At 44.0% G+C, this 72,089-nt stretch overlaps 1 long non-coding RNA gene across 1 annotated transcript; it reads right to left on the bottom strand.

Moving 5' to 3' along the window:
• Nucleotides 1–42,000: 42,000 nt before the first annotated feature.
• On the bottom strand, nt 42,001–70,841 carry LOC123607977. Its single transcript, XR_006717019.1, has 5 exons — nt 70,752–70,841; nt 46,093–46,171; nt 45,843–45,942; nt 45,281–45,330; nt 42,001–42,461 (listed from the first exon to the last, which is right to left on the bottom strand). It is a non-coding gene; the product is annotated as an uncharacterized LOC123607977 (long non-coding RNA).
• Between the last annotated feature and the right edge of the window lie 1,248 nt (nt 70,842–72,089).

Genomic DNA, 72,089 nt, shown 5'->3' with positions numbered 1-72,089 from the left:
ATAGAAATTAATAATACATCATAAAAGGAAGATGCCCTAGAGATAATATGACGTCTTTGCACCAGGAAATAAGCACAATGATGATCATTGTAGCATTATTTATAACAGCGAAAATCAGGGAAAACAATGAAGATGTCCACCATCGGGAGAATTGGAAGATAAAACAGAAATACAATGGAATAACTGCACTCAAGGCTCACCATTCTTAGCTAGAAGACTACCCTGGTTCAAAGGCTTCTTCTCTGGTTAATTCTCCCTCTCCCTCTGGAGATTAAAATCTGTTATTTCTGGATATCTGCCCTCTACGCTATATTTATATATAACTGACCCCCTGGACTCAAACCACAGTTTTATTTCAAAACTAGAAAATACTCTAGAGCCCCATTTATTTCATCATTTTCCACTTTCTCTCATCGGCTTCTCACCTCCATCTCCCCGCCGCACAACAATGACACACACACACACACACACACACACACACACACGTTTCTTGTCACGAGCTGCACTTGACTTCCAAAAAATTCAAGTCTCTTAAGATACCTGTGGAAATGTCCACTGCCTCCCTGGGATGACAGCTTAATCCTTTTTAAAATCCTAACTCTATATTTAGGACGAAGAAAACAATTTTTCAACACCTGAACCAAGAGCAGAGGATGATTAAGATACAAATTTTATGTGCCAGTTTATTTTATTTCTAATTATATTCTTAGTAAATGATGTTAATATTTAATAGGAATGACTTTGCCACTCAGTGCTTCGCCCAGTAAAAACCAGAGCCCTTAGCATTTTATTGGCACTAAAGCAGTCAGCTGTAACACAGGATAACAGCAAGGGTAAAGAAATTCTGCTCCGTCCCTAAATTAAATGTCTCCTCAATGACTTGAGTGCTCAGGTAGAAATAGCAGTTGCTCAAAGAAATTGGCTCCTTTACAATGAAAAACAATCAACATAGCATTTTCCGCAAATCCAAGGAGACTACAACATATGTAGAGGAGATGACAATAATTTTAAAAGGTGTTGACAATATTATCATAATAGAGGCACCTGTTTAAACCAGAGCTGACCCTCTTGCATTATGTGGTTGAAGGAAATCCAAGCAGATGCTATACACGTAATCCAGAAAGAACCCCAAGGATCACCCACCCCTCGTGCTTGTCATTGAAAGACGGGTAACATGACTTATTCAACAAAGTACATTCAACAGCATCACCCTCCACCCGCAACATATAATGTCACAAAACTAGTCACGGGGGAAGCACCTGGTCCCCAGAACAACGTTCTCCAGCATGTCATGATACCTGGTCAACCAAGATCAATTTTAGCGGTTCATTTATTTCACGGAACAATTTACATATGATTTCCTGAGCTTCATATTTCCTTAATGCATATAAAAATATGATTTGAGAAAAATTCCTCCTGTAATTTCAGGTTACTATTTGTCTTGCAACTTGAATGGCATGTGTCCATGGTCAAGTGGCTAACACAGTATGACTTTATACAGAAGATCTATCTTCACCCATGTTTTCCTAGCAGGTAAACAGAACCGAACTTAATGTCAAGTTCCTAACTGAGACGTCATCATCAAAATAACTTGTTTTTATGTGTCTCTCTATGTGGGGCTCTATACCAGTGACTATGAAACCTCAGAATTAAAACATCATATGATTTCACTCATATGTGGAATTCAGGAAACAAACCAGAGGAACATAGGGGAAGAAAAGAAAAATAAGATAAGAACAGAGATTGAGGCAACCCATAAGAGACTCTTACATACAGAGCACAACTGAGGGTGGCTGGAGGGGACGAGGGTGGGGGGGGGGGCAGTTAGACAGGTGATGGGTATGAAGGAGGGCACTTGCTGGGATGAGCACTGGGTGTTCTATGTAAGTGTAACTGCATTCTACTCCTGAACCAATGTTAATGAACTTGTTAACTACCCTGAATTTAAATAAATAAGTAAATAACATACTAAATAAATAAATAAATAAATAAAATGTCTCTCCCCCACAGGATATGCAATTTAAAGTCAAATAGAAGGGGCACCTGGGAACTCTTGATTTCGGCTCAGATCATGACCCAGGGTCATGGGATCAAGCCCCATGTCAGGCTCTGCACTGAGGGTCAAGCCTGCTTTAGATTCTCTCTCTCTCTCTCTCTCCCTCTCTCTCTAAGGAGCCTGGGTGGCTCAGTTGGTTGAGTGTCCAACTCTTGATCTCAGCTCAGGTCATGATCTCACGGTTTATGAGTTCGAGCCCCATGTCAGGCTCTGCACTGACAGCTCGAAGCGTGCTTGGAATTCTCTCTCCCTGTCTCTCTGCTCCTCTCTGACCCCTCCCCTGCTAGGGCTCTCTCTCTCTCAAAATACATAAATAAACTTAGAAAAAAAGATTCTCTGCCCCCTCCCTTGTTCACACTCTGTGTCTTAAAGAGACAGAGAGAGAGAGAAAATGTACATATTAAAGATCCCAAGATCAAATACAGACACTAAAACATAAGCCAGTAAGTATGTTCAATTATATCAAATGGTTAGATAAATAAGGGAGTTATAAGAGGTTTTTTTTTTTTTTAATGGTTAAGTTTTCATGAAAATCTCTCTCTGTCTTGAAGGTTTATTCAGGAGTTGGGTTTGAAGAGCTGTCTTAACAAAGGAGAAGGAGCCTGAGGAGGATTTCAGGGAAAGAGAACATTCAGGAAGAAACCAAGGCCTAGGATAATTAAGTAAAGAGGCATGAGTGCTAAGATGGCCAAGGGGCAAGTTCAGTGCAGCAGACCTTGAGCGTCTCAATATGAGAAAACAAATATATTGCATGAATATACCACCATCCCTCAGGAACACCATTCACCTGCCTAGCAGACCTGAATGGTGTTCAGAAAAACACGCTTATCTATTACTCAGGAAGATCTGACTCATTTTGAGTTCCCAAGTAGGTCAAGTCAACAATCTTTAAACACCTATATTTGAGAAATATTTAAGTTTAAGAATAGTTCCTCAATCTCACTTAATTTCTAGCGTGGATGGTTCATCAGTCGCTATTGTTTTCCTCTAAGCTATTCTTGTAAAAAGGCAACTCTTTTATCATGTTGGGTTCGCTCACAATTATACACTTCTATGAATCTTTTAGGCTGGGCTTCTCCGAGACTGGTCTCGGAAAGAAGGCATCAGCGTCCCCAAGCGACTTGTGAGGATGGAAATTCCCAGGTTGCACCTCAGACCTGCTTGCGCAGACACTCTGGAGGGGACGTGCGGCCATCTGTGTTTTAACAAGACCCTCGGGCAACTCCAGGCCTCACTCGAGTTGCAGACCACAGCTTTGTACCTGTTAGGAATAGCACACACATGCTTGCTGTGGTCCCAGTTAGGACACGCATTTCCGCTCACCTGTAGAAACACTGCAGAGGGAAGGGGGAGGTTTTGTAGCTTCATCTCATCATTGATAATGGCATATTTATGTTGGTCAATAAATACTCCCCAAATGGTATAATGTTGTTAAATACCTAGGCACTGTAGATCCTAGTGGGTCACGAAGCATTTGCCAATATATTGTCAATGCGGCTGAAAGATTTAATGAGCTCCCAAGGGTCTCCAGTCTCTCTTGGGTCTCAGGTGAGGAAGACCTAGGAGGCTGAGACCTCACAGCATCTCCCGAAGTGACAGGTGGAGGATGGCCCCAGGAGGAAGGTCTAGAAAAGTCTCCTGGAACATCTAAGAGTAAAAAAAAAAAAAAAAAAAAAAAAAAAAAAAAAAAAAAAAAAAAAAAAAGACAGTTTTAAAAAAACGAAACTAGGCCTGAGATTTCTTTCTTGCTGGTCACCAGGCCTTTCTCCAGGCAGATCTGGGTCACCGGTGGGCGGGGCCGAGGCCTCACTGTCAGCATCTGGAAATGAATGGACTTATAGTGAGAAAATGTCATTCCCCTTAAGTCTTAGTCTGATACCCATCAGTGGTACTTAACAACACCTTGTCGAAATACGAAAAATTAGAATAAAATAAAATAATAAAAGAAAATGTATAAGACTGAATCGCAGAAAAATGATTATATATATATATATATATATATACATATATATATATATATATGTTTTTTTTTTTTTTTAAGAAAATGTTCTCAACTGTAGCAAACTAAAAGAGACTTTTCTGCACGCTGGGCCAACACCCTACCAAGTGCCTGGAAAATCCTCTACCTGTGCCCACCCCACCCCGTTCCCACCGTCCCGGGTAATGAAGACCTTCCTGCCTGTCACCAACACCAATTACCTCACCCGGACTTCACCGTTAAAAAGGGGGGAGGGGGGGAAATCACTATTTCAGCAGCGGTCATTTAAACACAAGAAGAAGAAAAAAAAAAAAAAAAAACCCGCACATCGACAACAATGGAGAACTCCCTCCAAAATTAGCCCACGCCGTCACATAAATTGGTTTTCTTTGTGATCTCAAATTGACTTGCAGCTCACTAGTTGGAAAATAGTTGCTGAGAAGCCGGGGCCTCCGGCTCGCGGATCCTGCCCGCCTTTCATCGTGTAAACAAACGCATCAGATTTAAAGCTTTCCCATAATTGTTATGCTAACCTTGGAGCGAAACCTCTCCATTTGCATTTGAAGGAGCTAAATATTAGGCAGGAAAGAAAGTGCTCTTTTTGAAAGCCTGAGAAAGTGTCCCCGCGCGGGGCTGGCCCGCCATCTGGGCCGCAGGCTGGGCGCGCAGCCCCCGCCCCCCGCTCCCCGGCTGGGGGCGCCGCCGGGGCCGTAATCTGGGGGCCGAGCGAGGCGGCGCGGCCTCGGCGGCCTGAATGGGGCCGGGGACGTGGGAGCCGGCCGTGCCCGGGGACAGGCAGCGCGCCGCGGGCTCCGCTCCCGTCGCCCGGAGCGCGCTCCAAAGCGCCCACGTCGCGCGGGGGGCCACGCGAGCCGGGCCGGGGGCGCAGAGCTGCGTGCTCCCGGAAGCAGAAATTCACATCTTCGGGCCCGCTCGGCCCTGGAGCTCGCCGAGCCGCCGATGCGGCCCGTCGAGGTGAGGCTGCTCTTGGAGAGCGCACGGCTGCACATTCATCTCGGAGTAATTAGAAATAGAAACACCGCACCGTGGGAGCTGTTTCAAGACAGGAAGGAAGGCTCCAACTTCCCATCAGCCTGTTCTGGGGGGAATAAAGAAAAGCCAGGCGTCCCTCTCCCTCTTCGTGCAACCTGAACACAAAGCAGGTCTCCGGACTCAGGGGGGAAAAAAAATCCCTCCTGGGAGGGTATCTGCGGCGGCATACAGCAGGAGAACAGAGCTGGAGGGGCTAAGATATTGCCAGATTCCGAGGACATAATTATTTTCTTTCACCACTTCCCATTTTCTTCTCATTTCTAATATAATTCAAAGGTGCTTTGATTTTTAAATGATGGTGCTGTTGTCAGAATTAGCATTTTTCACTAGTCCTAGGAGACATTCCAGAGGAGAACGGTATTTTTATTTTCCTTTTCCCCCTGCCCAGGATTTGACAAAGGCTTCTCATGCATCGCTGGGCTGTGTTACAAAGTTAGGGGATTTTTTCCCTCGCTCAAAAGAAGATCATTGAGGCTGCAAGTAACCCTGGTTGCTGCTAGGAGATGGAATTCTTTAGGCTACAACTGCTTGTTGCAGGAACAACTGGCAACAAGAATGAGGGACAGCCCTGGAGTCCCCCACGGAGCAAGAAAGAGGCAACGGTGGGATGTGAGGCGAAGGTTATTGTTTTTCCTAGTCATAAACAAAGTATCAGTGTTTGACAACTTTCTAACATAAGCACTAAGTGTTCTGTTTATTTCATAAGTATTTATTTATTCAATGGCCGCAAGTGTGTGTGTGTGTGTGTGTGTGTGTGTGTGTGTGTGTGTGTGTTTGAAGAGTCGGGGCCTTGTTCTCAGGCAGACCCAGGTTCCCTTTTGGCTTCTCACACTTACCACCTTGGTGGTCTTACTCAAATTACTTAGCTTGTTGCAATCCCAATATTCTCATCTGTAAAATGGGTGCATGATCTCCATCTCAGAGGGCTATTGCCATGATGGAATAAACACAGCCTGGCACAGAGTAAGCTCTTTATAAATCAGAGCAATTCCTGCATCATCATCATCCTTATCATCCTCATCGTGGCTGTCATTATCTTTTCTCTGAAGACTCTGAAATGAATCTTTAAAAATATGTATTAAATGAAGGGAGCGTTAAAAAATATTGATTTGTCGACAGCCAGTTCCTGTCGGGAGGAAACGGATAAAAGACCGCAAAGTTCCTTGCTCTCACGGAGCTTTTGTTCAAGCTAGGGGGATGGACGGGCAAGGAAAGGAAGGAATACGGTCACTGCAACAGGCAGTCTGTTCCATCAAGAAAAGGATCCTGGGCATCGGGAAGGGGGGTGATTGGGACAGGTTCAGGGGGCGCAAAGGGCTGGTTACCACGAGGTGGACGCAGGACCTCTCAGAGACGGTGACAATGATGGGGGTCAGCCAGGCAGAAGCAGGCGGGAGAAACTAAGCAATGCCAGATCTCGTAGGGTCAGGAGTTTCAAATTTTCCCGGGGCAATGAGAGACCGCCCGGAGTTTCAAGAGAGGGAATGACGTGATCCGATGTATTATTTAGGAAGGTCACCCTGGCTCCTATGTGAAAGAGTAGACCATGGAAAGGGGTGGAGGATGATAGGGTGAAGGCAGTCTTCAGGCCTGGTTGCACCCGGGAAGCTTTTACAAAGCCAAACCCCACCTGGGTGCGTAGAGTAGCGCCCACACGTTTTTGTTGGGTTTTTTTTTTTCTTACTTTGTTTTGGCTTTAAACTCCTCAAGGGATTCTAATATACAGCGAAACTTGAAAAACACTAATTTAGGCATTTGGATTGTCCAGCAAAGGATGATATGCTAGAAGTAGAAGTGGCAAGAGGTGGTCATGGTCAGGATACGACTTGGAGGGAGAGCAGGTCAACCTGACAGAGGTCGGCGGGGACAGGAAGATTAAGGAATGACCTCGAGGTTGGGACAGCAGCAGGACGGATGGTGATTCCATTCACCGGGAGAGCAGAAACGAAGCCGAAGCAGGCTGGCGAACGGGAAGCCGGGGTGCTGAAGACTGCAGGCCAGAATTACTCACCGGGTTTTGTATACGACGCTTATTTGACATCAATACCACAGGCGAATTATGCTGTGGAGGCATCTAGCAGACAGTTGATTTGAGACACAGTAGGTCAGAACCCTAAATGTATCAGTGTCGCCCAACAGATCTTCCTGCACGGTCCGAAGCAGTAGCCACTCACCACACGCAGATGTCGAACCCTTGAAATAAGGCTAAGCTGGCGTGACGGGCGCTGCATTTTTATTCTGTTTTAATTAATTGAAATTAATTAATGGAAATAGCTCCGTGTGGCCAGTGGCTGCTTCCCTGTTGGCAAAATGTAGGTACGTGTTGACGATTCCCATATCCGTATATCTGGCCTGAACCTCTTCTTTCAGAATGGGACACCTTCTCATCACCTCCCCAGCAACAGATCAAAGCCTGTGTCTTCTTCGGCTTGGATTACTGCAACATTAGATTACTGGTCACCCTGTTTCTCCCTGACCTTCTGTCATATATTCTCTAAAACCATCTTTTTACAGTTTGAGTCGTATTGTGGATTCCTTTGCTTAAAGCCTTCTAGCGGTTCCCCATCTCAGTATAGTAAAAGCCGAAGTCCTTTGTCTAGGACACAAAAAAACCCTGCATCATCTGACCCTTTCTTTGCTCCTCCAATTGTCCTGCCTTCCTGCACCCCTCCTCTGTCTCTGCCGCAGCATTTTCACTTCTTTTGTGCAACAAAATTAACTCAGCAATCTTGTTTGTTGCCTGCTCTCCCTTACTAGGAAGTAGGCTTTATGAGTGTGGGGATTTATGTCTACTTTGTTCGCTATTGTGTCCTCTAGTATCAAGAACACAGTAGCTTGGCACACAGTAGGTACCCAGTAAATACGGAATAACTGAATCAGAAGACAGATAATGTATGCTCACCTGGATCACCTAGAAAAACTGTACACAGACAATAGAAAAGCCCCCAGGACTGAGCCTTGGGTCTTGCCAACGCACAGAGCTCCCCTGTCCAATATGGCAGCCACACTTGGTTTTTGAGCTTTTGAAATATGCTAGTCCAAATTAAGTATAAAATACCCACCAGGGGCACCTGGGTGGCTCCATCGGTTAAGAGCCCGACTCGAGATTTCGGCGTTCAAGCACTATATCAGCCTCTTCACTGACAGTGGGGATCCCGCTTGGGATTCTCTCTCTCCTTCTCTCCGCCTCTCCCCTGCTTGCTTCTCTCTCCCTCAAAGTAAATAAACATTTTTTTTTTTAAAATAACCCACCAAACTGTGAAGAATGTAAAGTATCTCATTGATTATTCATACTGATTGTTGAAATAATATTTTGGATATACTGGGTTAGTTAAAATATGTTCTTAAAATTGATTTCACCCATTTACTTCTACTTTTTTTTTTAATGGGAAGATTAAATACTAGGAAGTTTAAAATCATAAATGTGGCTCCTGTGATATTTCTGTTAGACACATCGCTCTCGAGACTTAGAAGAAGAAAAGCCAGCAGGGGATAGTGTCCAGTGAGCCAGAGAAAATACCAAGCAAGTATGGTGCATGGAAGATGAGAGAAATAATTGTGCCCAGTAGGAGAGAACAGTTAACTAGATCATGTGAGTAATATGATGATGGAACATTGACCAAAGATTCGGCAAGATGGAGATCACACCTAACCTTGAGAAGGGTGGCTTGTGAGAAACGTGTGGACAGAAGGTCAAATGTAGACAGTTTAAGTCAGAATATAAAGTACAGACAGCCAATAGAGACAACCCTCTCAAGAATGCCTGCTATGAGAAATGGGATACTTGCTGGTCACCGAGGAGAGAGAAAAAATTAAAGGTGGGAGGGATTTTGAAAGCTGAAGGAAACCATCAAAGAAAGCCCCAAATCGGGAAATGTAGGCTAAATACAAAGAGTATAGAAGCTTAGCATTTTAAATCTGAAAGGGCCCTTGAAGTTCATCTTGGACATTATACCTAAGGACTTTGAGGCCCAAGCAGGTGAAGGATTTGTCAGTGTCCTACAACAGATCGGAAACCAGAACCAGAAGCATGGTCTACAAATGATTGCACGGTCTCCAATGAGATTACATAATCTCATTTCCGCAGAGAAGAACATATCCGAATCCTAATATATTTAACCCCAAATATTTTTCCTCTCATAAGCAGAATGTTTATGTGATTATTAATGGTCCATTAAGAGCTAACATATAAAAAGAATACCTAACACTTATTGAATACGGTGTGCTATGTGTCTGGTATTTTACATATATTAATAGTGATTCATGGAATAATCCCATGACATAGACAGGTATCACGCCGGTTTTACAAATTAGGAAAGCAAAATTTTGAGAGTTTTAGCTACTCATATATGTAACTGCTTGGAGCCAAAGCTCACAGTCTTTTCAATATATCAGATGGCCTCACAATCATAAACTTTTTGCTTGGAAATCATCCCTCTGTAGGGGAAAATACCCAAATTAGCCAGCTGATGTAAAGGAAAACTACTATGCAAATTACTAAAGCAATATCCACTCGTAAGTCAAGTAGCTCCTCTCTAAGGTATTTGTTTGGCATTGTACTTCCAAGGTCTGCACTCAAACAAAAAATTTTAACCAGGACAATCTTACAGCTCTGAGCAAACACAGTGGCACAATCACGGAGGGGTTTGCCTGTTAGTTTTCTAGAATGAAGCACACTATTTTCCTACAGAAAATCCCACTCATCGAGTGAAAACGATCTTACGTGCCGCTGGGATAGAATGACCGAGTGTCTCCACTGGAGTAGCTTCAGTAATTCTCTGTGAATTGGATAATACTCGCAAAGAGATTCATGTTCAACGATGAACACCCATCTGCACTTCATGCCTAGAACTTTCATACCTGTGACCACATACGACTTCTCTACATAGACTAGAAAACAACTCTGGGTAATTACTCTTTCCATGTACAAAAATTAAATTACCTGGAGTGCTCAGAGAAGGGGAGAAATGAGAGTTCCTTGTAAATTTTATATTCTGCTTAACCTGAGGTCAACAAAACGGACACTCTGTGTTCCAGCTCCACTGAAAATCTCCCTTAAATGCCTACATCTTCTTTCCTTACTGTGTAGGAAATTAAACATAATTTGATCTTTTTCTTAATGACTCAGTATTTTTCAGTGCTTCAGGGCATTATCTTCGATACCACCTCACAATATCTATCCAGGACTTACTTATACATAGAGCCAATGGAGGGAAGGGAATTTTACAAAGTATATTTCCATGAACTTTGCAGAAATATGTTTACTTACGATTTGCCTCCTTTTGCGAAAGGTTGAGTAGCCTAAACACTTCAAGTAATAAGATTATCTGCTAATTCAAGTTTTATCACCCAGTTTTGATCTCTTGTCCACTAAGATTATACAATACTGTTAACTCCTAAGAGAAATACAGCATATATTGAAGGATTTTGGTTTCGGGTCTTGTTATCGTTGTTGTAACATCACTGGTGGGTTTGTGCTGACCCTGCCATAAGTCCTCACTTAGAAATTGTTATGGGGGCGCCTGGGTGGCGCAGTCAGTTAAGCGTCCGACTTCAGCCAGGTCACGATCTCGCGGTCCGTGAGTTCGAGCCCCGCATCAGGCTCTGGGCTGATGGCTCAGAGCCTGGAGCCTGCTTCCGATTCTGTTTCTCCCTCTCTCTCTGCCCCTCCCCCGTTCATGCTCTGTCTCTCTCTGTCCCAAAAATAAATAAACGTTGAAAAAAAAAAGTTTAAAAAAAAAAAAAGAAATTGTTATGAACAATGATAATTCACATTCACAAGAAATGACGTTCCCAAGATGATCAGTCTGGGGCGACGAGTCTGTGGCCACAAAGAGGCAAACTTTCACACGTGTTCATCTCCAGGGCTTTCCATCTTTATTTTTCTTAACTCCTCCGTGGGGTCTCTGATACAGCTGGATCCTTCCATTTGGAAACTCTCTTCCCCAAGCTACTACTTTACTTTTTCTTCTTTTCCCTCATCCTCCTGCTCCCACCAGACCTTAGTCTCCCTCACTGACTCTTCTCCTTGTGCCCCTCAGCTCATTCGTCTTTTTCCTCCATTTCTTCCCTCAGTAATTTCATCCACTTCCCAGCCTCTAGCTGCCACGGATCCACTGACAACTCAGAAGTTCAGGGTCTCTACTGAGCTCCAAATGTGTATATCTAAGCAGCCTCCCGGGAAAGTCTACCTGCATATTCTGGACGTGGCCTAGAAGTTAACGCATCCAAAGGAAGCTCATTAGGCCAAGGTTTTCCCTTATCACGTAACAGGCCAGTTAGTTACCTGGTCACTCAGGTCAGTCCCCTGGAATCCCATTTTTCCCTCACTCCATTGATTCTAGCTCGGACAGACAGCAAACCTGTCCTTTCCTCGAAGCTGGTGTATAACCTTAGTTCAGATCTGCAAACTTCCCCTCTGGCTTTCCTCTTTCCACCTGTTCACTGCTCTGGTGCATTGCACACACTTTGCACAGGGGCATCTCTCCAAAACACAGATTTGAACTATTATACTGCTCCTCCTTGGTGGACCACCACCCGCATCTCTGGGGACCACGTCCTCGACCCAACCCATAAAATAAAGTCCAGAATTATTTTTCAGAGCATGCCATGTCCTTCACCTCCGGCCTTAACTTGTCACACCCACCCCCCGCCCCCCGCAATGCCTTTGCACACACACCTAACAAACACCACCTCCTGCTTTCTGCTCAACTCACTCCTGTCTCATCACCCCTAGAACTCCTATTTAACCTTCAAGGCACTTTGTCAATATCTCTTTTATGCACTTATTACATTGAATTATAATTGTTAATTTACACATCTCCCCCTATATTGTGTTACAATTACTAAAAGATATGAGATAGGGACGATGGTGTTTTCACCATTAGAAAGATATGCTAGATATTAGATAGATATGCACTATCTAGCATAGCACTTGTAACTCAGTGGGTACTCAACCGATGGATTGGAATTGAATGGCTCAGTGATGAACTCAGTCTAAATGGTCTAATGAGCTCATCTTCATCGTCTGCCCCTTCATTATCCAGGACAGGCATCCTCTTCGACATAAGGGAGAGGGGATTTCTAATTTCAGGCACAGGGTATGTCTTCCTGATTTGTGAGGAAAAGAATAACCCCTGTTTTCTTCACTTTCTCAGGGGAATAAATTGCATTACACAACTGTGGGAACAACATGCTTTTTAAGGGCATACTTTGTTGACCTGTTCAAGTCTTCCTTGTCTCTTCTGTTATTCCTTCTCTGAGCCTGTCTGCCTTTTTTCAAAAGAGAAAACACCACAGAGCATTTCTATAATAACATGGTGTATATTATCACGTTAGCTACAGTTATAATAAAAGTAGCTACATAATCAGATTATACTTTGCCTCATAGCCATAGAAATAATGGGGCTTTATCAGGAAATTTTTATAACCGAATGGAAATTCACTAATGCAATAGGAAGTTATCAAATGTAATATAATTCAGGAGTCCCAAACTGCTAGTGTCTCGGTAGGTGAAGGGGGGGTAAAAAAAGCTATTTTATTATAATGAATCTCTTAACAGAGACATGCTTATTATTCTCGTAAAAATGCTCAGCATATGTTTTTTCTCTTATATAATCTTTTCTTGTTTTGTTTCATTTTGTTTTTACTTGGATGCTTTTTTAAGAAGAGTCTCTTTAAGTATCAAAAGAAAATTAAAATGATCAGTGATCAGGGGGTTATTTAGTAGAAGAAATCATCCAAATCTTGAAAATATGGACTTGTACTTCCAAACTGCTAAGAGAGTTTTAAAAAGGCTTCCATAAATGTAATACACACAACAGAATATCAGTGTGGCCACGTGTTGTGGAAAGTGACAGGCTTTCTACTCAACACGCATGAACTAATGAGCAAGAAATCTTACATCGTATCAGATAGCCACTGTTCAAATCCTGTCCAAACGTTTACCTGTGTTTCCATGGAAAGACAATGAACAAATATGGAAAATCTAGGTAGGTACAATTTTTGCCTTTACTAGACAATGGTTTCATGACAGTCGTATTATCAAATTGAAAGAAAAATATTAAATGGCTTTTCTACTTCATGATAAATCAAATTCTAGAATTCAAAGGAATTTTTCTTTGAATTTTCTTTTCCTTTCTTTAAAAAAATTACTCCTTAGTCCAGGATTGGGAAAAGAGTAAGTAAGTGACCACACACACACACACACACTTACATTATATTTATATTTATATTTATATTTATATTTATATTTATATTTATACACATACATCCACGTATGTAATAGATGCCTGGTGACCTGTTATTCTGGAAGTTTTGAGAGGGAGATGTTTAGGGGAACCTGGGTGGCTCAGTTGGTTAAGTGTCCAACTTCAGCTCAGTTCATATTCTCATAGTTCATGAGTTCAAGCCTGCATTGGGCTCTGCGATATCAGTGCGTGGGATTCTTTTTCCCTCTCTTCTCTGTCCCTCCCCCACTCACACTCTCTGTGTCTCTTTCTCCTTCAAAATAAATAAATGAATTTTAAAAAGTAACCTTAGACAATTGAAATATTCCTAAAAAGAAAAGAAAGGAGAAGTTTATTTATTTGTTCAATGGCCTCCTCTCCTAAAGTATAGCTACTTCTCCTTCTGACCACCTGGGAGCAACCACAATTAGGTAACAACTGTCTGCCATGAAAACGTACTTAAGAGAGACCAGAAATACTTATTTCAACCACTTAGACATATTTGCCATTTTGTCCTTTTGATCAATGCTTTCTACACAGTTTTGTTTCCAACCAGAATATTCCTATGGCTCGGGTTCAGGATCTGATCTGTGCGGAAGGGCTCCAGCTGGACACACCAGCTCCCCTTCTCTGGACTACAGACACAGTGTTCTCCCCTCCAGCATCTAAGCCGAGCAGAAAAGGAGGACGTGATCTGGTAACAATACAACCACACATAATTACTTATACTTTTTAGGACCATGCTTTCCAACTCTCGTACAAGCCCATTGTTAGTATGTGATTCTACGTGGTGGGATAGATGGGTGGGGGTCAGAGGATGTAGGGAAGAATAGGAACCAATTTGGGGTGGGGACGGGTGGTGTTAATTCAAAATGACACATCTAGAAGAGACTCATCTTGGTCTGCCGTTTGAGGACAAAGCTAAAGGAATGAACAAACTCTTCAGGAAGCATCTTTGTATATGCAGAATTAACATAGAAAGGCAGGGCGCCTGGGTGGCTCAGTCCCAGTCCGTTAAGCGTCCGACTTCAGCTCAGGTTCATCTCATGATTCATGGGTTTGAGCCCTGCATCGGGCTGTGCACTGACAGTGCAGAGACTGCTTGGGATTCTCTCTCTCCCCCTCTCTCTGCCCCTCCCCTGCTCTCTCTCTCTCTCTCTCTCTCCCTCTCAAAATAAATAAGTAAACCTAAAAACATAGAAAGCCAGTTTTCTGTCCTTCAGAACGATCCCTTCATCCTCACAGGTAGGAAGTTCAGGGTTCCGCGAAGGGTTCCAACAATCTGCTACTCAGCTTCTTTCCCTTTGCCACTAAATAGCATTGTTTCCGTTACTTAAATGTACTTCTGTCCAGGTTTGGACACACTACCCTCCGCTACCTATACATCTCATCCGCTGTTTCTCAGAGCGCTGTGGCCCAGTGGGGAGGGGAGAGGTCATAGAACAGCTCATGCAAGTGACATTATGTTCTCACCCAAGTGATACTGTACTTAAATGTCCCAATTTGATGAAGAGTAGAGATTTGTAATGAATCACTCCCTCGCTAGGAATACTGACTTCTCAACCCCAGAGCTTTTAAATACCTGTATGAGTGAAAGCAAACTGAAAACCGTAAAACTCCTATAAGAAAACATAGGTGGTAAGCTCCTTGGCCATGACCCTTTGGATATGAGACCAAAAGCAAAAGGTGACAAAAGCAAAAATAGACAAGTGGGCCTACCTCAAAGTGAAAAGCTTCCACACAGCCAAGGAAACCATCAACAAAATGAAAATGCAACCTACCAGATGCAAGGCAAATATTTGTAAACCATATAGCTGATAAGGTGTAGGGAGTTAAGATTCAAAGTATATAAAGAACTCATATAATTCAATAGTAAAAAAAAAAAAAAAAGATTATATTAAAACAGACTGAGAATCTGAATAGACATTTTTTTTCCAAAGAAGACTTCCTAATGCCTGACAGGTACATAAAAAGGTCCTCAACATCACTAATCATCAGAGCAATACAAGTCAAAACCACAGTGCAACATCATCTCGCACCTGTTGGAGTGGCTATTATCAAAAAGATAAGCGATAACACATATTGGCAAGGCTGTGGAGAAAAAGGAACAGTTGTGCACTGTTGGAATGTAATGGGTGCAGCCATTCTGAGAAACACTATGGAATGTCCTCAAATAACTAGAAATAGAAATACCATATGACCCACCGATTCCTCTTCTAGGAATACACCCAAAGGAAATGAAATCACTCTCTCAAAGAAGTATCTGTATCACCTTGTTCATTTCAACATTATTTACAATCATCAAGACATAGAAATAAAGTGTCCACTGATGGATAAATGGATAAGGAAAATGTGAGATGTGTATACACACACACACACACACACACATGCATATGCATATGCATCCATATGCATATAACTCACATATCCATATATGTATGAATATCATTCAGCTGTAAAAAAGAAGAAAAGGCTGAATATGCTGCCATTTGGGATAACATGGGTAGACCTTGAGGGCATTATGCTGAGTGAGAGAAGTCTGAGAAAGATAAATACTGTATTATCTTACATGCAGGTGAAATCTAAGGAAACCAAATTCATAGAAACAGAGGGCAAATTGGTGGTTGCCAGAGGTGGGGGTTCAGGGGTGGGGGCACATGGGTGAAGGGACTCCAAAGGTGCAAACTTCCAGTTACACAACAAACAAGGTCTGGAAACGTAACGTACAGCATGGTGACCATAGGTAACAATGCTGTTGAGTCCATGTGAACATTTCTGAAAATAACAGTAGGACTTAAAAAAGTGTTTATCACAAGAAAAATATGTAACAATGTGAGGCGATGGGTGTTAATCAAACTTACTGTGGCAGTCATTTTGCAGTGTATACTATTTTGCCATAATCATTTCCCAGGTAGCAAATCATTACGCTGCTCACCTTAAACTAATACAATGTTATAGGTCAACTGTATCTCAGTAAAACTGGGGGAGAAAAAAAGATTACAGGAAGATAAGTCACAAGGCATAGACTTCCTTGTTCCCGTCTTCCTCTACTGTTCTATGGTGTAACTGTCTTTAGTAGAGAAATCACCCTTTTAGAACAACTGCCACCTGCTTATCAGAGATGCAGGCTCTGCGATTGTAATACGTCAATGAGGTACCCCGCTCGCGAACTTTCAAGGGGAAAGATCTTGGCCACTTTATTTAAACCCTATACACTTCAGTTTCCTAATCTGGAAAAGGAAGATAGTAACCATAATAGCCATCTGGGCTTGTTCTGAATATTAAGTGAGCTAATGTGTGTGATGTGCTTGCTACATTGTAAGATAAATAAGTAGCAAATGTTGATTATTATGAGAAATTAAACAGCGTATTGCTGGTTAATAATGAGTCCTATCATTAGTTCATTGATATTAAGAATAAATATATTATTAAATCCACACTTTGTTTAAATTTTAGTATTATCTCCAAAATATGTAGCAGTTTTAGGGGCACCTGGGTGGCTCAGTCGGTTGGGCGTCCCACTTCGGCTCAGGTCATGATCTTGGGGTGTGTGAGTTCCAGTCCCGCGTCGGGCTCTGTACTGATGGCTCAGAGCCTGGAGCCTGCTTCGGATTCTGTGTCTCCCCCTCTCTCTGCCCCTCCTCCACTCATGCTCTGTCTCTCTCACTCTCAAAAGTGAATAAATGTTAAAAAAAAAATTAAATATTTAAAATATGTAGCAGTTTCGTGGGGTTTTTTTGTTTCGGTTATCCAAAAAGATATGTTTTGCATAATCATCTTAAGGAAACAACAAGATGGGTAACTGCCAGGCATAAGCCTCAGGATGCCGAACAGCTTTACAGAATCACCAACTGCTGTGATGATTTCCCATCGTCTCTCTTGTGTCTGTTACATTATAAAAATCTTGTCAGCAGACTCATGTCATACCTAGACCCAGGAATTTCAGTCACTGGGGTTTCTGAGAGGCGCGGGCTTCTGGGGTAGAGGAAATACCAGCACCTCGCTTTTCAAAACAAAGTATATTTCCCTGCGCCCCCGAGTCTAGGAGGAAGACCATGCACTTTGCTGCACGAGTGTAGACAGACTTCCCCCGGGAGAAGAGGAGATAGCCATGAGAAGAGAACACAGGTAGGAGGCGTCCTGGAGTCAGAGGCCCTCGGCAGGGCCTGACCTTGGGAGATGAGCCCTACACAGCAGGCCGGAGAGAAATTGGAGGGGACCTTATGCAGAACTTGGAGCAGGCACACAAAAAAAGATGTTGTTAGACGTGAGACACTTTAGTGAAACAGATTCTACGGTTGACACTTGCTCTGATGAAAAGATAAACCGACACGGGCATTTACTGGGTAGTTAAGCTAGTTTTTAAAAGGGGCCATGTAGGGACAGTTAGTACCTGGATCCTGTCTTCAAATGTGGGGCACCTTGCCCTGCAGGTGCTCTGAGTTGCCTTTCAGGTGCTCTGTTCTTCCCTAAGTGAGTATGGAACCAATGGTCTGCACCAGTTTTAAACATACATCGTTGATCATTCCACCAAGGGTCCTAACCATTCACTGAGAGTAAGTCTGGGGTCTATGCAAAGATAGTGAGAACAATTGCTGTATCATAAAGCTAGAACATTCCACTTGGCATCAGATGCTCGATACTGGTGCTCTCCTTGCCTTCATCATTCTGAGGACCTTAATGATGTATCCAAAAATCAGTCTCCTGGCTACGGTGTCAGATCACAGCAGGCTTCATGATTCTTCTACTGTAATTTTTATTTTATTTTCTTAATTTTTTTTAATGTTTATTCATTTTTGAGAGAGAGAGAGAGGGGAAGAGAGAGAATGAGTGGGGAAGGGGCAGAGAGAGAGAGGGAGATACAGAATCCGAAGCAGGATCCAGGCTCTCAGCTGTGAGCACAGAGTTTGACACGGGGCTCGAACTCATGAACCGTGAGATCGTGACCTGAGCCGAAGTCCAGTCATAACCAACTGAGCCACCCAGGAGCCCCACTACTGACGTTTTTATTAAGGACCACTGAGGCTCTCTATTGAAAGAATTCCTGAGACGTTAGGAGTGTTTTGTTTGGAGAAGGGCAGACAGAAGCCAAAGGTCAGAGAAGGCTGTATGAAGCCAGATCACCTCCACACCTCACTTCCCATCCCACACTTTCTACCCACAGAGTGACCTCTCCCACTGTGGCTGCATCCTGTCTCTTTACGCTTCACGGGAAAATCTGATTTGCTTTGCAACACACTTTGACAGATTTACTTCCGTTTGCTTCCATGAGTTTTGAGATTGAGCTCTCTTGAACCCTCAGACAGGGACTCCTGTTCTAGGAGACCACTCTTGAGATTGTCCCAAGCCTTTGGAAATTTATGGACTCTTCAAATCCATACCCGCTCTCTTGAATGGTGTTAGATGGCCATGCTTCTGGGAAGGATTTGGAGCGTATTTCCTGGTGGGTGGTGAGTCCACGGCTGGGATCATGTGAGCAAACTTGAGCCTAGCCTGTGTCAGATCTTTCTTTCAGGCGCTGCTGCATTCAGTGCCATTGAGTGAGTGTTTTGTTTTACTCACTGCCCACACTTACGTGGCATCTTCAGAGAGTTCTCAGGGCTGCGTCGCATGTTTCCAGCCCCAAGAGTCACAGTGGCCTTCCGCCCTGTCTGCTTCACTCTAGAGAGTCCGTGGAATCATTAAAGGGGGAAACCGTGGCAGTCGAAGAAACACCCACAGCAGCCATCTCATAATGATCGTCCTTTCTTAACTGAGAAAGGAAGACTACCACTGCCCAGATGGGGATCTCTGGAAGTCACCACCATTCTTCAATTTAACAAACATTTATTGGGAATCTCCATGACTGAGGCAACAGGGAAGAAGTCGATATGACACTGTTTTTAAGAAAAAAATCTGATATTATGAAACGACTAACAGGTGCCATATTTTACGTACGTCATCCCGGCTAATCCTCACAACAGCTTTTTGAGCTGGGGAATATTATTCCTGTTTCACAGATGAAGAAACGGAGGCTCCGTGAATTTCTCTCCCTCGCTCAAGCAGTGGAGATAGAACCTTCTGACTCCAGAATATAGAGCGATCTTAATGCGGATGAAAAGACAGTTCCTTGGACAACTAGAATTCAAGGTGATAAGTATAACAGGACGAGAACATTTTCAATTGCCATATGAGTTTTGAGAAAAGAGATAAGAACTTGATCCTCCCTTCCCCTTGACCCCCACACAAATGAGTCCCTTCCTACCCACCAGCTTGGCATGAAGCAGAACAACTTAGAAATACATTGGAACACAGTGTTGCAGTTACTTAGGTTAAAAGTTTGGAGCTGCACCTGGGTGGCTCAGTCGGTGAAGTGACCCATTTCGGCTCAGGTCGTGACCTCGCGGGTCAAGGGTTCAAGCCCGGGTCAGGCTCTGGGCTGACAGCTCAGGGCCTGGGGCCTGCTTCCGATTCTGTGTCTCCCTCTCTCTCTGTGCCTCCCCCTTCACGCTCTGGCTCTCTCTCAGAAATAAACATGAAAAAAACCCAGAAGCTTGGGGATAAGACTGTTCACTTTCTATGCATGGATACTGTTACACATTGGTGACAGTTTCTCAAACTTGGTGATCAGTTTCTCAAAATGCCCTGCTCAGGAGATCAGCTGGGGCTCAACAGGGCCAGGCCAATAAGAACCCTCCTTACCCTCAGATGGTCTTCTGTTGTCAAAAGCCAATTCTGTTTTCCCCTTCTGGAAAGTAGTATCTATAAATCTGAATGATACCTATTTTCCATCGTAGATGAAGCAAATATTGGTAACCAGGTATGGAACAACTTACTGGCTAGGTGAAAAAGATATGTGGAAATGTACAGAAATAAAATCATTTTTCCACATTTGGTAGCAAACTTCTTAAAAAAATTTTTAATGTTTATTTATTTTTGAGAGACAGAGAGAGAGAGAGAGAGAGGCAGAGCGTGAGTGGAAGAGGGAGACAGAATCCGCAGCAGGCTCCAGGCTGGGAGCCGTCAGCAGCACAGAGCCCGTCGCGGGGCTCGAACTTACGAACTGCGAGATCACGACCGGAGCTGAAGTCGGACGCTCAACTGACTGAGCCACCCAGGCGCCCCAAGTTTTGTGGGTTTTTTTTTTAATGTTTATTTTTGAAAGAGACAGAGAATGAGGGTGGAGAGGGGTGGAGAAAGAGGGAGACACAGAATCCGAAGCAGGCTCCAGGCTGTGAGCCGTCAGCACAGAACCCGACACGGGGCTCGAACCCACGAACCGTGAGATCATGACCTGAGCCGAAGTTGGACGCTCAACCGACTGAGCCCCCCAGGCGCCCTGACATTTGGTAGCAAGCTTTAAGTACCGTTCACCTTTTGGTACCTCCTTCTCGTGCCTAAATCCAAAATAATATAGTAATGAAAACACATTTTATACGGTACGTGACAGGACAATACGGTACACTTATTCCCCCAATCCCTCTGAGATAAATAGGAATTATTTCCCCTAGAGTAGAGATGAGAAAAATGGCTCAGATAAAGTATATTTCCAAGGGTCAAAAAGTATCTTTCCAGGATTACAGAGCCAGGGAGTTCTCTAAGCCAGAACTGTAGCCCAGAACACCACGTTGCAAGCTGTGTGCTCCTTCTACACATGATGTGGTTTTGCAGCAGGTATGAAATTCTCTTCACTATCGTCAAAAGTGGCACTCTAGAAGATCATATCCTTTGCCAATTTTGCCGTCTCAGCAAAACTCCCATTACCTCACATATATCTCGGCATCTCTTCTTTCAACGTGCAAGCCTTCCGTTTTACGGGACTCTATCTGTAGGACTACATTCCCACTATTACGACTTCCCATTGTTTTCTAGTATCTGTGATTCTGAATTTTTTATTTTCAGTCTTTTCCTTCTGGCTACACCAGACATTCATACACAGGAAATGACACAAGTGAGTGGAAGATTTGGATCCACATCTAGACCCGGGAATGGGTTATTATTTCAGTAGTAATCTTAGAAAGTTGATCCAAAAGCATCACTTAAGCAAAGCTTAATTTACTTGGGTAAAACACAAATTAAGCAATGAGTTTTCCAAACGAATATCTGAGATACTAGTATCCCCACCGTTCCCAGAAGAAGCAAATGGACAGATAAAGACCGTGTATATATATTTGCATCTCCAAATAAGGACAACCGGATACAGAAAGTCTCATAGCTTTAAAAGATTTCTTGTACATGGCCAGCTTTTAAGTGAAAATTGTATTTATCTAAGACATACAGCATGATGATTTGATACACATAGTAAAGCTTTTACTACAGTCAAGCTAATTAACATACCTTCTCACATAGTGACCATTTCTGTGTGTGTGATGAGAGTACATGAAATCTACATGGGCATTTTATGGAATTCTCACCCCTGACCCCCACAATCATGCCATGCTTTGGAAAAGCATTTGTCTTCTCAAGATATCAGGCATTTATATATTCACGTCTTGTGATGATGTTTATTGGTTTTAGTAATGTCTTACCAGGCCAAGAACTTACCAGTTGGAGGCAGTCTAGAGAGGCAGTTAGAATGGCCAAGTTTACACAAAGCTGCAGAAAAGGGGAATGGAATTCGGGGGAAAGAAACTCAAAGCAATGGCCTTTTCAATCCCTATCCCTTTGGCTACAGGATTCTACAAAGGCCACTAGAACTCGGCTCTCAGTTATCGAATCCTGGGCCTTCGCAGATTCAGAATGGAGAGAGAAACTGAGATTGTTAATTTTTTTTTCAGTTTTATTTGTTTTGAGAGAGAGAGAGAGGGAGGGAGAAAGAGAAAATCCCAAGTAGGCTCCGCACCATCAGTTCGGATCCTAATGCAGGGCTCGAACTCGGGATTGTGAGATCATGAGTCGGGCGCTTAACAAATGGAGTCACCCAGACGCCCCTGAGACTGTGGTTAACAAGAAACATGAGGGGCGCCTGGGTGGCGCAGTCAGTTAAGCGTCCGACTTCAGCCAGGTCACGATCTCGCGGTCCGTGAGTTCGAGCCCCGCGTCGGGCTCTGGGCTGATGGCTCAGAGCCTGGAGCCTGTTTCCGATTCTGTGTCTCCCTCTCTCTCTGACCCTCCCCCGTTCATGCTCTGTCTCTCTCTGTCCCAAAAATAAATAAATGTTGAAAAAAAAAAAATTTAAATAAAAAAAAAAAAAAAACAAGAAACATGAGCACCGTATTTAGCACAACCTATTCATCAGGCACAGTGCCATCTGTTTACCTACAAACAGCCTCCCAGATAGCAAATAACACCCAGCTCGATTCATGAGGGCATATCCAAAGTACGGTGATATTTCCAGGAAATGAGTATGGACAGAATTCTGAGGCAAAAGGTGAATCATCAGTGCCTCCCCCAAGAGTGACCTCCCAGGAGACATTTAACACCTGGGAAATACCAATGAATGTATTGGGTTGTTCAAACTCATCCAACGTTGGGTGGCTTTTTTTTTTTTTTTTAATTTTTTTTTTTTTTTGAACGTTTATTCATTTTTTTGGGGACAGAGAGAGACAGAGCATGAACGGGGGAGGGGCAGAGAGAGAGGGAGACACAGAATCGGAAACAGGCTCCAGGCTCTGAGCCATCAGCCCAGAGCCCGACGCGGGGCTCGAACTCACGGACCGCGAGATCGTGACCTGGCTGAAGTCGGACGCTTAACCGACTGCGCCACCCAGGCGCCCCTGGGTGGCTTTTTAATAAATAAAGATCTAACCATTTCCTCTAAGAATCTGTGACTTGTCACTCCTCCTAACATCTTGTCCCGATTTTTAAGAAATGGAAAAATCTCAAACCAGACATGTAAACGTAACTTGCTTTTTCCCCTAATTCGTGGGGGGAAGTAAAACTTTGAAAAAGACTTGTTGGTTTAAGAAACTAAAAATATAATCAAGAAGACCCCAAATATCGGATGCAACTTTCTAACTTCTGTACCTCAGTTTATCTATCCTTAAAATGGGATTAACAATGTTGCAGTGCACCTGCAGAGGAATATAAATTTAATCAGCATCTTAAATCTCCACTTTGTAATCCTCAGAGGAAAAGGCACTGTGTAAATACAAAGTGATCTTATCGTTGTGCCTCATTATAGAGTGTAGAAAAGCTATGTCGACTAACGTAAAATGGATATTGGAAGAAAATTGCAGTTTGATTTTGTTATTTTATCATTTCTATTGGCAAGTGAAGATAAAGTAAGCACAAAGGAGAAATAGATGACAAACATTCATTATATTATGTCACCAAAATTCCGGCTTAGGAATAATATCTAATAATAACAGCACAGTTCCTGGTTCTACCAACTTCTAAAATAAAAACTAACTCGAACCGAGCATGCCAGCTAGATATAAAGTAATACCTTAAAAAAAAAAAAAAAAAAAAAAAAGGCTCAAACTCACTTCTAAATATCAGACTGGAATCCTGATAATTGGCCAGTAGCATCGCTTTCCACTACTTAATAGCACATCGTTAGTAAAAGTATAAATGTCCGGAATCTCATATTGATGTTGTTTTCACTGCTTTTTGTTTTGTTTTGTTTTGTTTTGTTTTGTTTTGTTTTGAGAGAGAGTGTGGTGGAGAGGGGCAGAGGTAGAGAGAGAAAGAATCTGAAGCAGGCGCCACACCCTGCAAGGAGCCCCAGTGGGGGCTCAATCCCATGACCCTGGGATCATAACCTGAGCGAAAATCAAGAGTTGGACGCCTAACTGACTGAACCACACGGGTGCCCCAATATTGTTTTCACTTTTATGAAGTGGTCAGGTGATTCTCATGCAAGGATAGCTTATTCTGTAACTCAGATACATGGTCTGTATGGTTCCATGGAAGGTTCCATGACTGGCCCAAAACATCAGGCAGAGCAGGAATGGCGCTCACATCTCATGACCACTTAGTTAACGGATGTAACCCTTGCACATTCAGTGTGAGCCAGACTCGAGCCTCTTCTTCCGAGGATGAGAATGGGAGCATTAGCCAAGCTGATCTGCAAAATCCAATCTGAAGCTCATCCCAGTACACAACGATGAACTAATCCTTTGTGTGGGTATAAATAGTGCTGTGCAATTCTTTTGTTTATTCATTTCGAGAGAAAGAGAGCAGCATGAGTAGGGGAGGAGAGAGAGAGAGAGAGAGAGAGAGAGAGAGAAGAGAGAATCCCAAGCAGGCTCTGAGCTGTCAGGGCAGAGCCCAACACAGGACTTGAACTCATGAACCATGAGATCATGATCTGAGCTGATACCAAGAGTAGGACGCTCAACCGACTAAGCCACCCAGGCACCCCATAGTGCTGTGAAATTTTTAATGCTTTACAAACTTTCTCTCATTTACCTCCTTCAAAGCAGGATCTCTGTCTTCCTTGTGCTCTGTTTCCCTTGTGCTAATGCAGTGCCAGGAATGTTGCACATATTCAAAAAATAGCAAATATTAATGTTATTTAGTTGGGACCCTAATTCATTCATCTTATACACCAGATTTTACCTCAACTTCGCATAACTACTTTTCTAGCTCAAGTTGTCCTTTTTCCTTTTTCTTTCCTTTTTTTTCTTTTTCTTCTCTTTCTTTCCTTTTCTTTTTTCTTTTTTCTTTTTCTTTTTTTTTTTTTTTTTTTTTTTTGTATTTTGGCTTTTTTTTTCCATCTGTAGCTTACCCATAGCTACATGATTCTCTTAGCACCTTCAAAAGTTGTCCAGACTCCTACAGTTTCTCGTTTTGTTTTGTTTTGTTTTGTTTTGTTTTGTTTTTTCTCCACTGGGGATTTCACAGCCCAGGCAAGGGTATTTCACCCTGTGACTGCTTTCTGCTAACTCAGCAAAGACTTTAGATCAAATTTCCTGATTGTTCACCGAGGATATTTACATTTCCACAGCCAGAAGTAGGGAAGACAGAATGATACTGGTCATTTTCAGGGTGTATTTCAGGGCTTTCCTTTTACAATTACAACATTTTCCTCCAGCTAACCACTCCCCCACCCTTAGTTCCTTATCCATTGAATTACCTATTGTTCATATACTGCCTTGAATCTTTTAGGCTTTTTTATGAATTACTCATGCTCAGGTGCCCTTAATAATAATCTTTAACCATCTTCTAGCTTAAAACCCTGCTTCTGAGTCTAAGGGAGGATTAGTAAGTAAATCTATTTTTTGGGCATTTTTTTCTTCCCATCATCATAAGAAATTATTAAAAATTGCTGTGTGAAATTGTGCTAATCAGTATTTTAAGATAGTATCAAAACCATAGATGGCTAACGTGACCAAAGACCAGACTGTCCCCAGGAATCAGGTCCATGCAAGGGCATGGGACCAATTGCCAGGAGATCTGGTTTTAGGTGTAACACATTCCCGAAGTCTGGTTTCCTCACCTTTCTGCCTCCAGCGACTGGTGTCAAAGCTGGGTGAAATAATGCAGAGAAATGCGTTTATAAACGGTAACACTCATGTAAGATTCTTCAACCTTCTTATGCATACATGTTTACACTGAAAAAGAGAAATAGGGGTGCCCAGGTGGCCCAGTCGGCTAAGCGGGCGACTTCGGCTCGGGTCTGGATCTCCCAGTTCCGGAGTTTGAGCCCCAGGTCAGCCTCCTTGCTGACGGTGGGGGGTCTGCTTCAGATCCTCTGTCTCCCTCTTTCTCCGCCCCTCCCCCGCTCACAGCTCACCCCCTCTCTCACAAATATAAAATAATAAACACTAAAAATGAAAAAAGAAAATAGAAGATTTGAAAAGGGACGTGGAGGAATATTGCAGGTATGCTAAGAAGTCTCTGCAAGATTTCTTTTGACATAGTTCTTCGGCAATATTTTCTACTTCCTTCAGGAAAATTCCAGTCTCTAACCTAAAGCCCTTGTCGTGAAATAACGTCCCAAACATCATAACCAATTTGTTTTGACTACTAAAGAGGCCCTTTCACGGTCCCTATAATACACCCCCAATTATATTCAAGCCCTAATTAATCCTGGAAGTGGTGGGCAGACCCTAGGTTGGTATATGTTGACCGAGAATTCCAACCCTTAAGTGGTAATTTCGCCATACTCGGCGGTATTTGTGGCCCTCGCCATCCAAATGACTTTGCTCAAACGCCCATCGTCCCATTTGGCTTTAATGCCTACAGACTCGGAACAATCCAGCCTAATGCTTTCTTGGAGGTGACGCGCTCCAGTTCAAAAGTCCGCATGTCCCCCAGGCCACTGAGGGTCTCAGATCTACCAGGGAGGCACCACCACATACTTCGTAAGAGAGACTGTGAATTAGAGACTTAACTGTGAAGTTGATTTTCTCAGGAATGGGGTTGTAGGAAAGAGCTCCTCGCTTTTCTGCAACAAGTTTGCAGCCTGAAAGCTTGGGCCTTATAGACAATCTGTCTTTGGACTTGCTTTTCTTTCCCCCCCTCAAAGGTGTTCTGGAAAGCAGAGCGTGTGAGAACATAATACAAATGAGTCATATGGGGGTGGAGGACCCCCCAGGAGGGGCCTGGCATTTAGAGATAAAGACACTGTGAGAAGGTTACCCAAATTGCATTTCCACTGGCCAAGTCCTTTCTCCGCGGAATAGCAACGTAAAATAAAAACGCAACACAAGGACCAGGAAGGATTGTTTGCAGGGATAAACAGGACAGGAGACAGACTCACATGTGCCACGTTTTTCCCACTGCAGATGAATAAAAGAGGCAATTATCTAATAAAAAAATGTACTGTTAATTGCCCCCAGTTAAGCAGTACCACTGTTAGAGCTATTAAGTACTATTTGGACTGAAGAGATTTATTTCACCTTCCTCTGCTTGGAAATTTGACATCATTCCTGGCTTCCATCTCACCCCCCAATTATAATCCACTGGAAATGGGAAAGCGACAAGAGCCATTTAATGTGTCACAACAAGAGTGAGGGGGAAGAAGGGCTGGAAGTGAAGGCTTTTCAAAGAGAGGGGGGGAAATAGTGTCGCATGATGATTACAGAATCTGGTGGGGTTTTTTTCTTCTTTCCCCCTCCTTTGCCGTATGGATTCGTTTTGTTTTTGTTTGTGTTTTTGTTTTCTCACTTTGGGGCCAAAGCGTTATGGTTAAAGGGTGTGTTCTTTCGGGTTTATGGCTCTGACTAATGGAATTGCTCTAAATAACATTTTGATCTCGCAAGGTCACCCAGAGTGCTATACCTTTCCTTTAATGATTCAGGTCTGGACCAGGCATTTCCCAGAATTGAGATGGTAATGAAGTCATTAGTTTCTTCCTACTTGAAGCCCTGGCTAGAAAGCGGAATTCTATGGGCAAAGTCTGAGTGGGCTTTTTTCATAAATCTCACACCCAGCTGAGCTGTAACACCTGTTACATTTTCCCAGGAGCTTGAGCCATAAGACCATTTCCAATCTATTTGCTCTTCTTCTTGCACAGGACACTGACAAAGGCAGGGGTCCCTGTTTTCTAAGGCACTGCTAATTGAAAATCTCTGGCTGGTGCAAATGTGAACTCAAACCCACAAGAGTTCCAAACAAGGCTCCAATGAGTATTTCCTCCTCTTTTTAAAAATGGCCTTTCTAACGCAGGTTATACAAGATTAATTTGTTGGAGGGAAAAATCGTCATTGAACCTCTTTGCCCCCAATAAACTTTTACTTTCCATGCATTTTTTTTTTAAAGAAAGAAAAGGGAGGGAAAATAATAAAACCCAGAGATCAGCTAACCCTACGAGACCTGTGTTTGTAAGAACTGGAGGGTGGGGGGGAGCATAGCATTAAAGTGTATTTGCTTTTGTTGGTGTGCTTTTAAAATCTCTGTGTATTAATTTTGAACGCAAGAAAGGAGAACAAAGTTGAGTCACATGAGCGAGCAAATGTAAAGTGATTACAATGGCAAAGCAGGTTTCAAAAACTGTTCTCAAAAACTGAATAATTAAAAGAGGAGGAAATTTTCCTCTAGGATTCTTGAAAGGGAAAAGAAAATGCATTCATCTATAGAGAAGATGGGCATTTCTGGTCCTCATAACAGTCTGTGGGGAAACAAAACAAAACAAAACACAAAACAAAACAAAACAAAACAAAAAAAAAACCCAAAACCCCTGCAAAACAAGGGAGGTTTAGAAGAAGCAGCTATGAGGCCTCACCTGGCATTTGACAGGAAAAAGAAATATTGGAAATAAAGTAGATGTAAATAAATGAACAGTTACACATTCCTCTGGGAGCTCGGACACCCTAAGAATTTGAGTCTTAAGGATACAACGTTGGGGATCCTAGCCCCACAAATCGTAACAGAGCCCACAATCTGACTGTTCCACCAACTACCTTCTTCACCCAAAGCCCCTAAAGAAATGGCCTGTCTCTGAATTCCATACCACAGGCTTTATCGCTTTATTGGTGTTTGATGTTCTGTGACTTGTTGGTTTGGGGTTTTGTTCGCGTTGTTTTTAAGTGCATTGCTTGTGGTCATTGTCATTGTTTGAGTAGGTAGCACTTAGGTCATTTGGGTATCTTTGCATGCCTCCTTCTTAAGGCACATTCTCACTCATTATACTCCTCCTTTGCCAGAAGTGGAGAAGCTGGTCTAAAGCGTGCAAGCTTTCAGTCATGATGTGCGAAGGGGTGTATGCATCAGTAGGAAGAAAGCTACCATTTCGGTGCAGGAGGAAAAAATAATGAATGACATTTTTAAGTCCACGTTTAACAAACTGTCTTTCTCCAACATAGATTAACTCTACTGTGAAATCTGTGTGTGGTTCTAAATCCAATCCTGAGAAGAGCTGAGACACTCAGAACCTTCCGAGAACACTTGTTCATACAGTTCCTAAACCAGATTTGAAACCACCAAAAATGGATTTGGTTGCTTATTTATTGGAAAGGAAAGAGGTTCATGATATATCCCTGAGTGAAAAAGCTTTTCAGCTCACCCATCTATGAATCGCCATATTTTTTGGTAAGGTCAAAAGTGGTCAAGTATCTACAATGTCATATCTCAGCTTAAATACTGTGTAAGACAATATGAATAATATGATCTGATTTTGTCGTTGTTTTATATATACTCTGAAAATCTACCATAAGTTTTCCCTGAAACAGAGATTAGGGGTAACTTTTACTTCATTTCTTCTTTTGGCTTACCTTTATTTTTCACTTTTTCTGGAAAAATCTCTGGGATCCCGCCAGGAGGTCCAGGCCGGCCAAAGCTGAAATACTTGAGAAAATGTTAGCTACACCCTTTGGGCTCTTGTCAATCTCTATCCCAATGCTCAATCCATTTGTACTATTCATGGCGGGGAGGTGGGGTGGGGGGAGTAGGGGGTGGGGATGGTGTTCTCACCCATATTTCACCAATTCTGACTTTGTCCATATAAGCTGTAGAGTCAAACAACTTAATAATTTAAGAATCAATTTGGACTAACGATTTTTGCCCCACTTAAATCTACCATGAAAACATGTCACAATTCTGTTCGGAGAATTTTCTGTTCCCATCCACCATAACAAAATTAAAGACACGCTCCCATGGAGGAAAAGTCAAGCAAAACAAAGACTCTCCATAGACTGAGTCTAAATTTCTGGAAAAAAATATGGTGAAGGTGGTGACCTTTTATTTGTTAGGAAAGACCAGCAACACTGATTCTATCCGACTTACCTTCTCTCACTTCCAGAAATTTGGGTCATTTCTAGTTTCTTCCATCTCCTTTCCACCATCCACCCCTTTAGACTCCCTGCTTGTGTTTTTTGTGTTTTTTTGACTCTGCATTGATCATTGCCAATTTTTGCCTTTCCTGCTTGTTCCTTTTAAGTGGTTATTTATGTCCAAGAGACTGGACCTTACCACCATTTCATCAATAGTTTCTGCCACTTATTGCCATATTTTCTTATCATAGTAACTTCCTTGATCAATTTTCTATTTTGTATGTGCTAGTGATGAGTACTGGTATTCATAATCTTTCTAAGAGCTCAGAATTTCTTTTAAAAGGGACCATTCTATTATTTAGGTTGGTGATACCGATCTATATTTTAATTAGAGAAAGTTGAGCAAAAAATTATTTTAAACCCCACACTATTCAGGGAGGCAACCTGAAGCAGGAAAAAAGAAATCACCAGTAAGATAAGGTTGTAGCCCAGGTTTTGTGACTCACTCTGTGACTTTGAGCATGTCACTTAACCTCTATGGGACATAAGCCATCATCTATAGGATAAAAGATTTTCAAGACAGAGAATGTAGGTCTCTCTATTTCTACTTTTGTTTTGGCTCTCAATTCATGAATCCATAAATCCCTTTGAATTCTTATGTGCAACACCAATTTTCCACAATGACTAATAGCCAAGAGTGGTTGATCCATCAGCCCCGTGATTCCTAGGGCTCTGAACGTGGCTGAATCTCCATTTGCCAGGCAGAGAGATTCTTTCCATTCCCTTACTGCCTGTCGGTCTTCAAGGCACAGAGAGGACTCTACTCCTGACAGGTACCTTGGTGGGTACAGGTAACCTTGCTTGAATGAACTCCTCAGAAACACCCGATAGCTTTGAGTTTCACTGTGCCCACCCACGTCCTGTGACACTTGGGAATTTCCTGGACTCGTTCTTCCATACATTCCCACCCAAACTACATGCTAAGGGAATAGGAGTGGAAATCAGCTACGAGTGCAGAGCGCCGTTCAGAATCGAATGGGAAAATTTTCTCAGCCTCAGGTAAATAAAAGTAAAAAGGCAGAGCGCTCTTTGAATTCTCCTGGAGACAAAAAAAAAAAAAAAAAATTAAAATGTTCTCTATGAGTTGCTCCAGGGCCCCGGGCAGGCATCCCCCCCTCCCCACCCCTTTTTAAAATAAGAGCTTGCCCTTCCCTGCACAGCCCTTTTAATACAAGTGAAAAAATTCCAAATTCCTCATTTGTTTAGCCTGAAAATCCCCTGCACATTCCCACAAACTACTTCCTTTTCTCTCTTTTTAGCAAGACTCCCCTCTCTCTCTTTAATGAAGAGAAGTTCAGAGGGTTTTTCCCATGAATAGATGGCAGGCACCTGGGAGTTATGAATTTTAAAGTGATCATTTTCTTTCAGCCATGCCGGACAATGGGCATCTCCTTTTGACTCACTTTCACAGCTTTGAGAGGCTCTCAGATCAGCCACATTCCAATCGGACTGGAGTCAGCTCGGAGCTGTGCTGGACCGCATCAAGGTCTCGCACAGAAAGACAGGGAGCAGATGGCCGGCCCGGCTCTCCTCCCCCCTTTCAGCGCGCAGAGGCAGGCAATGTGGGAAAGCGTTGGCCCGGCATTGCCCATTGATCCCTGAATAGAACCACCGCGGGCCACCAGCCTGTAGGTATGAACCTCTGTTAACAGATGGTGAGATCATTATGAGCAATTAATTCCTTTAATGTATCAGTGGGAACATGTTGGAAAGGATGACGCAAACACTCAGTGAATAGTGAGCTCCTCGCTCCTGGGGGAGCGAGCGGGTGCTACCTTGGGGGGCGGCTGGGAATCTCTCCCCAGGCTGCAAGGCCGCCTTATGGCTTGGGACGGGATCTGGGAACGGACTGCCCGGCACGGAGGTGTGGTTTTCATTAACTAATTGTGAATCCTTCCCTTCCTTCATGATGAATGCCAGATTTGTCTCTAGGTCATTTTTCTGTACAAGCACCATCCAGAAACAGAGACACAAACAAAAACGGTGCTTGTCAGTCAATCCGAGATGCGCGGGGAATTATTTCACAGAATCCGGCAGAGAATCAGGTCATGGGGTCACTTTTGCTAAACACGATTTCAGTTGCGAAGGTTCGAAATTTCAAAGAAGGGTTTCTTTCAACGCAGATGAAGCAGTGGTAATACTCCGTGCATCCCAGGGTTTGAGTCTGCAAACTGAATGTTTGGATGCATGATAAATGGGTAGATGAAAGGAGAGTCATTTTTAAAAATATGAATTCGCAAACATAGTGAATTTGAGCAAATGACCCATGCAGCAAATTACGCCCCTTGCATAAGTGAGATAATTTTTAAATTCCGCAACAAGGTAAAAAGGATGGTCGGCGGCCAACTGGGAAAAATTGGCACCCTCTTCTTCAGGTACTACTCTGATTGATAATCAATGAGATAATGGCGTTTTTACGTGTTTTTCCTACTTTTAGAAATAATATTTAGTAGTAGGAGTGTTTTTATTTTATAGGAAAAAGTAAAATCTACAGATCGTTGGGTAGCCTTTAGATTTTAAGAAGATAGAAAATACAGGAACAGGAAATACTGGCAACTATTCGCTTAATTCATATTTAAATGACACTTTTTGCTTGTAATTAAGACACTCAAGCAGTGTCTCTGTTCATGAAATTTACATAACTGTACAATAGCTTGCCTAAATGAACAGCAAATGGCAGTTAACCTTGAAGTGTATTATCTTAATTGAATAAATCTGGCTTTAATTCAATAAATTAAAAACAGAAATAATATCGCAAAAGACTTTTAAAAACAGACTGGCCATCACCCCCTAAATACAGACTGGTACTGTTTATAGTTGTGTTGGAATGCTCGGACATTTTCCAGTATGATTTTAGAACTCTGAAAGCATTCTGGGTACACATTCGCTATTTTTCCATCCTTGTTTCCAAAGCAAATCAATGTCACTTTTTGGAAATCATTGATAACAGTATCTGAACCCTGAATCAGAACTCATAAGCCTGCTGATTTAAGATGATTCTTCGTCCGGGTTTCCACTGCCTCTACCTCCATGGGAAATTTGGTCTTCCTTTTTTTCCAATTCTTTATGACAGAGTGCCCTGTGACACACAGAAAAGACTAAACAGGGGGGAAGAGACTTCTTACATAGGAAAGAGACCTTCCCACTCCTTGTTCATTTAAATCCGATTCCCATGGGCTACAAATGCCTTCAGCATCAGGGAACTGACAAAAATTGCTGACTTCTTTCTCCCAAAGTTTGTTGCATTAATCGGCAAAATTATGTTTCAGTGATTATACAGTTAAGGAGAAGAAATCATGCAATATGTTTTTATTTGCATGAAATAAGTTAATGAGGCACCACCTGTGCCTTGTATCAGTTTATGGGGGGAAAAGCAGGAGAACACAGGTGTTCCAAGAGCATCACGGTAGACTTCCTACATTAATTTAAAAACCCAAAAAGCATTTAGCAGCATCTACAGTGCATATTGCCAAGGAATAACCTATGCACACAGAGACGTGCATAAAAATTATTGTGAAGAAATTCCTGGTTTCTTGGCTAGCAAGGAAAAAAAAAAAGCCGTAATTCATTCTTTCCTTGTTCTCACAGTGTTTGCTATTATACCATCTGCAATATACAATGTACATGCTCAGCCATAACCCGTACGGCTGGAAAAGAAGCATTCACACTGTGAATTACCATTTTTCCCAGCATCTAGCTCTAGTCAAAGACAGCACAATAATAAACTAGAAGCTCCTTTGTCTGTTAAACATTGTTCTTCATTACTACATGAAAAGCAAATTGTCTTTGTATAGAGAAAGAGTGGCACATCAGCCATGGGAGTGGGGGGAAGGGCTTTGCCTCTCTCACTGACCACCTCGCAGACACAGAGGCCACTCATCTATCTTTCCCCACCGGCCCACCCAACTCTGCTTTCCAAATCATTTCATCGACAGGCGCGTTGGGGAGAGATCCCTTGTTCGGTTGAGTGAGATGCTGGATTGGAGGCTCACGGGAAGCTTTTACCCTGAATAGCCTAACACATCCACAGATTTCTTGTTTAAAAATCTCTTCGGTGTGTCCCTTTACAATGTTTGGGAGAAGTGAAGCTTATCAGAGATGCTCTTTTTCCTGTGGTTAAATATACTCCACGAGTTATTGTGCTCTTTGTATTGTTTTTGAGCTCTTAAGGGCCAAATGAGAAGACAGCCAACAAAGAAACAAAACATTTGGAGCAGCCGACTAGATAGATAGACAGAGAGATAGATAGAAAACATATACCAATATACCCGTTACCATGAAAGTTAAGAAAATGTATAGATTAGACCAGAACCACCCATTCAAGGAAAGGGTCCTCATGATGCAAATCAGTTACTTATAAGAAATTGATGGTTTTCTCAGGGCTTTTTAAGTCTTTTGGATGTAATAAATTCCAACAAAACTTGCAACATCGTAAGCTTGCTTGCGAAAATTTAGTTACTAAATTAAAAACTCAAAAATCTCTCCTCATAGGGAAGGCAATGGGCAAACCCAAGTTCTCGTTTTAAATCTCAAAGACGATTACCTCTTACTGACGTCTCGTATGACCCGCAGTAGATCGTAGCCACAGTGTGTTGCTAGAGAGGTCTGCCAGGAGGGACTGAAGAAGGGGACCCTGCGAGATATGACATGAGGAGTCAAAATCACGTCTGTTAACTCCACTCCACTGGACAGAGACCGGCTGGGTGAAACACCCTGCCTGAATATCAGTCCCAAAGTAGTTCGATTTGTGCATTTACTGTTCAAAAGAAGTTGAGATCTCATCAGAGACTGGTGAAAATCACTGGGGGGAGAATGTCCAGAATCAGCTTTGGACATAAAACAGCCGTTTCCGTATTGATGGGTTTTGCAGTCTAATTTTGAATGTGACTGCAAGTTTTTATCTCTGGCAGACGGGAAAAATACCTGGCTCACTGAATCGTCATGAGGCTTTTAGGAAATCGCATCGTAAAATAACTACGTTAGCTCTCCATAGTGTAGGCTCTCGATAAACGCCAGGTACCTTTTCAGGCGTAGATTAACACTTGATTTTCACTTAGATGGGGCGCCTGGGTGGCTCAATGGGTTAAGCGTCCGACTTTGGCTCAGGTCATGATCTCACACTTCGTGAGTTTGAGCCCTGCGTGCTGAGAGCTCAGAGCCTGGAACCTGCTTCAGATCCCTCTCGCCATCTGCCCCTCCCCTACTCGCGCTCTGTCTCTCAAAACTGAACAAATGTTAAAAAAAAAAAATTTTTTTTTTAATTTCAGGAGAAAAAAGTACATAATTGCCAAGCAGCATATTCACATTTGTTCTCTCCTGAGGAGAGACACAACTTTTATTTTTCATGCGCAACACTTGAAATGGCAACTTGAGAAATTGTGAAATGTTTGCGGAGGTAATTGGGACAATCCTTCTCAACTCCGAAATTCCGTTATTCTCGAATGTTCTCGAATGTCTCAAGTTCCTGTGCTCAACCCAGAAATCAAGTCTGTTACCCTGGAGCTTGCAACCGTATCCCATCTAAAAAGAAACTCGCCTATGTATTTTTATCATGCATCACGTGACAGGGCTAGTTTTGACTTAGGCAGGCTCATTCTGTGTAAACAAGATACTGACATCATCAAGACACAGGGAAGAATAAACTGAGTCCATGGCCATGAGAAAGTGGTAAAAATACATGAGTCACATCAGAAACATCTGTCTTCAATCCCAAGTTAAGGACTTCCCAGGCTAAGGGGCAATTTGTGAATCATACGATCGACTCTCCAATTCAAACATTGGCATTGGTCTTAATTCTACTGATACGTAAAAGGGTAACTAATGATTTATCTTTTTTAATAATACTGCTTTTCCTTGTAAGTTTGCATACTGGTTTCCAAATGGTTACAACAAATACTTTTTTTTTTTAATTTTCAGCTTGAATGCTTCCTTCTTAATTCAGAATGACATTTGTTCCTAAACTCATAACACAAAGTATTTACTAGTACTTCGTATAGTTGTGCCTTTGTTTTTTCACTTTCAGGGAAAACATGTTGAACTTCCTGACTGCTACTCCTCAACATTTAGACCCTCCCTTTCCAGTATCCCTTTTCTTTCCTTCTCCACAGGCTCTTTCTCTATCATGTCAAACATACTCGGACCATCTCAGTTTGGGGTGGTACTTCTTCGCTAAAGAGTGATTTTGCCTCTGGGAAATATTTAGCAACATCTAGAGACTGTTTTGGTTGTCAAAACTCCATGCCATTGGCATCGAGTAGGTACAGACCAGGGATGCTGTTGAACATCCTACCATGCATAGGGCAGTCCCCTTGCCCACCCCACACAAAGAATCATCCAGCCCCAAATGTCCATTGTACCCAGGTTGAGAAACCCTAGTCTAGGGGAGGAAAAAACCTGAGACCTAGTTTTCTGTTATTTTGTGCCTAGCTACTCCACTCCCAATCCTTTCCTCTTTGCTAACCTGTCTCAAAACCTCTCCCCTCTATCCATTTCCTATTACCCCCTTACTCCTTAATCATCTGCAATTTATTTTCCTTCTCTACAAGTCACGGCAACTGTTCTCTTCGGGGTCACTAACCTCCTTGCATGCTCGACCTCACAAGGCAATGAACACTTCCTGTCCTTTATTGGGACATCGCTGTTGCACTTTGCTTGCTGACCACTTTCGCCATCGTATAACTCTCTCATTCCTTGGCACCATTGACAAAAATGGTCTACAAGTCTTAACCATTACATCTTCTTCTTCCTCTTCAGCATCATCATCATCAACATCTCCTCAATCGTCGCGACCACTAACACCTCATGCCTCGCTTCATTCCATTCTCCATTTAAATATCCTCCCCGCAAAGAGCCTTCCCTGCCTGCTCAACTCAAAGTAGCGTTATGGGATTTTCCTTTCTCCTTAACTTGCTTTGTTTTTTTTATTACTACCTGATACTATATTATATGAATGTATACTTGAGTTTGTACCTTGTGTCTCTTCACCCCATTCCTTTTCCTCAAAGAATATAAACTTGAGGACAGAGGAGGGACAGTGCTTGTTTTGTTCACTTCAATGTGATTAGCACCCGGCACTTAGCGACACATGCATATTTGTAGAATGGGTGACTGAATGAAATAATGGATGTGTGAATAAATGAGTGAATGAATGCATGAATAGTGGGGGGAAAACCCCAGACCTTCGAGTGCTTTCCACCTGCCAGCACTGTGCTTAGTGCAGTGTCTGATACTGGAGATTTTTTCTTAAAATTCTCTCTGATTGTTGTCTTCGAAGACATTGCCCTAGTCTGATTCTACTATTTCCATGGTCATTTCTCTGTCTCCTTTGATGCCTCCTCCCTCCTGCTGGGCCATTCCCTCCTCAAACGAGGGCCATCTCCTTGTTCTGCTCCCTCCTTGACAGCATGTTCCAGTGTCCCACTTGAGTGACCCTGATAAGGTTCTGTGTGTGGCACCACACATCTGTAGAACCAGTTGTATCATGGGGCATTCTGAGAACCCAAGCATGCTCTAAGTCAATGCCGTTGCTGCTGAATGCATCTACAAAGTATGACATTGGCAGAGATCTTGAGGGAGGAAGTGGGGGGTGGTGGGGGGACGGGCTGTATGCTGGAATAAGGAGACTGAAGGGTGTAACGCTGATAAAATACGGTGGTGAAGAAATTTTCATTGGAAGCCCCTTTATGGACATATAACTACATCTAATTTTCTAAGACATGTGGACAGAGAAATTAGAGATGAACTGAGGTCCCCTTCATGCCTAAAGTTCTGTGATTTCCTAATCACAAGCACTGTGTCTAAATAAGGCACAGCTCGCTGTATTGTGCTCCACGGATGTGTGTTTCTTTACGACTTGGAGGTTTGAGGCAGCCCTGGGTTGAGTAAGACTAAGCTGCCACTTTTCTAACAGTATTTGCTCACTGCATGTCTCTGTGTCACATTTTGGTAATTTTTTAAATATTTCAAATTTTTTCATTAGTATTCTATCTGTGATGGTGATCTGTGATTGGTGATCTTTGACTTTACTATTGCAATTGTTCTGGGATTCTGTGAACTGTACCCATAGAAAACAGAGAACTTAACCAATAAATACTCTGTGTTCCAGCTGTTACACTGACCAGTCACCCCCCCATCTTTCTCCCTCCCTCTCTTCAGGCCTCTCTATTCCCTGAGACACCATGATGTCGAAATGAGGCCAGTTAAGGACCCTATGTGGGCTCTAAGTGTTCAAGTGAAGGGAAGAGTCACTTGTCTCTCACTTTAAATCGAAAGCTAGAAATGGTTAAGCTCAGTGAGGAAGGCATGGTGAAAGCCAAGACAGGCTGAAAACAAGGCCTCTTGTGCCAAACAGAGAACTTGTGAATGCAAAGGAGAAGTTCTTGAAGGAAACGAAAAGTGCTGCTCCCGTGAACACACGAATGATAAGAAAGGGAAACAGCCTTTTTGCTGATAAGGAGAAAGTCTGAGTGGTCTGGATAGAAGATCAAACCAGCCACAACATTCCCTTAAGCCAAAGCCTCATGCAGAGCAAGGCCCTGGATCTCTTCAGGTTGGGTGAGAGAGGTGAGGAAGCTGCGGAAGGAACATTTGAAGCCAGCAGAGGTTGGTTCATGAGGTTTAAGAAAGAAGCTGTCTCCATGACATCAAAGTTCACAGTGAAGCAGTAGGTGCTGATGTAGAAGCTGCAGCAAATTCTCCAGCAGCTCTGGCTGAGGTAGTTAATGACGGTGGCTACACTAAACAACAAAAATTTGGTTAATTTTTTTTAATGTTTATTTTGAGAGGTTGAGGAGAGGGGCAGAGAGGGAGGGAGACACAGAATCCAAAGCAGGCTCCAGGCTCTGAGCTGTCAGCACCGAGCCTGATGCGGGGCTCGAACTCACAAACTATGAGATCATGATCTCCGCCGAAGCCAGATGCACAACCGACTGAGCCACCCAGGCTCAGCCCCACAAGTTTTTAATGTAGATGAAATAGCCATCTACTGGAAGAAGATTACATGTAGGACTTTCATAGCTAGAGAGAAGTCAATGCTTGGCTTCAAAGCTTCATTGGACAGGCTGACTCTCTTGTAAGGGGCTAATGCAACTGTTGACTTTAAGCTGAGGCCAACGCTCGTTCACCATTCCAAAACTCTGAAGGCCCTTAGGAATGATGCTGGATCTACTATGCCAGTGCTCTGTCTATAAATGGAACAATAAAGCCTAGATGACAGGACATTTGTTTACAACATGGTTTACTGAATATTTTTTTTCAATATATGAAATTTATTGTCAAATTGGTTTCCATACCACACCCAGTGCTCATCCCAAAAGGTGCCCTCATCAATACCCATCACCCACCCTCTCCTCTCTCCCACCCCCCATCAACCCTCAGTTTGTTCTCGGTTTTTAAGAGTCTCTTATGCTTTGGCTCTCTCGCACTCTAACCTCTTTTTTTCCTTCCCCTGGTTTACTGAATATTTTAAGCCCACTGTTGAGACCTACTGCTCTGAGGAGGGAAAAAAAATCCCTTTCAAAATATTACTGCTCTTTGACAATGCACCTGCTCACCCAAGAGCTCTGATGGAGATGGACGAGATAAATGTTATTTTCATGCCTACTGATGTAACATCCATTCTGGAGCTCATGGGTCAAGGAATAATTTTGACTTTCAAGCCTTATTTAAGAAATACATTTCATAGTGCTATAGCTTCCATAGACAGTGATTCCTCTCATGTATCTGGGCAAAGTAAATCAAAAACCTAAAAAGGACTCACCATTCTAGATTCCATTAAGAACATTCGAGATTCATGGGAAGGGGCCAAAATATCAACATGAACAGGAGTTTGGAAGAAGTGAATTCCAACCCTCATGGATGACTCTGAGGGGCTCAAGACTTCCATAGAGGAAGTCACTGTAGGTGTGGTGGAAACAGCGAAAGAACTAGAAGGGGAGCCTGAAGATGTGACTGACTTGTGCAATCTCATGATCCAACTTGAACAGATGAGGAGTTGCTTCCAATGGAGGAGCGAAGACAATGGTTTCTTGAGATGGAAACTACTCCTGGTGAAGACGCTGTGAAGATTATTGGGATGGCAACAGAAGATTTAGAACATTACATGAACTTAGTTGATAAAGCAGTGGCAGGGTTTGAGAGGATGAATTCCAATTCTGAAAGACGTTCTACGGGTAAAATGCTGTCAAACAGCACCACATGCCATGGAAAAAATGTTCCTAAATGGAAGATTCCCATGGATGTGACAACCTTCATTGTTGTCTTATCTTAAGAAATGGCCACAGCCACCCAGCCTTCAGCAACCACCATGCTGATCCACTGGCAGCCATTGACATGGAGGCAAGACCCTCCCCCTGCACAAAAATTCTGAACGGCTGAAAACTCAGGTGACGGTTAGCATTTTTTTTAGCAATAAAGCGTTTTAAATTAAGGGTGTACCTTTCTTCAACATGATGCTATTGCACAATTAGTACAATGTAAGTGTAACTTTTATAAAATTCATTCGATTTGCTTTATTGCAATATTCTCTTTATTGCGGCGGTCTGGAAATGAACCCACAATATCTCTGAGGTTGCCTGCACTAAATAAATAGATGAGAATGAATGCAATAAAATGCGTGCATACTGTTGATGGAACAGACTCAAGCGTGCTGCTGGTCATTCTCCGAATCAGTTCTGCGCCCTTTCCTGGCCGGCTCTGTGCCCGAGGCTGACTCCCGGCCTCACCGCCCATTCCGGCACCAGCTGTAAATGGGAGGACGTGAGGAGGGAAAGTGGGGCCGGTTTGCCTTGTTCCCTCCTGCGTTGCCATCAGGAGGACAGCTCCTTCCCGGGCCCAGGCGACCCCTCCTCCCTCCAGGCCCAGGAATGGGCACAGCTTCCCCTACTGCCAGCTTCTGGAAGTCTCCGCGTCCCTCTCCTCCCCCGTCAGTGCCACAGCTGGCAAACCGAGTACAGCCTCTTCACCTGCACCACTTGGGATGAAGTGTCTCCAGCTGGAATCTTGTCCCTTATCTCCTCTTGTGCGTATGTGAGTTAGATATTTTTCTGTGTATATACAAATTGTGTGAGCATAACTGTCCATTCTCTTTTCTTTAAATTTCTTTAATTTTGCCGCTTTCTTTATTTTTAGATTACTCTCCATTGCTGACATACTAACTTAAAGTAACTCATATCTATATTGTGGTGTGTGTGTGTGTGTGTGTGTGTGTTTGTCATCGAGGGAAAACTTTTACTTTAGGGTGTCTGGCTGGCTCAGTCGGTGGAGCGTGTGACTCTTGATCTTGGATTTCTGACTTCAAGCCCCATGTTGGATGTAGAGGTTCCTTAAAAATAAAAATCTTAGGGGCGCCTGGGTGGCGCAGTCGGTTAAGCGTCCGACTTCAGCCAGGTCACAATCTCGCGGTCCGTGAGTTCGAGCCCCGCGTCGGGCTCTGGGCTGATGGCTCAGAGCCTGGAGCCTGTTTCCGATTCTGTGTCTCCCTCTCTCTCTGCCCCTCCCCCGTTCATGCTCTGTCTCTCTCTGTCCCAAAAATAAATAAACGTTGAAAAAAAAAATTTTTTTTTTAAAAATAAAAATCTTAAAAAAAAAAACAAAAATGTTTAACTGTATGGGAGTTGAAAACATTCAAACAACAAACAATATCTTAAATAAGACAAAAAAAATTTTCAATGAAAGAAATGAGTTGCAAAATTTAAATTCACCTAAATTAATCTATGAACTTAGAGCTAATGTAACTGAAATACTATGACCTTCTAATGGAGTGATCTTATTATTTAGGTTTTTTTCCCAATTAAAAAAAAATCAAAAGTCATTCAGGAAAATATTGAATTCTTGTCCAGAGTTCTAATACATGTTCATGTATCTGAAAATGACACACAAAAATGCTGATGCCATACAAAAATGGTCTTCATTGTTTGAAATCTCAGTATGCGTGCCAAATTTTAATGATGGATAAAGTAATAGTGGACTTTTTATTTAAATCAAAATACGAAACTTACATTATCTAATTCTGCAGTGTCCAATGATGTGAAAATAATGTATTCACAAGAATTATGTCAAATGAATCTTTATTTGAAAAACACTATCCCAAAATTATGTTATATCTACTTGAATAAGAACGACCGTAGCGGCAATTAAATGACAGCAACTAAACCAAGAAGAGATCAGTGAAAACGACTGTGAAGACAGAAAACACTTGCAGATGCGCCGAGGCTGTGGGTGACCAGGACCCGGCTGCCGTGGGCCGGGCCACACCTGCAGGGGAGCCTCGATCCCTGAGCCCTCAGCACGTGACCCTCCTCTTCCCTGGGGGGCTGGTGGCCCAGGGGACCCCCGGACACTTGCGGGCCTCTGTGGGCTGTGAGTGGAGCACCGGGAGCCAACGGGCCACTTGGGAAAGGCTGGGAGTCGGACGTGGCGTTGGCCAGCATTTGCCTGTGGCGATCCTCTCCTTCTCTCAGCTCCTCGAGGTTCCTCCAGTCAACACAGCTGCCGTCCAGCTTTCTCCAGCTCTGTCCTCAAGGAAGAGGATTTATTTGTTTGGGGAGAGAGGAGAGTGGGGGAGGGGCAGAGAGAGAGGGAGAGAGAGATTCCCAGGCAGGCTCCACACTGTCAGTGCAGAGCCTGAGGCGGGGCTCAGTCTCATGAACCGGGAGGTCACGACCTGAGCCGGAACGAAGGGTCAGACGCTCAACCAACTGAGCCACCCAGGCGCCTCACGGATCTCTTTCGATTGGAGGCAGTGCTTCTCTCCATTCTTCGCCCATGTCTTCGGCCGTCTTCCTCCAGAGGCTGGGAATCTGATTTGTGCAGTTCGTGCTTCTACACACGCTGGGAAGTTTCTTCTCGACTCCCAAGCAGCCTGTTTCCTCCTCAAACAACTGTCTGTGACGTTGCACGATGTGTTCTTGATGTAACCCAGGCAGAATTGGAAGCTTCAGCTTCAACCGCAGAATCTCACTTTCAAGCTGTGAATTTTCACGCTACAAAGGTGCTTCTTCGGTTTGGAGTCTTGTTATTTGTCCTGCGAGCTGTTCATTCGCTTGTTTTCCTTCCCACAGTTGTCTGGCTGTTTCTTGATTTTCCTCTTCGTACTTTGAAGGGACACCCTGAAGTCAGCATCGTCGACACTCTTCAGATCAACTACTGACCGGTGGATGGGGCCATTGCCATCTTCTCTTTTGCTCGACTGCCCCTCTCTCTAAGGAGATCAGAGAAGGGGAAGGTCGTCAGCAGGTTTTCTGCCTTTGATATCAACTGGCTGAGTTTGTCCCTCCAGACCTGCCGCATCCCTGCGTTCGGCTGCTCCAGCCCTTCTCTCTCCTCCTCCTTTTCCTGGACTCTCTGCCTCCATCTTGCAATTTCTTGTTTGCACGGTTCCGGACTTTCCTTCAAACCACCCATTATTTCCTCCTGAAGTTGTCCTCTGTCCTTCTCTGATGCCTCGAAGATGGGTTTTTCATCAGTTGCTTGGGAAAATTCAGGGGGCTGGCTCCTCTGTGCCTTTTTCAGGGAGTTGACGGTGACGTCCTGGAGTGACGACCTGCTCAGGTTTGTTTTCATCGCCGACAAGCACAGGGTCTGTACGTGAGAGGACCGGCCTCCGCCCCAGGTGCCTGAGGGCCTCATCGGCCTGTGTCACTGGTGCGAAATTCTCACCACGCTCGCCACAGACTTTGTTGCAGGCAGAACACGGTTTGCCTAGAGCCTTCACACTTCTTAAAGTTCGTAGTCTCTTTACACCCAAACCAGCACCGTGGTACAGACCGGGATCTCCCAGGGAAACACACAGAGGCCCAGGACATGGCTCCAGCTTTCAGAAATCACCCACAGGGCGCCCCCTCCCCACCACCCAGGTGCTCCAAGGCCAGCTGGAACGTGGATCTGGTGATGGGCGGCAGGCCCTCCATGGCTGCATCGCGCTCCACAGCGCTGTCTCCAAGTGCCAGCGTCCTGTGGGTCCCTACCGATGGCTCAGAACCCCGGGGAATGTTCTGCCTCTAAGATAAACAAGTGCCCAACCAGGGCAGAGTAGTCAGGCCGGGGGAAGGGGAGGCCAGCCAGGGGCCAGAAAGCAGTTCTCCCTAACTTGGCCCTGAAACAGAAAGGGATGTCACTTACACAGGCACGGGCTCAAGTGCAAAGGGCCGATGGCAGCTTGGAGCCCCCACTACTCCAGGCCCACCTGGCCCTGCAGCAGACCTAGGGGGCTCAAAGCAGGGCCAGGCCATGTCCCTTTTCTCACACCAGAGCAAGTTAGGACAGAGTGGTGGGGCCCCTCTCCCTGTCCCTGGGTGAGGCTCATTTTCCTGATTTAAGGTTTCCTTCTGCTGCAGGAAGCCTGGTGCTGCCCACGAGATCCCGGGGATCCCACCCTTCTGTGTCGTCTTCTCTCCTCTGTATGTGGCCAGTGTGAGCAGGCAGGGGCCCCGGGCGGACGGATGTCCCCAAAGGTATTAACTAAGAGACCTGGATTCCAACCCTAACAACTCAGGAGAAATCAATCACAACTGGCAGGTCTTATGATTTCCCAGACTTTCTGTGGAGCCAGTAGCCCCTGTTCGACCCGGCGTTCCTGGAAGGGGTGACTCTGCTCCAGAGGTGACAGAGTGACCGGGTTCCTTCCCTCATGTGGCCCTCCATCTTGAGCCCGTGCCTCCCAAGATGGCCTCGGGGAGGGTCCCCAGTCCATGAGTCATCTTGAGAAGTGGGCCTCTGGGGAGGCGGTCCTTCTTTGGGCTCAGTTTAGCACTTTTACTTCATTAAACCACATCTCACTCTCTGGTGTCTCTCGGGCAGACCCCGCTCAGGGCCTCCTTGTCCACCCCCGGGGACTCTGTCGTGAGCAGCTTGTCCCCAGTCCCTTTACTGAGAGGGACACAGGACAGCTGTTAGCCGAGGGCTGTCTGGGGGTCCTGAAGGGCTCCGTGGGCACAGAGAACAGAGGTTCTGACCAGGCCTGGTGGTGCAGGGAGGAGGCAGCCAAATGCCCACGGTGAGAGTGGTTTCGTTTCTTCTTCTTCTGTTTTTTCTTTAATAAATGTTTATTGATTTTTGAGAGAGAGGGTGGGGGGAGGGGCAGAGAGAGAGAGGGAGACACAGAGTCTGAAGCAGCTCCAAGCTCTGTGCTGGCAGCAGAGGTCACGACCTGAGCCAAAGTCGGACAGTCAACGCACTGAGCCACCCAGGTGCCCCCACCAATGCTGCTTCTTTTTGACTGGACTATTTTTAAGAGCAGTTTTGGGTTTGAAGGAAAACTGAGTACAAACAGAGCCCAGCCAGCAGCATGCCTGTCTGTGACCCTATCAAACCCCAGCATTTCACCACATACCTCCCCTCCTGTTTCCTTTCTGAGGTTCCTTCTGGTCAATTCCGCTGGTCCTGTTTGATTGAGAAAACAATTTATCAGTTATGATTTTTTCAAATAGTGGTCTATATTTAAGAGTCATCAAAACAAGACAATTTATTCCAAATGTATTCCCAACTACTAAGAATCCGCGTGGAGCCTAAATTATATGTCACAGAGAAAAGCACAGTTTGGGAAGGATCGCGTAACTAAAAGGTACGTCATTTGCTTTTCTCTTTTTTACCTAATTGTGTTTTCTTCTTCAAACTCTTTTTTTCCTTCCTCGGATTCATTTTTCTCCTATCCAGACTCTTTGCCTTTAAAGAAAACTCCAGTGGTGGGCAGCCATTGAAAGCAATAACACATACTATGAGTTATCAAGGGGGATTTGAAAGAAAAGTCATTTCTGACTGGGAATATCAGCCAAGAAAAAGGGAAAGAAGCTGTGTGTGTGTGTGTGTGTGTGTGTGTGTGTGTGTGGTGTATTTGTGTGGTGTCGGGGGGGGGGGTGTGGTGGAACACACGTCTGCCTGTGTTTATGCCTCACCTTGGAATCTGAGCTTCAGGAATATTCTCAGACATCATCTGCTTCTTAAATTTTCAAACAGACATGACCCCAACAAGGACTAAATAAATGAAGATGACTTCTATTATAAAGGCAGGACAATTGCATAGATTATTTTAAAAACGTCTGAAGAAAAATAAGCTGGTACGGTAAGGAGGATGAGCTTAACCACTTTAGAAACTGTAAAGCATTAGCCAAACGCAATGTGTTGGTGTTACTGATAAATAATTACCTGTGTTTTAATTTGGCTTTGCACATGCAGTATTCTGTGACTTCAGTAGGATTTCTGGGAAGTCAGTTCTAGGGAGAAACTAAAAGGGAAAAAAAGTTACTTGTCTTTCTGCATTTGTCCCAAGTAGCTCAAATCCAGAGCGTTTATTTTAAATCACTCCTTCCTTCTGATGATCTTCTGTATTAATATATTTGGACACTGAGATATAGAGTTATATTCTGCGTAGAAAAATTCTTATATTGGCCACACTATACAATGAATGTAACTGATTAATGAATTAACCAGATGGCAACCATACCTGGGTGTATTTTAGCACATTTTCAACTAAGACGGATGAAAGAGGAATTAGAGACCACGTGGGAACCGTTAATAATAATAGCCCACATTTAGAGAAAGGAAGTTGGATGTTAATTTTCAGAGAAAACAGCCAAAACCTTGCAATATTTTCTGGGAGAAGGGGCAGTAGGTAGAACCCAGAACTTGGGTTATTTTGGGCAGCCATCCATGCTTTTAAGACTGATCCTTACAGAAATCCCTTGGTTTGCAAAATTGTCAAGGGACTAAATGACTTAATCAACCTTCCTCATTTTTATCTGCAGTCAATCTGAGCTTATTATCAAACCACTCAAGTGATGGCCCCTGATTGAACAGAACATTCCACTGGGAGCAGCGTGAGTAGCCTTCCCTCCTGGGAGGGGGTACTCACAGGCATTGCATTATTCCTTTTTCACCTTCAACCTCTATAGGTAGAAACTTAAAAGCCATTTTGAACATCATCTCATTATCCCTTCAGTCTTGAGCTAGGAGTTGATTACCCTTAATTTACGAGGGGACACTATATTGAGAAGCAATCCCATTTCTCAAATGTCACATACAAAGTATTCTGTGTGGGGCCGAGAAGAGACTTCAAACCTACGGGTCATAATTCACCTTCTCCTTTGGCATTTACATAGCATAATATTATGACGGAGACTCGCCCCACCTTTGAAAAATAATGAGATATTATTGACAAACAAAAATCCTTTCGTGCACATGTAAAATCCTCTTTCCTAAGTCAAAGGTGGCTGTTTTTTTTGTTTTTTTTTTTTTAATTTTTTTTTTCAATGTTTATTTATTTTTGGGACAGAGAGAGACAGAGCATGAACAGGGGAGGGTCAGAGAGAGAGGGAGACACAGAATCGGAAACAGGCTCCAGGCTCTGAGCCATCAGCCCAGGGCCCGATGCGGGGCTCGAACTCACAGACCGCGAGATCGTGACCTGGCTGAAGTCGGACGCTTAACCGACTGCGCCACCCAGGCGCCCCTTTTTTTTTTTTTTTTGAGAGAAAAATAAATTCAGATGTTCAAATATAGCAGTGGTTTTATTTTATGTGTTTACTTTTCTAGTTCGAAAGCTCTTCTGTTTACCAGGAGCCCAAACGAATGCATACAGTCCTCAGAGAGACAAACTAAGGTAACCCTGATTGTCTTGTTGACTTTGCGAAAGGCAATGGCCCAAAGCATTAGTAATTAAAACCCACTTAAAATTAATTTAATTTCAGGAGCTCCACAAACCCATAAAATCAGACACACACAAAACTAACAGCCAAAGATGCCTTTTTGAAACCAACGGTTTTCAAAGTGAAAAGGCAGACACCAGAAGGGAGCAGAGCTCAGGAGAAAGAAAGGGAGTTAGGGAGGGAGCCGGAAAGGAGAAAATGCTTGCATTAGCCTGGGAAGCCACCTCTCCAGCCCCAGCCCCCTGTTTCAAAGACAGGATTCCTTCGCTTTTTTGAGTTTCAAGTCGCTGAGCCGTCATTCTGTTTCTCCCCAGAATGGAGCTAAACTGGACTGAGACATTTGGAAATGCTTCTCTGGGCAAACGTTCTATTTGTATACGTTTCTCAGAACAAATCAGGGCTGCCACGGACTAATCTTAAGTCCACAGAAATTGGGCAAGCACTTTCTGCAGTCGAGTGTGACCCCAGCTTTGCATTCCGGGAAGCGCTAACCCGTCACTCACAACGCGAAGACACAGGCTTTTAGATCATCAAGGGTGGGTGTTTGGGGAAGTGGCGAATATATCTAAATACGGGTCCAATTCTTATTTCAAAGGAAAAATGTGGAAACAGACTGGTCCAGATGTGGAAAAGAGCATCACTGACAGTAAGTTGCAAGTGTGGGCAGCCGGAGCGTGAGAGCTAGCGGTGGGGTCGGAGTGTGGGGGAGCCAAGAACCTGAAGATAATGGAATCTTTCTCCACCTACCTCTTCCTCTTGCCAAGTGCACCCTTCCAATCGCCAAATGACCCGGCACCTAAAAAGGCAGACCACTTACAGACCCCTATTCTTGACAAAGACTCTGGAAATGACCCGATTCGACATCTGCTTCCATATGGTGAGTTCAGCCAACCGTCCCTGACTGCGACGCTCATTACTTCCAGCCAGCTCTCCTGTAGCTGAGATAGTCTTGTTGGCACAGACGGATTCTTAGAAAGTTCTTCCAAATCCTAATTCTGCTCTCTTGAGCAAGAGAGGATACGACGTTTTGCTCTGACATCTGCAAGCAATAGGGTAGCAGTGAGCCCTGGAGCTCTCCGCGGAGTCAGACGGGCATAGGTTCATACCCGCACCCAGGGACAGGTGTGTGGATACAGGTAGGTTACTCAGAGAGTCTAAGCTTCAATTTCCTTACCTGTGAAACGGAGTAACAAATATTCCCCGCTTCCTAGGTGTTTAGTGAGGATTGTTAAGATAAATCACCTAGAACAATGCCTAGCATATAATAAATCTTTAGATAAATTAATGATTATCGTGGTGTGAAAGGCATAGACTTTGGAGTCAGATGGTCCTGAGTTCAGATCCCAGCACCACTGTTAAGTAGCTGTCCATAGGCTCATGCATTTCCCTGAGCTTCAGTTTTTCCAACTTTGGCATGTCTGCCTCAAAGGGATTCCGTAATGATTTAGTGAAAAAAACTTTAAGTGTTTAGTATAATGTCTGTCCGGATTTTTTCATCATCATCGTTACCCAGGGTCTTTTTAATGTCCTCCTTAAAACACAGTGCTAGGAACTAATCCAATATTCCCAACGTGGTCAGAAACAGGGCAAAGAATAGTGTGCAGAAAGTCTCCTCTGACCTAAACATGATACGTTTATTACTGTAGCAGTCTAATGCTGTATTTGCCTCTTCTCTTTCGGCCCCTCAGAAATAAGAGTATAAGAGGGAAAATACAGGTTCAGGGATCCACTGGATCTATCCCAGTCTTTCAAAGTAAGTCAGTAAAGGGGCACCTGGGTGGCTCAGTCAATTGAGTGTCTGACTTTGGCTCAGGTCATGATCTCACGATTTGTGGGTTTGAGCCCCGTGTCGGGCTCTGTACCAACAGCTCAGAGCCTGGAGCCTGCTTCGGATGAATTCTGTGTCTCCTCTCTCTGCCCCTCCCCCACTCACACTCTGTCTCCCTCCCTCTAAAAAAATAAATAAACATAAAAAAAAAACCAGAATCCTTTTGGGGCACCTGGGTGGCTCAGTCGGTTGAGCGTACAACTTTGGCTCAGGTCATGATCTTGTGGTTCACAGGTTCAGGCCCGGCGTCGGGCTCTGTGCGGGAGAAAGAAAGGGAGCAGGGAGGGAGCCGGAAAGGAGAAAGTGCTCGCATTAGCCTGGGAAGCATTGCAGAGCCTAGAGCCTGCTTCAGATTCTGTGTCTCCCTCTCTCTCCGCCCCTCTCCCATCCACTCTCCGTCTCTCTCCCTCTCAAAAATAAGTAAACATTAAAAAAATTTTTTTCATAAAAAAAATTTTTGAAAAGAATCCTTCCTAGCTGTCTAGGTCTAAAATTGTAAAATTGCATTGTTCTATCATTAACCATTTCCTGTGGCACCAACTATCCAAGGCTATATATGTCCCTGGGACAGTCTGTCTTGGATCAGTCATAGGAGGGGCTCTCAGAGTGAGTTCTTTTTCAACTCTCAAACATTCAAGAGGAAGTTCTTCATGTCCCAAGACAAAAGTGACCAGCCTCCAGAAAGCTCTGGCAGCATGCACACCGTTGTTTTTCCCACCAGCTCTCTCCCCTACCCACCTTTGTTTCTCCCCAGTTACAGAAACACCCTGTGTTTATGTTTACATCATGTGCTTCCAAGGAGGCCAGGCTCCTACCTCGTCCCAGAGGGTAAATGTGCATTGGCCTTAGCCAACCGTCCTTATTCCAGTCCCTCTGCCAGCACCCGATTTAGGAATGGGCAACGCGCTGCAGTTCTAGACAATCAGATATGAGACGCGCAACACGAGGAGACATCTATTGAGTGGCTTCTGGCAAATGTTTCCCTGCTGTCAAAAAGGCGTATAGGAGGGGGAAGCTTCCTTTTCCTACCCCCTCCCTCCGCTGTGCTGGGAGGTAAAGCCTGCAGCTTCTACAGCCATCTTGTGACCACAGAAAGATAAATCTGAGTGGAAAAGGAAGCACACACAGCACAGCAGAGCAGAAAAATGGAAAACACCCAGGTCCTCCTTGACATCGTTGACTTGCTGAGTTAAGGACCCCCGCACTGCTGACCCCTAGCCGGCTTGCTATCTGAAATGCATTTAAAAAAAAAAAAAAAAAAAAGGTCCTTGTTTAATGCTGTGCTTCCCAAACTACAATGTGTGCAGACAAATAACCCATGTCTCTTGTTAAAATGCAGATTCGGATCCAGGAGGGGTGGGCCGGAGCTGAGGATCCCACAAGTCCGAGCTCCCGGGTGGGGGTGATGTTGCTAGTTCTAAGCCCAAACTTTGAGTAGAAGGGCTTGTGTCATCTCAGAGAGACTTCTCTGCTATTTGTAGCTGAAATCATCCCAAATGATACAATCCTTAATCTAGCATCCTTGCTCATCACCTCTTACCTGTGTTCACGAAACCCAATTGAGGTCCGGAAAATTTTAACAGTAATTCCGGTCGACGTGAACCTGCAATTCGTGTTTCGACTCCGGGTCCACACATTTCAATACCCCGCCATCACCAGCACCCTCTCACTCTTTTCTGCCTTTAAGTAAGGCACTCACGGCCCGGGCACCCAGGGTGTGACAAAGGCGCCTGTGAATGCCGGCTGCACGAGCCCCGCACCACCTCGGAGCGCGTGCCAGTGCACCTGGCCCAAAGGTGAGGCAGCTGCACGCACGTCGGTTCCTTCCTTGCCATCTCCGGCTCTAAGGAGAAATGCTTGAGCGCTTTTGCAAATCAAAACCTTTTCATCCTGAATTTGGTGATTCACCCTGAATGGCGTCTTCTTGGAAAGTCTGTAATGCGCTATTGTGTAAGATGGGTAAAATTGGCCTGTCTCTTTGACAACGCTCCTCTTCTCATGGCTCAGGGCTGGGCTGGGGGAGGTGAAACAGTCACAATAAAAGGCGTCCTTTACACACAGCCGCCCTCCCCGGCTGGAGCGGTGTACCTGCGTGGGCCGGGCTGTCTGCACCCCGTGCGGTCGGTATTACTAGCCCCCTTTGTTCATCGCATAGCCTCTGGACGAGAACTAGGTTTCAGCAGGTACGAAGATGGGGCTTGTTTTTAACAAGGCAAATTTACAAAGCTTCCACGCTAGAGAAAGAAAAAAGTGTGGGGGAGTCAGACATTCAAAGGCCATGCCAAATTTGCTTTTCCCCAAAGCAGGGAGAGACAAAGGAAATCTCAAGCATACCTCCCAGACACAAAGGACATGTGTTTACCCTCCAAATTCAAGCTGAGTGAACTCACCTCATTATCCCAGGAGCTGGTCACTAATTCTACCCAGTTAAAAAAAAAAACACCCAAAACAAAACAAAAACACCCAAAACAAAAACCTACAGTCTCAGTCAAACAGTGTCGTATTATCTTTGCATCTGGGTCTGCTAACAATTCTTTCAGTGTCACACAACTCTACACTACAGACCTTCATGTATATTCTCTTCCTTAATCCTTGCAACAACTCTGTCAAGTAGATACTTGGATTAGTGAGAGAAAGGTCCAGAATCTGAAATGTCCAGAATCTGAATCCAGAACCCAAGAGACTTTTACAAGAGGAACAGGTAAAATTGCTTTGGGAAACTATGTCAAATGGTGCTAGAACAGTTTTAGAACATTCATACTCCCCCCCCCCCCCACACACACACACAGCTGAAGCAGACCTCTCCTTGGCTCCTGCCTCAGTAGTACGGTCGTGGTCTTTGGGGACAGGACAGATGACCACAAATTTCCAGATACCTTGAAGCCCTGGATTTAGAGTCCACAACTACGTGGCTGGGGCAAGACTGTCTGGGTCAGGGCTTGTAAGTAGCCACTGGGAAGCCGAGTCTAGTGTGGCTCCCTTAAGCATTGTTCATTTGGACTAATGCTTGATATTTTTAAATGTAGAAATTTCATGTAAAAAGACGTTTTTGTTTTGTTTTGTTTTGTTTTAATTCTCTGAAGAAGTCAGGAGATCTGTCTACACTGGGTCATGGGACAATAAGTTGACTGCTAAAGAGTGAGAACCCTTTTATTCAAGGAAGGTGCTCTCTAGTCAGCAAGCACACTGAAGCTCTCCCTGCTCTATCTTCAATACGGGGTCCAATGTCACTACCAAATACATGTCTCTCTAAGCCAAGCTTTCTCAACCTCGGAACTCTTGGCATTTGGGTTCAGATAATTCTTGGTGAGGCGGGGGGATGCTGTCCTACACATTGTAAGCTGTGTAACAGCATCCCTGGCCTCTACTCACTAGATGCCAGTAGTAAGTACCCTCCACAGCAGTTAGCACAACCAAAAATGTCTCCAGATACAGCTGAAGGTCCCCAGGGGGCGGGGGGGATGGCCTCTGAGGGAGAACCACCTAAACTTCTTCATCCACTTAAGATCCTAGCCAAGCCCCCACCCACGTGAGAGTCTGGATCTCCTGCTGCCTACAAATAGTCCCCGGTATGACCAACGATGGAAGGTCTACAAATCACACCGATTTCCTTCAACTTCAGGTTTTGTGTTCCCTTTAAAACGAGTGTCCGTCTGGATGAGGCAGTATCATCATTGGATGATGGATGGATCATCAAGTATCCATCATTTGTATCTCGGACTTTCCAGATCCTTTCTTAAGGGCGGCTTTTCATAGGAAAAGGGGTAAGAGGAACATAAGACCACTGCGTTCAGAAGGCAAAGTGATTTTAAGAAGGGAGGGAACAGAGCAAGGACCCAATGGGCGACATCATCGCCTTAAGCGCCAGCCCAGCAGGCACCCACCTGAAACAGAGCTTTACGAGGATCACCTGTGCTCACGCTGAACCCTGCCGCTTTGAACGAGGAGAATAGATGTTCACAAGTCCACCGCCTCCCACCTTGCTTAATGATGCACCTCATCACATTCTGATGAAATCCGGACGCAATCAACATTCTTGTTTTAACTAGTTGTTCTGGCAAGGGGTCTTTCTCCAAGCTCAATTTCTCACGTTGGCAACATGGCTAAGAAAAACATACCCATTTGCCAGCTCCCCTCACCGTCCACCCTAATTAGAAGCAATGTTGCTGCTCCCTTCAAAATGGCTGTGGAGGGCAAAGGGACGCTGTAAGGAGGGTGGCCCTTTGCAGGGGTGAATGCTCCAAGCGTCCTCTTGGCAGGGACGTCAGGATCTGAGGAGAGTCACTGCGAGAACTTTGGGGTGGGACAAAGCCAACTTTACAAGTTGTTTATAACTGAGCAACCACAAGAACCTCATACACCAAAACCTTTGGAGTTGGGGCACCTGGGTGGCTCAGTCAGTTAAGTGTTTGACTTCGGCTCAGGTCATGATCTCATGGTTCATGGGTTCGAGCCCCATGTCGGGCTCTGTGCTGACAGCTCGGAGCCTGGAGCCTGCTTCGTATTCTGTGTCTCCCTCTCTCTCTGCCCCTCCCCCACTCGTGCTCTGTCTCTCTCTGTCTCAAAAATAAATAAACGTTAAAAAAAATAAAAAAAATCAATCACAAACCTCTCTGCCTTTCTTCCCCCATATCACCCCCACCACACCCCCAAATCACCTGCACACAGCACTCTTTTGGGCCAGCTTAGGGTTATTGCCCTCATATCTCCGTCATATCTCCATCAGATTTCCAGTTTCCGAAATAAACCTCGTCTGGTTGGTATGAAGCCCGATCTAGCAAGGCTAAATATTCCACCGAGCTGCCTGCCAGACGCTGATAGTATCAACATTCTGTCTTCGTTCCGAGTTGCAGTTTAAAACCAATCGGGCTTTTTCCCGAATCTCAGGCCACCTGTTTAAGTCCTCCTTTCCTCCATGCCCAGTGTGAACATATTTCTCCAAAAATTGGAATTAATGAGTTTTCTTCATCAACCTCGTTAAACGTAGAGATTAGACTGACTTTTCAACCTGATCGCAGCTCACCAGCTATCTGCGAGGGCTTTGTTCTTCAGGCAAACAAACTCTTGATATGCTCCCCTCAAGTTATATTTTCTATGAATACCACTTTCAGACAAGACATGCAATTACTAAAATTGCATCTGATATTTGTAATTACTGGGGTCTATACCTGCGGCGAATTGGTTTCACACTAGAGGAAATGCAAATTGCTTTACATCCAGGTGGAGGAGTATTCTACAGCACAATAAACCTCGCAGCTTAGAGAATTAGCCAAAGGTAGGGAGCCGAAAATGTCTTACTTGCCCAAAGTAAAGATATTGCTGTGTGTGCGTGTGCCTTTATACATTTATAATGTAAACATATATGAGGACGGAGCACACGCTCATTATCTAGAACAATCAGAGCTAACCCCCTGCAGCATGGCCCTCAGACTGTTTTCCTGGAATACCGATTTTGCTGGTATATCCGTCTCCTCCCTCCCTCCCCCCCGGCCCCGTCACCCCTCACAGCACCAAACCTTTGGGGAGTACCTGAAATATGCAACAAATGTGTCTGTCAACCCTCTTGGTTTCCTATGGACGGCTCCAGATCACTAGGATCAAAGTTAGTTAACAGGAACCTATTCTCGTAGGCCAACTGAACAAATGGCATACCCAACTCCCGGGTGTGTATGGGCTGAAGAAATGATGGGCTTTCCGGTGCTGCCTTCACCATCGCTCTGCTCCTTGATGCAGAGCCCTCTTCCCCACCCCAGGGGCTCGTGGTGAACATCACGCACAGTCCTTACAGAAATGACAGGCAAGTCCACGGTTTGTCCCAAACGTTGCACTTGGCTCCTGGAGAGTTATTTGAAAAGGCACTGCTGGGGCGCCTGGGTGGCGCAGTAGGTTAAGTGTCCGATTTCAGCCAGGTCGCGATCTCGCGGTCCGTGAGTTCGAGCCCCGCGTCGGGCTCTGGGCTGATGGCTCAGAGCCTGGAGCCTGTTTCTGATTCTGTGTCTCCCTCTCTCTCTGCCCCTCCCCCGTTCATGCTCTGTCTCTCTCTGTCCCAAAAATAAATAAACGTTGAAAAAAAAAATTAAAAAAAAAAAAAAAAGAAAAGGCACTGCTTACTCCTCAGTTTTAATGAAGGAGAAGGTAAGACAGGCATTTTTTTTTTTAAATTTTTGGGGATGCTCTGTTTCTCTCTGTAGGTAGAGTGGTCGTCTTTATCTCATTCTTATTTTAAGTTTTTGATTTGTAGAGTCCCCTGGTTTCCCTTGGAATGTGTGTTTCTTTTTAAAATTTTTTTTAACGTTTATTTATTTATTGAGAGAGAAAGAGAGAACCAAGGAGGGGCAGAGAGAAAGGGAGAGAGAGAGAATCCGTCAAGACGTGGGGCTTGATCTCACAAACTGTGAGATCATGACCTGAGCTGAAATCAAGAGTCAGCTGCTTAATTGACTGAGCCACCCTGGCACATCCTTCTGCTGTTCACACACACACACACACACACACACACACACACACACTTTTCCAGAGTATCTGCTGTGTTATACCATTGTCTTACTAATGACAACACTTGGGCATAGTGTAAGGTAAGTAGATTTACTAATAGGAAAACGATAAATTGATAAAAAGAAGAGAAAGATGATAGATAGATAGATAGATAGATAGATGATAGATAGATAGATACTATGAATCCTCCCCTAGAGTTAAGCCCTCAAAAGCTTATGATTCCCTAAAAACCTGCCTGACAGAGGGAAGAAGACAAAAATGCTTAAAGTGGTCTGTACTGTCATCAGAAAGTGACCATAATATGCCTCTGATATTCTTCTTTTCAGCTGCCCAACATCCGAATCTCCTTCCTGGAAATTAGACACCTTCTGCCATACGAACCTTTCCCGGAAGCAGAGTTCATCCCCTCTACAGAAAGGCCTCTTGTCTGCTACCCCCACCAAACTGGCTGCCGTTCGTGGACTCGTGACCTTGCCAGTCAATCAGACCCCACCACCCAAGACACGGGACCCGGGGGCCACCACAAAAAGACGCAGGGAGGGCGGAGAGCACGTGCTCCCCGGTATGTCCCCGGACGCCACGGCGGGGAAGGCGGTGCCGGCCAGGGCCCGCGCTGCCCGGCGGAGGTAGCCGCCGCGTCCTCCCCACGACGCTTCTCTGGTCCCTGCCCCGCTCCCAACCGTACCTCTCCGGCCTCCCTGGAAACTCTGGAAGGCGACCGACATCCTTTTCTTTTCATTTTATGGGATTTATTTTCCTTTACCGCGAAGATCCGTCCACGCAATGCAGGTGCAGAGTTTAAAAATTAAAGGGAAGTAAAGGATGTTTGAAGAAAAACAACCAGCCCCGCTTGCTCTCTCTGCCTCTCACTGCTCGGCCGTGCTCCCGGGAGGCATCGCTTCCAACCGCCTTGTCTGTTTCCTCTGGAGGGTATCCGCATAATCCTCGGTAATTACCCTGACTTCTTCTGCTGCTAGATGAGCAGTGGCTTCCTGCACTCTTTTCTGCTTGTCCTCACTAGACCCTCCAAGTAAAGTCATAGAGGAATTTTATTTAACCCACCGCAGAGTGGTCACATTATAAGAGAAAGGCCATGTAGCGCATTCTGATGTCCTTCTTTCTCTCGTGCCAACAATTTTTGTCACACTTTTTGAGACTTCATGGTTTTCTACATATCAGTCATCGATACCGGTTCAAATGCTTGATTTACAGGAATCTCAGGAGTTTTTTTTGGGTTTTTTTTCCCCCAATGCATTATCATATCAGATAGTCTCCTCATGCCCTCTTCCCCCACCACCCCGCCCCGGGGGATCTGATGTTTATCTGGCTGCTCTTTGGCCAGTTGGAAGGTTTCCTCTGATATTTGCAGGTCTTTGGCTGTCTGTTCATAGAGCAAAGCCCTAAAACGGATGGGAAATCCAGTGTGCATGGGAGGGCCCGGGCCCTTGTAGGTGTTTCTCTAGTGTGAGTGGGGCAGGCGGTGGGGGGGGAAGTCCAGTGTTTATTGGTGAACTCCTAAGTTAATGGAAGTTGGGTTTTTTGTTTTTGTTTGTTTTTGTTTTTGTTTTTCTGCAGCTGTTCAGTGTCTCCAGAGTAGAACCCCACCGATCTCCCTCACTGGGGCATAAACCCAGCTGCTGGCCTTCAGGAAAAGAAGCGAGGCACCCTACCACGGCCGGCTTCATGAATTGTGGGGCCCAGGGCAAGATGAAAATGTGAGCCCCCTTGTTCCAAAAGCAGGAAAAATGCCATTAAAGTTCCTAAAATATAAAGCTTCCTTCTGCAATCTCTCAATTTGTCATGGCAGTTTTCGGTTGCTATTTAAAGTTGCTCCAAATTTTAAAAAAATTAAAATTTTAAATTATTAGTATTTTTACTGCTCATCTTTATATCATGCAATGCCAGCTTTAAATGCAAATATAAGTGCATTTAGCCCTGAAGCAGAATCACTGAAATTACACAATTTTTGTTTCCTAGGCTTGTATTTGCATCTGTGTATATATAGATTTCATTCTCAACCAAAACAATGGAAATGCTTCACAAAAAAATAAAAATAAAAATAAAAATTGTTTTCATTTCACTTGTTGATATGCTCATATTCGACCAAATTCTCCACCCTGAGGAGACGAAGTTAGGACAGAAAAGACAGGCACTCTGGGTCGTCTTATCGGTCTCTTTGCTTCAGTGATCTGTTTTCATTGTAGGTGGTTTGACAAATACGGGAAGGAACAGGGGTAAGAAAGGACATGGTGAGGTTCCTTGGTAGTCGTGTTTCTTACAGTGCAACTGCCCTTTGTCTGCGTCGAGAGTTCTGATCTCAGCAGAAAGCACGGTCCCTTGGGGCCAGCAGTGCTCACCCTGTGCTCTCTCAGTCTTGCTGAACTTCCACGTGTCTGGGTGCACTGAACCTCTGGGCCCATGGACATCACAAACACTGTGCTCAAATGGGACTGCAGGAGACAATGGACGTGCACCTTATGTGCATCTCCTCTGCTCACACTCATGCTTCCTCATCCCATCGGGCCTCACTTGCAAAACACAGGCTCGAAGATAAAATGATGAAGACTTCCAGAATGGAAGCACCGTCAAGCCAAGCACAGGACCCTTCTGAGCACTGGGCCCTGTGATGCCAGCCCCGTGCCCCATGCATCATCATTCAGACTCTGACTCAAAACCGTGTTTTCCCAACTCCTGGCCTCCCCCTTGCCTATGATGGTGCCTGGTGTCTCTGAGCCTGCAACCTCTCCTGTTCAGTTTGCTCAGAGAACAAAGCTCTTCTGTGGTCAAGAACTATACCTGGGACATCAAACGGATCCGCGAGGCATGTGGGAAGCCGGTCCCCGTTGACGAAGGTCTCAGTGCCACAAACACCAATAGAAAGTTGGGTCATTGGGGCGCCTGGGTGGCGCAGTCGGTTAAGCGTCCGACTTCAGCCAGGTCACGATCTCGCGGTCCGTGAGTTTGAGCCCCGCGTCGGGCTCTGGGTTGATGGCTCAGAGCCTGGAGCCTGTTTCCGATTCTGTGTCTCCCTCTCTCTCTGCCCCTCCCCCGTTCATGCTCTGTCTCTCTCTGTCCCAAAAATAAATAAACGTTGAAAAAAAAATTAAAAAAAAAAAAAAAAAAAGAAAGTTGGGCAGGTTCCTGTAGCCTGAGTGGGGCAAAGTGGGGTAGGTAGGAGACTGGGCAGAAGGGGATATGAAATACCAGACCAGTTAACGTCCATCTGGGCTTGGAAAAGTAACTGTAAATGACACATCAGTTTATTTAACTGAAGGTTATTGCTTCTCATAAATGACATTTTGCACTTTAAAAATGTCTTTGTTAAGTCTGGCGCTGTGGACATTTGTGATTTCCCCAAAGTGTTTTTGTTTGGAAAATAACGCATTCTGGAGTTTACAGACCTGGCATTGTATCCTGGTCCTGCCACTCCCCAAATGTAGCTATAGATATATTATTTAACCTCTCAGAGCTTTGCTTTTCTCTTCTGTAAATAATGGAGGTAACAATATCTAGTCTCAGATCACAGATGCAAAGATAAAATAAAGGTTGAAATTATAACACAGCGTCTCACATATTCGTGATGCACAATGAATATTAGTTTTCTGCCTCACTTTTGATAGTATATACAAATCTCTTTCGAAGATATGTCAGTGAACCAAATATTAACTTGGGAATGATAGAGGACCAAGACGGATTTCTTATCCCCCGTGGACAACAAATAATGGTTGATATATAAATACAGTTTTCCTTATCAGACTAATGACTTTGCATTTATGTGTGGGCTTAAATGATAATGGATAACTGGCTTTCATTTGAACATCGCACACATGTAAATTTGATCGGACTTGAGCAAGTAGAAGAGATTTATCTTTGGAGTTTTTTTATGAGCTTATTTTTGTAAATGCTTATTTATTTTTGAGAGAGATAGAGACAGACTGCGAGTGGGTTAGGGGCAGAGAGAGAGGGACACACAGAATCCCAAGCGGGCTCCAGGCTCTGAGCTGTCAGCACAGAGCCCGACGCAGGGCTCGAACTCGCGAGCTGTGAGATCATGACTTGAGCCGAAGTCGGACGCTCAACTGACTGACCCACCCAGGCGCCCCTATGAGCTTATTTTTAAAGATATTGCTTCTGTTTCTAATTGGGTGTTTCTAATTGTTTTTTTTTCTCCTAGCAACCAATAGTTACATATTTTCATATCGTAAGGTGTGCTTCAGGTGGCTTTGATGCTGCTGTTCACAGTTATCCCATGACATCACCAAACAACGGCCATCATGGGGTTATGTTGTGGTCCATTCACGACCCATGTCCACACTCGCTAACTGCAAGCATGTCTTCTGTGCTGGCGTCCTGGGTGCATCACAGATCCCCCCTTCAGCAGTTGTGTTTTTTGCTTTTTTCACATTAATGATTGCCAGGATGTTAAAGTAACTACTCGAGAACCCATGTGTGTCTTTGTGTCCAGCCCAAGATTTAGAATTAAATAGGGTTCTGAAGCCCCATACTTGTCATACTTCCCGTTTGATCAGAAGAATAAAGCCCTATAGGGATGTCGCGAAGGTATAACACATGCTGAACACAATGTAAAGTGTTAAGGACGGTAACAACGCAAACTTAAGCCAGTACACGGCTATTTGATGGAGTAACTGATGTGAGAATGATCACTCTGGGTGGTAGCGTTCGGAGGGGAAGGCCGGGATTCGGCCAGGTAAAGAAGAAGCCATTGCCTAGTCAAGAGACAATTATCTCACAGGAAAAGGCTTAATGATTCGCAAAGTTGAAAGTAATCCCGTAATATATATATTCTTTATGACAATGAATTTTGGTTCTACGCTTTGCTTTCGACATTGCAACAGTTTCTAACAGAGATGATGGCTGCAAGTGCAAAGAGGGAGTCGGATGAAAACACTTGACTCTCGGTGGAAAACATGAGAAAGTTCACGCCGCTCTTGTCTTCCTCCATCTGCTCTGCAGGAAAATAAATGCCCTTGGAACTGCTACGAAGCTTCTTCAAAAGAATTTGGGAAAGGGAGAGGAAAACTTTCCAGAGGCCCCCAGAGCCTCAGAAGGCAGTAAGGACATGTATATCATGCCTTGCCTGGGAAACAGGATGTAAGAAAATCTAAAAGATCTCCAGGAAAGAGTCCAACCAGAAAGACCCAGAAAACCATGATGCAAACTAGAATCTCTATGTTTCACTTTTGACGACAAGGACATTTTAGAGTTTGCCCATGATCGCCTGTAAAACATGACCGTCTTTCCAGAGATCCTGGCCTTAAAGATAGAAGAAGTGACCAGCTATGAGTCTGAGGGTACTGGAAACGTCCCCCCTACCACTGCACCTGTAGTTCTATCATTAGAAACTCCGATCTTTGGATTTAGATTGGTTTTAATCTGTAAGAGCCCACAATAAAACTTTAATGCTCTTCAGAGGGCCATCTAATGTTGGTGTCAGCTAACATTCAAAGAGCTTGCACTCCACTCGTTCTTCAAATGAGAGCATAAATTAAAACGAGTCTCAAAGTTGACTGAGAACCAGATGAACAAAAGGCCCCAAAGGAAACAAGGGAGAACGATCAAGATAACCATGCATTTCCTTCTTGTCTATGTTCCCTAGAGATGGCTGTCCATGGACCGCCTCTTAAAAAAACAAACGAAGGAACAAACAAACACAAAAACAGACTTGCTTCACTTCTAGCAGATAGGCTTACCTGCCAGTCTTTCCTGAAGATATCTTGTTCAACAATGACTCCGTTTGGGTAACAAACTATGCACAAATCCTGTCGTTACCACTCTCTCCACAGCAGGAAAAAACTGGCCACGGAGAAACACCTGCCCAAAAGTGTGGAGATCCTCAGATCCCAGAACAGCCGCACAATTCCAACCCGATGAGCCAGCATGTCCCCAGAGTATGGGAAGGGGGATGGGATACGGGATAACTTTCCAGCTCTGTTACTAGCCTTCTTGGCACACTGGTTTTACAGAGAAACATGGCTCTCGTCGTGTGTAAAGAAAAGTACAGGAAGTAGTCTTTTTATTTTTTTCTTCGTGGTAAACAAAAACAGCCATGCCTACATCAACGCAAAGCCACTGCACACCTTTTTTCCAGTCTGTGGATTTGTGCTTAGAAACCGTCATCTACCAATGGCAGTTGGGTGATTTTTTTTTTTTTTTTTTAATGCACTGGCACAGATGACCTTGTATTTGACTCGCTGGAACCGACAGTATTTTCCTTGGTTGGGGACCAAATGGAGACCTATGCTTGCTCTCTGAGACACAGGAGCTCTGTTTTGAGAAGGAATCAGACGCCTACGGGCATGACAGCGTTCTTGGGCAAACCTCAGTCAGATAAGCCCTTTCTTAAATCCTCAATTTTAGCCAAAAATAAACCCTAAGTTTTTAAGTCAGCCTGACATGTGTGAGGTGCCTCTTCCTTCCAGCATCCCTGTACTTGATGGAGCAAAAGAAAGGAGACTGAGTGTGTAGCCGCCTCGCAGAGGGTATTCCTGCAAATCAGGAGAAGAACGGAAGATGACGCAGGACGAAGGTTGAGGGAACTGGGGTTCTTACATCAGAAAAAGGCGGCCAACGGGGTGAATCAACGTTTGAGTATGTCGGGGATAAATGCTTGCAAGAGGCCATCCGATTTCCTCCGATAAGCAATGAGGACCAGAGCAAACGAGGACCTCTGAATTGCTGTCCCTGCAATAAATTATGCGGCGAGCAAAGCGGAGCCAGAAGTTAAATCTCTGTCAACCGATGCGCTAATATATTAGGTACCAGATACCCTAAAGAAGATGAAACAGATCCCCACACGCAGACTTCATAAAAGAAATTTCTTTTTTTTATTTAAGTTTTTAAATGTTTATTTATCTTAGAAGGAGAGACAGAGCGTGAGTGGGGGAGGGAGACACAGAATCGGAAGCAGGCTCCAGGCTCTGAGCTGTCAGCACAGAGCCCAACACGGGGCTAGAAGCCACGAACTGCAAGATCGTGACCTGAGCTGAAGTCGGACGCTTCACCGACTGAGCCACCCAGGGGCCCCTAACAAAAGAAATTTCTGAGAATTGGTCCTGTAACTCCTGAACCTTCTCGCTTACCTTGAAAATATAAAATGATGGACATAGGAGAGAGAAACAGATTGTGTGGAGAACAGTAATAATTGTGCTCTGAGTCTGAGCACCCGGAAAGGAGTGGAGGGGAAGAGGGAGCTTCCTCTGTCATCTCAGTGCACTTCTTTGGGACCATCTGAAGAGCTGGAAAAGAATTTTCCCCTGTCGGGAGATACGGAGGATTTGCTTCTGCCTCATCGGCGAGAAAGCAGAAACATTCCAGGGAGAATGGATGGAGGGGATATTGGGACTGGTCTTCATTCTCTAGTAAGGGGTATGCAGATTATCCCTGTGGACCTCATGTAAGCTCAAAGGGTTTGCAGACAGGGTCCAAGGAGCAAGATGCCAGAAATGTAACCCATCGGAACCACACCCTGACTTCTATTTTGTTACAAAGATTAGAAAAAGAAGGCCTCTTGGCTCTAAAAATGAAAACAAAATCGAAAGATCTAAGTAAAACCAAAAAAAAGAAGGAAATAACTTGATTGTTCTTATATTTGTTCAGAGCAAGTCAAGAGAGAAAAAAATCAGGTATAAACTTTAATGCAAGGTGCCATACTACTGATAGAGAAATTAAGAGTTTTGATGCAACCCCAGCTGTCAGACGGGTAGAAGATATGATCTAGCTCTTGAGAAAAGAGAATGCTCCTGGAACAGATGGGCGCGCCTCTGAGCTTTATAAAGCATTAACTAGCTGTTTAAATAAGTCCTTAGCAGATGTTTTCAATGGAATTTTGGAGGTGAAATGGGAAAAAAAACAAAGTCCAAGGCACAAGGGGAATTGATATCACAAATAAGAGACATTCTTGAATTCAGAGAACAATTTATGGTCAAAAGTTTTTCTTTTTACTTTTTTTTTTTTAAGACTAGCCACAGTATTTGTAAAATGGGAGCACATTACCCAAATCTGCCATTAAATTAATGCATATCGCAGTATTAGCCTTTCAAGGAAGAGACATATTGAAAGCCAAGGACGGTTTACTGTGGAAGCTTCGTGATACGGATAGCTACTCATCTGAGACCAAGAAGGCGAGCAGACATGTGTATCTGCATGGTGATAAGTAAGAGGTCTGTTCTTGTAATGGTACCCCTTATATAATGAATACGTTTATTAGCGACGAGATAAATCACAGCAGGAGAAAGGAAAAGATGCTCCTAGGTCTGTGTTGAAGGTACTGTGTGAACGTGTCCAAAACATATAAAAAAGAAGAGTATGTTGCACAGAAAATAAAAGGAGCGGTGAGTTTTCTTCCTCCCGAATGGCTCCCACACGTCCATACTTCGGTAGATCAGCAAACAATTCTCAGGTGCCTCTCGGTGCCAGCCAGTGGATGAGGTGATGCACAGGGAGATAAAGAACACCCCGTCCCTACCCTCCAGTGGCTGATCTTCCTTGAAGGCTGCAAGGACGCTGTTCTCACTAGCAGTACCTGCTGTTTTAATAGTACCTTCACCTCCAAGTGCTACTCCTCCCATAGCTTTACCTACCAACTTGTAGGGATGGGGGAGGGGAGATTAAAGGGAGAGAGCCAGGGAGACTCAAGCCCCCACAAGAGAGAGGCTGGAGTGGAAAACACGGCGTGGAGACCTATGGATCTAACTGCTCAGCGCATTCACCCCAACAAATGACTGCGTATCATCATTTAGGGGGGACGGAGAGGATGAATGGAAAGGGAGGAGGAAGACAGCATCCACGTCTGTCAAATCCAGGCATGTGTATTGAGAAATGACGTGAAACAATCCACAAATGAAAAGACACGGAAATGTAAGGCGGAAAGAAAGGACTGACCCATTTAAATAGTCGTTTTTGACCAAATTCACATCATTCAAGGCGCCGTGAAATCCAGCACGGTGGTTTAGGCAGATTTTTGCCCCTGACTCACCCAGGATGAAAGCCGAGGCTTTGCCAGTCACGACTATTTAAATGGGTCAGTCCTTGAAGTCACAGACCTTCAACCCGGGTACCAACGCCTGGTGATACCTGGAGGACCCAGACAGGGAAACAATATTGCTTTAAGCCACCTCTGCTCTCGAGACGGTGTCACTGGTCATGGGGAGAGAGGCAAAATTCACAAGGAGCCTTGTGGGAGTTAATGAACGGCTGGCCGCATGGTCCCTGTCGGAAGGTGTTGACTCTTCAGACAACTGGGACTGTTTCCTGGGAGTAAATGAGAAGGGCCTGCATCTCAGTCACACGGAAGCATTCAGACCCACGGCTGATGAAAATAGCCACAGAGCCAGGCGTATTTTTCCTCTTTTGATGGTGTTTGTAGACACGGAGGAGTATCTAACTGAAGATACGGTTTTCACGTTAAGCTACGCTAGGGAGAAAATATGAAAAGCTATATAGAAACGGCATATTCTTTTTTTTTAATTTTTTTAAACGTTTTTTATTTATTTTTGAGACAGGGAGAGACAGAGCATGAACAGGGGAGGGTCAGAGAGAGGGAGACACAGAATCCGAAACAGGCTCCAGGCTCTGAGCTGTCAGCACAGAGCCCGACGCGGGGCTCGAACTCACGGACCGCAAGATCATGACCTGAGCCGAAGTCGGCCGCTTAACCGACTGAGCCACCCAGGCACCCCAGAAACAGCATATTCTTAATTAGGAAATATCAAAACACGACAAGGGAAAATTCTGAAACACGGGTACACCAGCCTGGAATGAATGTGGGCGTCCCAACGACTGCATCATTAACGGCTCGGAAAGAAATGAAGTTGAGATACAAAGATCCGCAGATATCACTAAAAGATGGTCACACTGATAGAACCCACTAAGGGCGTGTTGACATCGCACATCTCTGACATTAACCGCTTTTCCTAACTTGACCATTTTCATTTTTTAAAAATTGTCTTACATGTTTATTTATTTTTGAGAGAGAGAGAGAGAGAGACACACACACACACACACACACACACACACACACACACAGACAGAGTGCGAGCGGGGGAGGGGGAGAGAGAGGGAGACACAGAATCCAAAATAGGCTCCAGGCTCTGAGCTGTCAGCACAGAGCCCAACGTGGGGCTCGACCTCACAAACTGCAAGATCATGACCCGAGCCAAAGTCGGACGCTTAACCTACTGACCCGCCCAGGCGCTGCTTAATCATTTTCATTTGTTGCTTTACTCAACTGGTGATATTTTCTCATTACATGCTCACTGACATCTTTGACGGGTAAACCCTGTCACTGGATGCTAACCTTTTAGCAGATACAAGCAGCAGAAAACTTCATTGCCTTTTTGTTGCCATCAGATAAAATTACCTGAACATATAGATCTGCCTGTTGTGTTACAGGCAGATGTTAGGTGTTGCATAAAATCAGGTAAATAAATGCTGTCAACAACCTCTGGGAGGCAGTTTGATCTAAGTGAAGAAGTCAGACGACTGGAGGATTCGCTTCTTGGCAGTTACATGACCTTGGGCAATTGTTTAACCCCTCCTTGCCTTAGTTTCCTGTTATAGTGCGGATTATATGACATGATTGTAAGGAACCTGGCATGAAGTTAACTCGTGTATTGATTCCTCCTTTCTTGACTACAAAGAGCACTCAGTTGAGTTTATTCATTCATCTCATTTTTATTTTTCCATTCTCCTTATTGCAAACCCTGGGTTTGCCTTTGACCTTGCATACATCCTCAACAGCCCTCCAGAACTTCATAGATATATCCAGAAATTTGTCTTGCCTGTTACCCAATAGGAAGCAAGGACTATATGAGTACAAGGTGGGTGGATATTAAACATCTTACTATCGTTTTTTTGTTTTATTTTTGTTGTTGTTTTGTTTTGTTTTGTTTTGTTTTTTGCTACTAGAGTCAAACCCCCCTTGGCAGGGGTCAGTGTAATGGGTTTTTCCATTACAATTTCCTCCATGTTGGGGATCGAGAATCTCCTGGGGGCAGACAACTCCTGCAGAGAGTTTAAACAATGCAGTTAGGAGTAATAGTTGATGTTCCATATTCCAAGTGTAACCAAAATGTGGGTCATTTCTTCCTCTTTCAAACATGATTTTTTTTTATTTGTTGGTTGTGAGGTATGCATCAGATTGCATGCATATACGCATTTCTCACTACGTGGGGTTAGGCTTTCATTCAGCCTCCATTTCTTCCTGCACGAGAGACGGAAGTAACTATCAAGATGTGGAACAAGGAATTTTTGTTTCTTCTTTTGGTCAGAATAACAATGGCATGTTTTTATCTCCAACAGACTCAACAATGAAATATAATAAATAACAGAATGAGGAAGATTTTGACAATTTATACATGTGTATTCTAAAATGAAAAGGAAGCAGAGAGAATACTGCACTCAGGAGAGAACATTAAAAATGTCCAGCCCGTCATGGCAGAACGTGATCAGCATGGCTCAGAATACAGAGGTGATGTTGACATTGTTCACAAGCTTGAGTTCAGCCAACCTGGAATGTGATGTGCGCTGACCGCCATTTAACCAGAGATTTTTAAAAATCTATCTCAGCAGCATCTCCAGCTTTTAAAACTTACCTAAATTTTAACCCCAGGCATTCAGTCATGGGGCAAATATCCCGAATGTTAATTCTGAGAGACTAGAATTCTAAACTGTTATTGAGTTGAGTCACATACGTGCTTTGTGCACAGCACGATCAATGCTAAAAAGCAGTAACATTTCTACATATGTGTTTCTTGTCCTTCCTCTCTCAATCCTCTTCATCTGTCTCGTGGTAGCATCAGAGTCACAAACAGCTTTCAGACTCACATATGCTCAGCACTCCTGACTATTTTCACACTGAGAGTGATGCATGCATACCTGCAGGTCGGTGCCCTCTTAGTTCTAACCCATTCGATTTGTCACATGTCCCTGAGGACCATTTACAGAACTAGACGTGTTTCACTCACAAACACTTGCAGATCATCTCCGTCTAGTTACTTAGGAATGCTTACTTGCACGTTGCTTCCGAGATGACCATCACAAACATACGCGCTTTTCGCACGTTACACTGTCACATATACACATGTGAAGGAGAAGTTGAATTTTAACACAACCTCCCTCCCTAAGGATCCATGATTTTCGCATTTCAAGTTCAGAGTTAGGATTAGCTCCTTCTCGAATCCCAGTTGCTCATTAGGGAAACAACTTTTCTCTACTGGGCTAAAAAAGACTGGGGACTGATACAACACTGGATCATTTGAGCCAAACACACTTTAGCTTCAAAGATTTGTGCCCCATAGCATTTCTGCCTCTCAGTTCTCTTTTGCTTTGCATTTACTGACCCATGTAAAGAACTGAACACTGATAGATAATGATGTCAGCCAGGGTATTATTGGGCCAGGCTTATCAAAGTCAGAGAAATCCATTCATCATGGATCATGAAATGAGGCTGAGCAATTTAAAAACCGGAATTTCTGGGCTCCCGTCCCGCTATGGCAGAGCCACTTATAATTAGGTAAAGTAAATGTTTAACTTCTGAGTCGAGTGACCTAAGAGTAAATGTCCCTGCCACCCAGCTGGTCCTCATCCTCCCAAAAATATCTTCCCAAATTGCTTAAGAATTTTTAAAATTCCTTTCACATGGAGGAACATTATATGACAGTAGGAGAAGCCGTACGTTTACTTAGTATTGCATGAAAGTGTGGATAGCCTTATAGGGGGCATGTGTCCTTTAGTAAAATTCAGACCATTAAAATTTAGCACTAGAAGGATGATCTCCTAGGAGGAAGGTTGGCTGCTTGAGTATTGATTCTCCCTCACTCCCCCCGTCACCAGAGCTTTACCTCTTGGGGTTCTTGCTTGGTTCTGGTTACCACAGCCACCCCCAGGGATGGCATGCTCTCCCTTTAATACTCTGGGTCATGCGTTGACTAACGCCTCTCGGCATCTCTTAGCAAAGCAGATACCGGCTGGAATACTCAAATACAATGGTGGCAGAAAGAGAGGAAATGGAGAGGACAAGGAAGGGAAGGAAGACAGCGAATTAGCACTATGTGACTCCAGTCTGGAAGCTTTCCATGCGTAGGAGCTATTTAACCCTCACGTCAGTCATCCAAGGAAGATTTCACTATTCGCACGTCGTAAGGGGTACAAGACCCAGAGAGATTTAGTAACTTGCCCAGTGTTACCCATTGGTAGACGACAGAGCTGGAATCCTAACCCCGATGCGCATGACCTTCCGGAGTCCACCTGGCTCCCATCCAGGGAGGGCCTGCTCCTTTAGAGTACCGAAGGATCCCCACAACTTTTCTGTTAAGTCTCTGGCCTTCCTAACACCTCATACCAAGTCCATCTCTATAGGGACAGTGCCAGAACCTTCCAAAGGAAACCACATCTCCAATAGACAATCGACTTCATGGGTAAGTCCTAGAGAAACATCCAGCAGCACTGGATTTGACTCTTTGGGGTCTGGCTATCTGGCCTGAGACACCCCTTTCCAGGTGACTGGTTCTCCCTCACATCCAGTAGGTCTCCGGACCCACAAAACCATAGAACCTCATAAGCATATAATCTCGCGTGTATCTTCCACACAAGAGTTACACACAAATACAGTAATGGAGAGTATTTCTTCTGTAGACATTAGTACCACATTCTTTTCTGAGGAAGGCACTAAGTGCAGAGAGGAGGAGGAATGAGGATTTCTGTTAAGACCCTGCTCATTTCTGAAGGCTCACCACAGATACTCGCTCCTGGGGATTTTTCTGAGGTCTCCGTGTAGTCCAAATTTACCCATTTTCTAATCTCATAACGTTTTGTTTCTAGCTCTATTATTGCCCTGAGATTATGCTGTCTTGTGGCATAATTAGTCGATGACAGCCCTCCGCCCCAAGAAAAGTGAAAGTGCCTTATTTCATTCGGTTATTGAGAACAGTTATTAGAACTGGTAACAGTAGTAATCGTATTAATAGCAACAACCAGTATTCCTTTGAGCACTTATCTTTGAGTCTCCCATCCACCCAACCCTGGAGATAAAGAATATTAGCCTTTTTTTTTTTTTTTTTTTTTTGGTAGATGTAGGAACCAATGTTTTAAACAGTTAAACAACTTCCCCAAAGTCTCACACCAATATATGGCTTCAATCCCACATCTGACTAATTCCCAGAGGACACATTTTTTTTTTCCCAGTGACCACTAAATAAGTATTTACTTAAAGAATGAGGATAGTAAAACGTCACCTGTTTCTTAATTTTGGTCTATAAACGACCCAAAATAAATCAAACAGGCACACAGTTTTGTAATAACAAAGTTATTAAGACCCCCTTGTTTTTAAGACCCCATAAGACCCTGCCTAAGTAAGCCCAATTTCAGACTTTTATTTCCAAGAGGCATCAGTAGTTCACAAAAACGTATGCGTGTTAAGAATACAAAAACAGAGATAAGAAGATAAGACCCGGTAGGTGTGGTCACAAGGTATAAACTCCTAGTTCTAGAAATAAGTCCTGGGGATGTAACGCACAGCATAGTGACCATAGTTAACAATACTGTCTTGTGTATTTGAGAGTTTCTGGGAGAACAGATCTTAAAAGTTCTCATCACAACACACAAAAATTGTAGCTATGTGTGGTGATGCATGTTAACTAAACACATTGTGGTGATCATTTCACCATATATACCTATGTCAAAACATTATGTTATAAAAATGAGTACAGTATTATGTGTCAGTTACATCTCAGTAAAAAAGACCATGTATCTGAAGATAGGACTTTCTATTTTTATCTCTGCCATGGTCTAGGTGGTCCTTCTACCAAGGATACTCCTACCTCTCGGCAAGCCAGCTGATTCACTACTACTCCAAGATGAGCAGCCTCTCTGTCAACTTCTACAGATATTCCGTGGATCCTCAAATCCTTTGAGAAGGGATAAAACAAAACAAAGATCTGCATTAGTATGTATTAAGCAATGCGAATTCAGTATTATCATTTTTTAATAGAATTAAAAGTCTGCAAGAGACTGAGTAGTCTTCAGGTTATTTTCTGTGGGGAAGAAATAACTCTTCATTCCTCGATGAATCATATTTCATGGTATTGTGCACAAAATCTGCTTGCCAGAGGTCAGTGCTGTGAATAGCAAATGATTTCTGTGCTTGAATATTTAGATTTATCCCAGCTTTTGGATACAAAGACGGCCCCTGGTCCACTGAGTCAGAGACAAGTCATGGCAATAATGTTAATCAGACATGAACAGATGAACAATGAGGGATATGAAATTTCCATTATTGATGGTGATGAAATTGAAAGGAAGAAAGAAAGAAAGAAAGAAAGAAGGAAGGAAAAAGAAAGACAAGAAAGTCACATAAACATACAGGCACACACTTAGGAGAGAACAGGAAAAGAAAGGAAAACAGATGTTCTGTTCCCTAGATCGCACAGGGGAGTTGGTGACAATGGCCACCAAAATGATGGGCCAACAGCAGTATCAGTCTCAATAGATGTTATAAGACTAATTTTTTTTTTTTTTTGCTGGTTTGATTAATCAACTAATCAGACTAGTTTGTTCTAATAAACGATTGTAGATTATTAATTATTACCAGTGTTAGGCTCTTGTGGAGGGAAACCAGGAAATACTAAAAGCTAGTTCTTTTCCTTCAGCTTCCTACAGTCTCCTTTACTGCACATTTGCTGAATGCCTACCATGTGCGAGCCATTGTTCCCATGTCTCTGTCCCACTAGACCAAGGAATCTTTGAGTGTAGGAACAGACGACCATGCAAGAAAACCAATATGATGCTGCATCATCAGCTTTACAAACCAGAAGGATGGCCTTTGGGAAGGCTTTCCAGAAGGGATCTTGATTGAGAAGCTCTTCATTAACGAGTAAAAGCTACATATTTGAGGCAACCTGTGCATGAGACATTATGCCACTTCTAGCAAACAGTAAAAGAATCCACATGGTGGAATAGTGAAGTCTTTAAGGAAATGGAAGTTGAGGCCAGCTGGAAAGGAGGGTGAGGGTGGGCATAAAGGGTCCCGGATGCTGTGATCTGGAACTTGAACAAAATGCATGTGCAGAAAAATATAACCAAGAGCATAAAGGAGTAAATGAACATGAATAACGGTGAGAAGCTAAACCTTCAGAGGACCCATCTTGAAGGCCGAATAA

This window comes from Leopardus geoffroyi, chromosome B2, assembly GCF_018350155.1.
Source record: "Leopardus geoffroyi isolate Oge1 chromosome B2, O.geoffroyi_Oge1_pat1.0, whole genome shotgun sequence".
NCBI classification, from domain to species: Eukaryota; Metazoa; Chordata; class Mammalia; order Carnivora; family Felidae; genus Leopardus; species Leopardus geoffroyi.
The sequence above is the reverse complement of the archived record's forward strand: the minus strand, read 5'-3'. Positions and strand labels throughout refer to the sequence as shown.